This window comes from Triturus cristatus, chromosome 6, assembly GCF_964204655.1.
Source record: "Triturus cristatus chromosome 6, aTriCri1.1, whole genome shotgun sequence".
In the NCBI taxonomy this organism is placed as follows: Eukaryota; Metazoa; Chordata; class Amphibia; order Caudata; family Salamandridae; genus Triturus; species Triturus cristatus.
Window position 1 is genome coordinate 328,820,660 of NC_140589.1, and position 72,089 is coordinate 328,892,748.

General features: G+C 44.4%; 1 pseudogene; it reads right to left on the bottom strand.

Annotated features, from left to right (window-relative positions):
* Positions 1 to 28,894: 28,894 nt before the first annotated feature.
* LOC146816865 (U2 spliceosomal RNA) lies at positions 28,895 to 29,063 on the bottom strand (annotated as a pseudogene).
* Between the last annotated feature and the right edge of the window lie 43,026 nt (positions 29,064 to 72,089).

Here is a 72,089-nt window from a genome sequence, read left to right on the forward strand (position 1 = left end):
GTCTGCCATGGAGGTGTGATGTGGTTTGTTTTCCCTTAGGTCTTTGCCTCAAATTCCTTTAAAACATCTTCCTCTTGTAGGAGGGCAACATTCAATTTCCAATACCCTTTCCCTCTTTTCTTGTTTGCTTGTATCTGGTAGGTGGCGGTTATCAAGGAGTGGTCAGAGAAGGATGTGGAGGTGATGTGGTATTGTGTGGTGTTGATGTTTTTGTTTCAAAAGACGAAGTCAATATGTACATGGCACTCAGACAAAGGCACCATCAAAGTGTGAGCCTGGCTTGTGTTTGTCTCTGTATGTGTCTTTTAAGTTTATGTCTTTGAGGAGAGTGTGCAGTGTTTTTGCTGATATGTCTAAATTGTAATTAGTTCTGTCTTTTTCTATTAGAATGCAGTTAATATCCCCTACTAGGAAGATAGGGTGTGAACCTGTAAGGAACAATTTGATTATGTTAACCCCTTGTGTGCGCACGACTGCTCCCGGCCGTCGTGCATTACGGTGGGCGTGTGCGCACGACGGCCGGGAGCTGTCGTGATCGCGAATGCCATTTATTTCTCCTGCACAGTTGAAGTTCCAGCAGTTTTTGATTATACAGGTTTTGATGAAACCGATGAGGGTGTTATAAACATCCATCCAAATTTAAGGAGAGCCATCACTCTAAAACATATAAAACATGGTCTAACACCAAGAGGTGGTAGGGCAGTTTTTGTGATAGAGGCACATGAACCTCACCAGACAGAGGTATTCTATTCATTGATAGTATTCCCAGAATTGAATCCAGTAACTAAAACATTTCACTTCTACAAAGAAGATAAACTACCCGAGGAAAATATTCCTTTGGAGGATATTGAAATTCCACTCACATACCAGGAGCATGATCTCTGGTTTAAAGGTGCCCTAAAACATTACAATCACATTACCAGGCTCGGTCCACTAGGTAGACCAGGAGCAACATGGCCGATTTTAGCCGGCTACACACCTCATCCTGACATTGAAGAAATGTCAGACGTAGAATTACTTGCTCAACTCAAAGAGTTAATCAAAATTTATAGACAATTTTTTCAATATGTCATGAGGACTTTCACAGTTCAACCAATAATAGCAATTCCACGACAAACCTCTCACCAGGGGAATGCGCTAAAAATCACTCCACAAACTTTACACAAAGTCATGGGTAAAATGCCCACAAAACATGAACAAATTCCATTCTGGATAGCTCAAAAAATTACTCAAATCAAAGCAGTATTTCCCAATACTAGCCCTTATGAGAAACACAGAATTCTAACAATCTGTTTACCAATGGGGATCACACCACATCTGGAATACTGCACCACTTGGGACACAGTCTTTGATGCTATCTACACTAAAACACATGGTGTTCCCTCTATGGCGGTAATACCTGATGTCCTGAAACAGATTCAAAACGAATACGGGGCAGAGCCTGCTCTGAATTTAGATATGAAGTTACTTAAAAATTTCGACCAGGTCTCAACAATGATATTATCTAATATTAAAGGAGAAACATCATCAGTGGCAATCCACCCGAAATTAAGGGAATTTGATGTAACAGAACAACCACAAGAACTAGCCAGAATAATTGAAAAATCCTATGAAGAATTAGGCAGAGACAGTTTGGGAAGGAAACCAGTTAAACCACAATTGTCTGAAAGTCCTGATAAGGTCTTTCCTAAAAACACTCTTACCTCTTCTAAAAAGAAGTGGGAAAATAACAAACAACATTCAAAAGAAAAAGATTCTCAATCCCGAGGTAGGTCTCCTCAAAAGGAGCCCTCTGAAAGGAGGTATAACCTCAGGAATAGGGATAATTTGAGAAAACCTGACCGGTATCAAGATGCTGATACACGTTCCTCTCGTACCTCTCCGATATCGTCACAGACAACCGAAAGAAGAGGACGGTCAGAGAACAAAGAAGAACGCGTAAAGTCCAAAGACGATCAACACGTTCAGAAAAACAAACCAAAACCTCAATTCTCCAAAAAGAAGGTAGCCGGTCTGAAGATCAGACATGCAGAGGATTCTGAGAACACAACTCAAGAACAGAGAATGGGCTCAGACAATGTTGAGCAGCAGAAGTTACAGTAGCTCGCCATAACCTGAAGGGGCGTCTGGAGACAGTGGACTTGAATGAGGGCATTCAAGTTGAAACTGCAGATACCAGGGTTAGTTCTCTGCATAGGTTATATGAAATAACACTCCGGATAGAGGGAGACATACCAAGAAAAGTGAAAGCACTCTTTTGGGAGCGACTTCCAAAGGGTTATGATATACTTCTAGCAGAACAAGACTGTCCACCAGAATTTGTCAGAGTGCCAACATGGTGAAGTCATCATTATGCCAGCCTTCTCTAACCATGTTCCAGTACATATAAAATAAACTTATGCCAGGAAATGGGCAGTGGCCCAAGCACCAGCATTATACAAAAATCATGTAGGATGGGATGAGGACTCACCTCACCACAAAATCCAGTTAAAAAATCAACCAACTGCACAAAGGCAGTACCCGGTTGAGCAAGAAGCTAAAAAACAGGTCAGGGAGATCTTGGATCCACTTGAATACCAAGGGGTGATTGAAACATGCACCTCATTAATGAACAATCTTTTGTTTCCTGTCTCCAAACCAGACAATACATATCGTCTAGTTTTGGTTTACAGACACCTAAACTCTTGTTGTAAAACATTTGCAGTGCAAAATGCACATAGTATAGCATTAATGAATAACATTGTGCATAGAAAACCACATTAGATATTTCTAACGGTTTCTTTTGTCAAAATATTGCACCTGACAGTAGATATTTGACCGCTATCTCAATAATGGGCACCCAGTGTCAATTTTGTCGACTCCCACGGGGATTCAAAAACAGCGCGGGGTTATTCTCAGCAAGAGTAACGGAGTTACTACAGAAATGATGACGAGGCATTGTCATATGTCGATGATGTATATCTGACAGACGATGACCTGGACAGACACTTGAACGGGTTGAACACCATTATATTGCGCTTCGCCTCTGAGGGTTACAAATTCAACTTTTAAAAATCCAGAATTGCCCATCTCAATGTACTTTTCCTAGGATATTAACTTTCAAGTGAAGGCAAAAGCCTGGCAGCCAACTTTTTAGAAAAGTGTGCGCTGTTCCAACTTCCAAAAACGCTGAAAAACGTAGTCGATTCTAGGTTTCCTGAACTTTGGAAAAACATACATTCTAAACTACGCAGAGAGGGGTAAACCTCTCTACGAATTAATCAAATCTGATTTCAAGGCCACAACTTGGACACAAGAACACACAGAAATTCTGCGTTCACTTCAAACAGACATGTTAGCAACTAAACACTTGCAAACACACGTAAATGTACGCAACTTATTGATCCGAATCATTCAGGGTCAATGCGGATTCACCTACTTAACTTTTAACAAAGGTGAAAAAGTACCAATTGCATATAAATCACACTTGTATACACAAGCAGAAATAAAATTCACTTCTACAGAAAAGATTCTGACAGCAGTTCAAACCGCTGGAGCAAAAGAAAGAGCCCAAGCACAGGGGAAACGCATTATGGTCATGACTCCTGTATCAGCCTTAGAGGCAGTTACAAAAGCGAGTATTCCGAATGCAAAAGCTTTACTTCCAAGATGGATACAGTGGGCTAATTATCTTGCTGCAACTGATGTTGAATATGTTTTTGATCCTTATTTAAAAACACAAGCATTCCTGCAATATGAACACGAATGTCCTCTGCCTACTGAAATTCTCCCTATTGATCAGTACGAATTTATAATTTATACTAATGGATCTGCACAACCCTTTACGGGGAGTAAACAAGCTTACAGTGCAGCAGACGTGATCGTTAAAGGTTGTGTGCGCGATGGCAAATTCAGACCAATGGTTACAAAAACGCAATCTCTAGGAGATTGTACAGCTAAGCGAGCTGAACTACAAGCATACAAGATGGCACTTGAAAACACGGGTCGCGAATTCCCCACACTCATAGTGTGTGATACTTTTTACTATGTTCTATCTTACAATGAATATTTACAGAATTGGCTTCAAAATGGTTTCAAAGATGCAAAAGGTCGCACAATCAAGCATAAAATGCTTTGGGAACAAGTACTTCAGTCGCGAAACGGACTACAAAACACTCATGTGATACACACGCTGAGTCATCAACGTGATGGCGTTCACGTTGAAGGGAATTCATTGGCTGATGAAGCCGCGAAAGGGGCTGTGCAAACGGTTTCCGTAGCTGCAATCAGTCGTTCAAAAACGAAAATACCTAAAATATTTCCACTCAAATACTCATATATAATTGATGCGAGAAGCGTTCCGATTTCTTATCTGTTTTGGCTTTATTTTCGTATCCCTGCTTTTATGACAGCTGCGCCCCCTCCTTGGCCCTTTCACGCACTATAAAATCTTATCTGCACCGCATTTTGCGGGTCCGGGCTCACGGGGTCACGTGACGCGCCGCCGCCATCTTGGATAGGTCTATTGACCCTTCCTGGGGTCGGGGGTTAGCGCTCCAGCGCCACCGCACCGCCACACTGCCTATTTAAGGTGAGTTGGAACTTGGGTCAGCCTTGAAAGGTGACTACCACGCTGCGCTAGGGTCACACATACAGCGCTTTGTCGTGGCTTGCACATGCAATTTTTAAACTTCCCGATTTCTTATCTGTTTTGGCTTTATTTTCGTATCCCTGCTTTTATGACAGCTGCGCCCCCCCCTTGGCCCTTTCACGCACTATAAAATCTTATCTGCACCGCATTTTGCGGGTCCGGGCTCACGGGGTCACGTGACGCGCCGCCGCCATCTTGGATAGGTCTATTGACCCTTCCTGGGGTCGGGGGTTAGCGCTCCAGCGCCGCCGCACCGCCACACTGCCTATTTAAGGTGAGTTGGAACGTGGGTCAGCCTTGAAAGGTGACTACCACGCTGCGCTAGGGTCACACGTACAGCGCTTTGTCGTGGCTTGCACATGCAATTTTTAAACTTCCCGATTTCTTATCTGTTTTGGCTTTATTTTCGTATCCCTGCTTTTATGACAGCTGCGCCCCCCCCTTGGCCCTTTCACGCACTATAAAATCTTATCTGCACCGCATTTTGCGGGTCCGGGCTCACGGGGTCACGTGACACGCCGCCGCCATCTTGGATAGGTCTATTGACCCTTCCTGGGGTCGGGGGTTAGCGCTCCAGCGCCGCCGCACCGCCACACTGCCTATTTAAGGTGAGTTGGAACGTGGGTCAGCCTTGAAAGGTGACTACCACGCTGCGCTAGGGTCACACGTACAGCGCTTTGTCGTGGCTTGCACATGCAATTTTTAAACTTCCCGATTTCTTATCTGTTTTGGCTTTATTTTCGTATCCCTGCTTTTATGACAGCTGCGCCCCCCCCCCTTGGCCCTTTCACGCACTATAAAATCTTATCTGCACCGCATTTTGCGGGTCCGGGCTCACGGGGTCACGTGACGCGCCGCCGCCATCTTGGATAGGTCTATTGACCCTTCCTGGGGTCGGGGGTTAGCGCTCCAGCGCCGCCGCACCGCCACACTGCCTATTTAAGGTGAGTTGGAACGTGGGTCAGCCTTGAAAGGTGACTACCACGCTGCGCTAGGGTCACACGTACAGCGCTTTGTCGTGGCTTCCACATGCAATTTTTAAACTTCCCGATTTCTTATCTGTTTTGGCTTTATTTTCGTATCCCTGGTTTTATGACAGCTGCGCCCCCCCCTTGGCCCTTTCACGCACTATAAAATCTTATCTGCACCGCATTTTGCGGGTCCGGGCTCACGGGGTCACGTGACGCGCCGCCGCCATCTTGGATAGGTCTATTGACCCTTCCTGGGGTCGGGGGTTAGCGCTCCAGCGCCGCCGCGCCGCCACACTGCCTATTTAAGGTGAGTTGGAACGTGGGTCAGCCTTGAAAGGTGACTACCACGCTGCGCTAGGGTCACACGTACAGCGCTTTGTCGTGGCTTGCACATGCAATTTTTAAACTTCCCGATTTCTTATCTGTTTTGGCTTTATTTTCGTATCCCTGCTTTTATGACAGCTGCGCCCCCCCCTTGGCCCTTTCACGCACTATAAAATCTTATCTGCACCGCATTTTGCGGGTCCGGGCTCACGGGGTCACGTGACGCGCCGCCGCCATCTTGGATAGGTCTATTGACCCTTCCTGGGGTCGGGGGTTAGCGCTCCAGCGCCGCCGCACCGCCATACTGCCTATTTAAAGCTCGCATTGGCGCGTAGCGGTGACGCGCAGCGGTCGCGCCCTCGCTACGCCTGAGTCAAGCCAGAGTCCTGCCCGTCTGCGCCCGTCAGCGTCCCGGAGGCGCTCGGGGCGGCGGGACAGGCTCGGCCATCCAGCATGTGCCATACAGGTCCACTCGTGCTGCGTTATACTGCTGGGGAGCTTCGCGCTCTCCTCACTGCTTCCAGTGGCTGCTGTTCCGTCTTTCCTGGGCGTCACCGTGGTAAGTCCATCTGCCCCGGTTGCGGATGGCGTCCCTCCCGTGCTTTGTCTTGTTCCCCTGGCAATAACATCGCCAGTGTGGGATATCTCTGCATGCTACTAAACACCAGATCGGCGTGCAGACATGCACAAGACGTCTTTGAGCTTCTTAACACGGCTAAGCCACTGTGTCTTATGCTTACCGAGACATGGTGGGGAGAACTTTCGAATCCAGACGTCGCCATGGCAATTCCGCCTGACTATAACGTCTTCAGGAAGGACAGAGCGAAAGGAAGGGGCGGTGGAGTGGCACTGGTGGTGAAGAAAGGCACGGCTTGTACTATCTTGCCAGTGGAGGATATTCGTGGCTCGGAGTCCCTTGCTTTTTCTATCGCTCTGGCTCCGCATCAATCAGTCAAGGGATTATTGGTCTATAGACCGCCTGGCCCACCCGGAACATTCTTTGAAGATCTTGACTCCGTCTTATTGGGACTGGCCCTGAAAGCAGAACACTGCATCGTGGCCGGAGATTTCAACTTCCGGATGGATGATCCATCCGACGCGGCCGCTATTAAAATCTCAGAGGCTATGGCACCGCTGGGTTTGTTCCCCTATTTGCAGGGGCCGACGCATGACAAGGGGCACACTCTTGACCAGGTTTTCTCGACTTCCCCTTTTGAGGTCATAGAGATTATCCCGGTACTATGGTCAGACCATCTGCTGGCTAAATTTTCGATCAAAGGCACAGGTAAATTGGCTGTTGCCGCCCCACAGCAGTATGGTCGTACCCATAGGGCGTACCATCGAGTGACCCCTGAGATGCTGGCTCAGGCTGCCCTGGACCATCCCTGTCCCCTCTCTGGCGACCTGACGAAGGATCTGGAGTCCTTGCAGGCATGGCTTTCTGACAGGCTTAACGATCTTGCCCCGGAATTGGCCCCCCGTCTTATTCCCAAACGAGTTTCCGCCCGTTGGTTCACCGCAGCATTGTCGGCTAGGCGGCAGCAATGCAAGGTAGCTGAAAGAGCCTGGCGGGTAAAATATGACTCGGATGCTAAGTTGACCTATAAGAGCGCGGTTAAGGAGTATCACCGGGACATTCGCCTGGGTAAGAAAGCCTACTTGGCAGGGAGGATAGAGGCTGCCTCCAACTCCTGTAAGGAGATCTTCTCTATAGTTAGAGAATTTATTTCTCCACGGACTAACATCTTTGAGGAGAGACCCTCTGATTCTTGGGCCTCTGATCTTGCTAGTTTTTTTACTAGCAAGATCCAACTTATACAGGATTCTTTTCCACCGGCTGTATCCGTGGAGCAAATTAATTCTGAGGCCAACCGATCGCCCCCGGCCTTGCCAGGTTTGACGCTGGGCGTATTTCCACCTATATCTGCGCCCGCCTCTTTAGCACTTCTGGGCAATTTGAAATCGGGCTCGCCCTTGGACCCATGCCCTGCTAAAATTCTGGCGAAACTGGCCGAGGTGGTTAATCCATTGGCTAATCTGCTACTGAATCTCTCGCTGAGCCAGGGAGTGGTTCCGCAGGCTTGGAAGCAGGCAATGGTCATCCCGCTGCTCAAGAAGCCTGGTCTGGATCCAAAGGCCCCAGTCAACTATCGGCCTATCTCCCTGCTGCCGGCTCTCACGAAAGTTGTTGAAAAGCACGTGCAGACGGTGCTGTCCAATTTTCTAGAGTCGAATGAGATTCTGCATGCCACCCAGTCGGGTTTTCGCCCAAATCTCAGCACGGAGACTGCGCTCCTCGAGGTCTCAGAAACCATTAAAGGGGTTCTGGATACTGGGGGCAAAGCCATGCTGGTGATGCTGGACTTGTCAGCGGCTTTCGACACCGTCCCCCATGACGGTCTTCTCACAAGACTCTATGAGATTGGACTACGGGGGACGGTGTTCAGCTGGTTTTCCTCCTTTCTAGCGGGCTGCCGGCAAACGGTCTGGGCCTCGCCAGATTCCGCCGTGATGCCGCCTCTGGGAGTCGGGGTCCCTCAGGGCTCTATTTTGAGCCCGACCCTCTTTAATATCTTCATGACCCCTTTGGCGGCGTTGGCGATCGTATCCTATGCAGACGACACCCAGCTCCTCTTCTCGTGTAAGAGAGGAGGAGACTTTGATGGGGAGAGTATCCGGGATTGCCTTGGGGCTGTGTTTCAATGGTTTCAACTGAACAGCCTCAAGTGCAATTCCGATAAGTCCGAGGTACTTTTCTTTGGGTGCGACACGGAGCCAAACTGGCAGGCTTGGTGGCCTACCAATATGTTCCCCCCAATTTGTTCATCCCAAATGGCTAAGAACTTGGGGGTCAAGATGGACAAGGGGTTGACTATGAAGTCCCAGATCCTGGGGGTGTCGGGCACTTGCTTCAGCCTCCTTAGGATGCTACGGAGGTTACTTCCCCTCTTATCGGAGGAGCACAGGAAGCTGACTGTGCAGGCTCTGATAGGCTCTAGGCTAGATTATTCTAACGTTTTGTACCTGGGCCTGCCAGAGTACCTGCTACAGCCGCTCCAAATTGTGCAGAATGCTGCGGCGAGAGCAATTTTTGGCTTGAACAGACGCGTCAGGGCTGCGGGCTTGCTCCAGACCCTGCACTGGCTCCCAATCCGCAAGCGGATCGCCTTTAAGGCTTTGACCCTGACATATAAGGCCCTCCATGCGACGGGAGCAAAGTATCTCCAAAGGATACTTGCCTTCTACCGACCGGCTCGTTCTCTGAGATCAGAATCCCTGTTTTTGGCGACCGTCCCGCGAGTAAAGAGAGCGCGCTTGGGAGGTCGCTCTTTTGGACTACTGGCGCCACAGCTGTGGAACTCTCTGCCTCTTACACTTCGGGGAGCCACCAGCTTACTAGCTTTTAGAAAGGATCTCAAAACCTGGTTGTTTACTCAGTAGGTCTTGTTTCGTTCGTTGTTTTTCTTTCTGTCTGTGTCACTTCCTCCTTTTAAAGTGTTATGTTAGCATATTGTAGCCTACCTTAAATAAAAGCGCCGGGACACTCGTTTTGAGTAGCCGTGCGCTCTATAAAAGCCATTTTAACATAACATAACATAACATAACATGAAGGGATCGCCTCTGCCCATGCAGGTGTTTCCGCCACAGTATCGTTATTAAAACAGAGATACTGGTTGTGAGAAGTTGGCCTGATGTATGATGTCACTAGTTCTAGTGTACACCTTATATCAGTCCAAACAACCCTTATGGTGATTGGTTGTAAAGTCAACCTTATAGACCAGCTATCCTAGTGGTAGCATGGACAAGAGCAGTCTTAGGCTAAACTCTGAATGGCATGTGAAGCCAGCTGTGATACCATATATAATCCCTTGAATACCAAATGAAAGGACACCACAACAGATATATATATATATAAAATAAAGTGTATTTATTCTAGTCAAACCCTCAGCACTCTTTATGAGATTAGAGGTAAGTACAACACAGTCTTATTCAAGCATACATTAAGTCACACAGGTAAGTAATACAGTTAGGCCCTAGGGGCCACGCAAACCATATACTAAAGAAGTGGTATAAGGACCACTGTCACGGAAATAGAATAGGCCTAGGCCTAGGGAATCGCTGGGGCTACACTACACTACCAACAGTTAGGAAGTGGGAGGCCCACGGGATTCAGGTGCAGAGTGGAAACACTCATGCGTAATGCGTATAATCGATAGAAATAGTACAGTTCTGAAATAAGCAGTTTTAGGACACTTCTGGAGTAGCTAGAAAGTCGAGACTCGGAAACTAGACCCTAGGATAGTCACTACCCTTGTGAGCACCGGAGTACCCAAGTTACCTAGCCCACAGGCTGCGGTGCATAGGTGTGAACTTGCATCGGGTTTCGTCTATGGATGCCTGAAGGAAAGTTGCTGACAGGCAGTCAGTGCAGAGTGTCCGGTGGATCCCAAGGCCGGGATCAAGAAGGAAGGGTACCTGCAAGCAGAAGGGACAGAGTCAAGGTCACTAGCCAGTGACCACGTGGAACCAGGAAGGAACCAGGCGATGTCGTGAAGATTGCAGGTGAAGAGGTGAAGCTTGTCACAGCAGCCACGGGTACAAGAAGACGTCGAGTACGACCAGGACCAGGAGGCGAGCTGTCCCACGAAGGCTCTTGCTGTCGGCGGCGTCGAAGTCGAACTAGGACTCACCAAGCCTTGGCAAGCGGAACCCACGAAGAATGGAGGACTTGCTTCTGGTGCAGACCAGGAAGGTCTGGGGTGCTTCTCTTTTGCAGAGAAGCGGGAGCCAGTCTGGAGGAGCCAAACCAGCAGTGAAGATTCGAAGGTGTGTCGTCACAAAGGCCGCTAGCCAACGGGCAAGCAACCGGACAGACGCGGCAAGCAGGAAAATGCCGAAGGGCCCCACGCAGGACTCGTGGTGTGTGGGGGGCTGATCTTCGGTGCAGATGGTGCTTGGGGTTGGGGCTTCTCAATCCCCGGTGCACAACTTCGAGGGTACCTCAGAAGCTGTGCTGGAAGATACTCGCCACTTTTCCCAGGTAGCCGGTCCCACGTCTCTCGTCGCCTCCACGGATCTCAGCTCGGCTGTGGATGTGGATCAGGGTCGGAGAAGTCTGGAAGTCAAGGCTCTGGTCGGGCTCTGCAGTCGGTCCCTCGTAGAACTTCAGCAAAGCAAAGGGTAAGTCTCTTGATGGTGCCTGTTTGCACAGGGTAGCCACTCCTTGGCCACAAGGGAGATTCTTCAGTCTTCTTCTTTCGTCGAATGTCGAAGGTCCAGAGTTTCTGTTCAAGTTGCAGGTTCAGGATAATCTAATCTCCTGAGGCCCAGCTACCACTCTTATACTAATCTGGGGGGCTGGGTTGCCTGCTAGGTCACGCCTTATGGGTGGGACCTGGGAGGGGGGTGGTTACACCCCCTTCCCTTTGTCCAGTTTCGCGCCAGGACTGGGGCTGGTGTGCCCCAGCACCGGTTTGAACTGGACTATGCATGGGACACCTTGTGTGCCCCAGGCAGTGTCTCGTTTCATTCATCCCTCCCTGCCCCAATACACTAAGGCCTGTCTGGGGTGGTGCTCGCACCTCCCAAGGCAGGAAACCTATTGTCCAAGCCTCCCGTGCCGGGATCACTCCCAGCAGCAGGAGGTCAGACTTGTGTCGTGGCAGCAGCATCCATTTTGTGATGCTGGGGATCTGGTTAACTTTAACCGGGTAGGTAGGTTTCAACATGTCTTCTCCCTCTAGAAGGGAGGGATAATATCCTCATCCACAGAAATGAGATGGGGGTATTATTCCAAAGTGTTAGACACCTTACACGACATGTTTTGATAAAGCCAAACCATAGTTACCATAACCGTTAAGATTATAAGGCACTTTAAGAGTATATGGTAGGCTATATCATAGAACAGCTATAAGGACATGGTTCCGAAAGCTGCAGACAGGCTCAGCTCATGCTAGAGCACCATCTCACATGTTACCAAGCACTCCAGGATTGTTAAGGCCTGCCATAGGAGTGGCTGATAGGTACACATGTGTCTATATGTAAGATAGGTATAGGAATACTACACCTAAGCAAGGAGTGATTACACGACCTTGCCCCAGCTGAGTGATCAGCCAGTTGTGTCATAATGGAAGGCCAGGCCAGGGGTGGCATAATACATGCTGCAGCCCCTGGTAGGCCTAGGGTACACCTATACCCTGGGTACCTAAGGTACACTGTACAGGGGCCAATAAGGTGATCCTATCCAAATGGGTTATGCACCTAAAGTACATAGTATTAATTTAGAGAGAGAACAGCAGGGCTGTGGGTCTGATTAGCAGGCCCGCAGCCACATCTAAGTCGAAACCCAGTAAAGCAAAAGCAAAAAGTGGGGGTGAACATAGAAAGCAGACCCTACTCTCCTACACTGGTGGCCAGGCATTAGGAAACAGATCAGGAATTATGTTTTGGAATGTGAAATATGGCAGAAGATGAAAGTCTCTACTGTGAAACGTCATGCGCAGGCGCCCCTGTTAATTTCAGATAAACCATTACCATGTGTTTACCTGGACCACTGCGGTCCCTTACAAAGGGATGGTAACTATAAATATATCATGGTCGCAGTGGATTCGTGCTCTAGGTTCCTATGGATGTTGCCTCAGCGTTCGGCTGCGGCTCGAACTATTATAAAACATTTGCGAGTCTTTATCGGCACATACGCAATTGGCACACTACATTCTGACCAGGGTCCTGCGTTTAGCTCTCGAACTTACAAAGAAGCCATGGCCAGTTTGGGCGTAGCATTGCGGTATTATTCTCCATTCCATCCTGAGGGAAATTCTGTTGTGGAAAGAAAAGACCGGGCATAAAGCAGTCTATAACAGCTGGGGTATTAAGTTCGGGTGATGGGTGGGTCAAACACCTTTATGGGGTCCAGCGCGCACTTAACAACTTGCCAAGAAGTTCTCTAGGGGGTGTCACTCCATATAAAGTTCTATTTGGAACTAGAATGTTGGTACCAGACCTTGATATGCAAGGCACAGTGATGGAAAATAAAAAGTTTGATATCAAAGATAGTTTGGCTGTTTTACAGGACTTAAATGAACTAAGAACGAAACAAAGCAACATGCTCCTGAAGCCAACCATCACTGGGGAAAAAACGTCCGTCCCCGCAAGGCCTGTCTGGAACCCAAAGCTTGGTGATCTAGTCAGAGAAAAGATCGTGGACAAGAAGGAATTTGGGCCTTCTTACAGACAACCAGTACCTGTCCTAGCAATCCACGGATCAAGAACAGTACTTTTGCCGCCCCTTGCTGGTAAAAAGGAGAAAAGATTTGTGTCCATCGACCTGATCAAACCACACTATGTGGCCGATACTAAGCAGTAGGGCAAGTGGACTCCGGCAATGTAGCAGACGCACTCCTCTAGCTACAATCCAAGAGGTTCAAACTGAAAGACTCATCACGTTTGAAGATTCTGCAGTGAGAAATGAAGGACTAAGCAACAAAGCTTTGGAACTTGTCCCTCTTGAAACCCAAATAACAGTTCGTCCTGATACACCTGTCTACAACGAAGTAACAACTGATCAAATGGTTCCAGCGAATTCAACAAATCCTGATGCAATTCCAACCATTGATAGAACTGCCTCTGGCTATTTCATGAACTTTGTACGTTTTCTGAGGGTCCTGGTGAACCTGAAACGACCCCAGCACAAAGAACTTTCAAAGAACAAGCAACAGACTTTTTTCATCTCCTGAAAAAGACTTATCTGTTTTCACCATGGATTGAACTATGGATTGTTTTGGGAATATTTTTCTTTCTGCTATGGTTAGCTCTGGTAATAACTCGGGGTATGCTGATAAGTGGAAGAAATATTCAAATGGACACAGCAAGTAAAAGAGTGAACTTACTTCTCCAGCCGCACAAATCATCCCATCGTGAAGCAAGAGACTTGTCAGCAGTGAACATCACAGCCGTTCCTATACATGATGGTATAGTTTGGGACCAAACGGAAAATGAAATTTTTTCCCCGTCGGAGCTTTTGAAGATTCCACATTTATGTAAGATTTCATTAAGTGACTTTATTACCTCTAGTACCTTTTCTGATGATTGGGACTTCGAGACTGTTAATAACATGATGTCTGATCTAGAGATGTCTACAGTATTCACAAATCATGAATATTTAGAGGGTTCATCAGACTATGAACAAATGTATTGTTATAACCACTATGGTCATCATTTCTTTCTTTTTTTTTTTTTTTTCTTTATATCCTCATTTTGCGATTGAATTGATAAGGAGGTTTCTGGAGTCTGATGATCTTTTCTTTTGTTAATCTTTGCCTTTCCAATCCCTTCGTTTTCTGGAGAAACTCATAGGAGAGTATCACTTCCATTCTTCGATCCATCAGTTTTCCTCCAATTACCCTTTATCTTTTCCCATATTACCATTGGTTTGTGGGGAAGAGCTAGCCAAGTTGGCTACTCGGCAGAAATCATTTCTGCCTGGTATTATGGTTTACGCCTTAATCATTGGATTTCTCATTTATAACCCAGAAAAGCGGTCAAATGCTTTGGAAGTAATTTTCCCAGATTTCCCAAAAATCTGTTCTCTTTGTATGACCTCTGCTTCTATCGAGATTATTGATTTTTATAATGTAATTTAACCAATTCGTATAATTTGGGGCGATTGGTTTAATCCAATTAATACAGATATCTCTCCGAGCTAATAGCATTAATACGAAAAGTAAATTTTCTTGTTTTTTATTTAGCTTAATGCTATCCGTCTCTATACCACTATAAATCCCAAAGATGATAAGAGAGGTACTTACAGTTATGTTGGTTTTTAAGATCTTGTTCACGTTCTTACCAATCTCCTCCCAGTAGTTGTTTATTGCAGGACATTTTTGGAACATATGGATGTCATCGGCTCTTGCTTCTCCGCACTTGGGACAAAGCTTGATACTGGATCCTTTAAATTTTGACAGCTTTTTTGGGGACCAATATGCCCGGTGTACTGTAAACAGATGGTTTCTCCTTAGTGGTGCTGATTTTATGCAAGACCAACATTTCCCCATAGATTCCTGCCACATCCTTTGTAAATCTATATCTTGGTCTGGTATATCACTTCTCCAAACTTTCTCCGGAATTAGGAAATCTTCTTCCCCTGATTCAATTAATGTCCAGTACCACTTTGATATTTATTTTCTTATTAATGAGGATCGTATCATTTCATTTTCCATAATCTCATTTCCGATGTTATCATCTTTTAAAGACTTGGCCCAATTTGACAATTGATAATATTTAAATGTTGATATCTTGCCTTCCGTTTGGTCGTATAGTGAATTCCAGGTAATTATCTCATTGCCTTTTAGTAATTGTCCCCATAATAGTATTCCTGCTGTTTTAAGTGGTAATGCTAGAGAGTCTTTTAAGCAATCCGGCGTCCCTGGAGAATCCCATATTGGTGCTTTAGTGCTATAGTACGATATATTTACTAGACTTCTTAATTGGAACCAAAGTTTAGCAGCATTGAAAAGAATCTTTAATTTTATTTTTTTTAAAAATTTTGGGTGACCAAATTTATACAAAAAGTGATCTGTGTTCTCCGTCATACTTTGCAGGAAACTTGGGTAGTGTTGATGCTTCCTTAGTAGAGATCTAGAGTTCTTAAATTGGAAGGACCTATAATATTCAAATAAGTCAGGACTAGCTATCCCTCCTTGCTCTCTCTTCCTCCTTAGTTTGTTCCAGGCTATTCTCGTTCCTTTGGAGGCCCAGATGAAACTTGCAATTTCGCTTTGTATCTTCCTCATGGGTTCTTTTTTAAAATCCAATGGTATAGTGTTAAAAAGATATGTGAACTTTGGAATAATCGACATTTTTATTACATTTGATCTCCCCAAAAACGTTAATGGTAAGCTTGACCATGTTTTAAGTATTCTTCTCATTTCTTTAGCGATTATCATTAAGTTTAATTGTGGGACTTTATCCAGTTCTTTGACTAAAGTAACTCCTAGGTATTTTACTTTGTCCCTATTATAGGGCGAAGTTGGGTTACAATTCCAGCTCATTGTTTCCGTTTTTTCTTTGTTTGTTAAGTAACCTGAAACTTTACCAAAATCGCTCATCATCTTGTCCACTATTTTATGTGTATTTTCATATTCTGTTGTGAAGACCATTAGATCATCCGCATATAACGCTATTTTTTTGGACCAGTTTTGGTATTTGAAAGGGAAAATTTGTGGGTGACCTCTAATCAAAACAGCCAATGGTTCAATATATAGATTAAAAAGTAACGGTGACAGTGGACACCCTTGCCTTGTACCACGTTGTATTTGAATATTATTAGTAAGACTGCCATTAACTATAACTTTAGCTCTTGGGTTCTTATATATTGGTTTTATAGCATGAGCAACACTATCCCCAAGATCATATTTTCCTATTACTGCGTTTAGAAAGGCCCAATTTACCCTATCGAAAGCTTTGGCTGCATCGTAGGTGATTATAGTTAAGGGAAGTTTTTTGGAGGTGGCGATATCAATTGCCGCAAACAACTCATGGGTAATTTCATGGATTTGCCGCCCTTTTATAAAGCCCTTCTGATCTGGGTTGATCAATTTAGGCATAACCTTGGCAAGTCGTTTTGCAATAACCAATGTAAAGATTTTATAATCGCAGTTAAGCAGCGATATTGGTCTATATGACTCACAACTCTTTGGATTTTTCCCCGGTTTTAAAATAATGCTAATTATCGCATCATTCCATGAATATGGAACTTTTTCATGGTCTATATATATGCAGTTCATTAGATCTGTTAGATGGTTAACTAGATGCTCATTTAATGTTATATAAAATTCGTTTGGTAGAGCGTCTGGTCCAGCGGCTTTTCCTCTTTTTAAGTTGTTTATTACTTCTTTGACTTCCTCCGATTTAAATCTTTGAGTTAACTCTGCCTTTTCTTCCTTTGTTAGTTTAGGGATAGAAATAGCTTCTAGGTATTTCCCTATTTGTTCTTCTGATGGATTTGTATCTTCGTAATATATACCCGAATAATATTTTAAAAACTCCTGTCTTATTTTATCGTCGTCAAAGGTTTCTATTGATTGATCTGGTATCTGAATGCATGGTATATTACTCCTAGATTGTTCACTTTTGATTTTCCATGCCAATAACTTCCCGCAGCCTTCCCCGTATTCATAATCCGCTAATTTACTATTTTCCCATTTTTCTCTCACTATATTTTCTAGAAAACTTTCTAGATTTTCTTTTGATCTTTGGAATTTTATCCCCAGTTCTTCTTTTCTTTCCGGAACAGTTTCGTTCTCTAATTCTACTTCCAATTTTTTGATGTCCACTTCAATCTTATTGATTTCCAATTTCTTCGTTCTTAATTTATGTGCTCCTAGACTGAGCAATTTTCCCCTTATCACAGCTTTATATGCATCCCAAGTTATTTGTTTTGAAGTGTCCATTGTATTTTCTTCAAAGTACTGTGATGTGGCCATTTCTAGTTGATTAATATACTGTTGTTTAAGTAGTAAAGAACGATCTACTGTCCATCTACCAGGGGTTGTATGTTTGGGTGCAAGCAGAGTTAATTTTACCGCTGAGTGATCGGAAATATGATCCGGAATATGTTCAATACTAGTGACTCTATTCTGTAAAGATCTGTTTAGGAGAAAAAAATCGATCCTAGATTTGTGTCCCAATTTCTTGTTGTGATAAGTAAAAGGATATATCTTATCTCCCTTTTGTGGCCACATATCTTCCAGATCTAGATCTTTTTTATATATACTTAGCCATTCCCTCATCTTGGGTAGATTGAGTTGCTTAGTTGAAGGTGATCTATCCTTTTGTGGATTTATTATTATGTTATAGTCTCCTCCTATTATAATGGGGTCAGATGTTAATAGAAGTTCCGAATAAAGGTTTTGAAGAGGTACCGGGTCATCCAAGTTTGGGCCATAGTAGCCTACAATATTCAATGTAAACCCTCCTATTCCTATCTTTGCCATGGCCCATCTTCCCTTATTGTCTACTTTCTTACTTATCAGTTTTCCTTTCAAAGAATTTTTTACAATAATCGCTACTCCTTTCACATTGCATTCTTGAGTAGTACATATACATGATCCGACCCAGTTTAGTCTTTTTATTATCTGGTCCTATTCCGAGCTGACAAGGTGAGTTTCCTGTAATATGATAATCTCACTGTCCGTCTCCTTTATGTATTCTATAATTTTTCTCCTTCTGTTCGGGGTTCTTAGACCATTGACATTCCATGATAGTATATTTATTATTTTTTCTTTCTCCATTTCTTCATTTCTTTTTAATGAGTTCTCCAGTCGAATCTATGTTGAGACATTCTTGTACATATTTTATCTGACATCCTTTGACTCCATTTCGGTTTATGAGGATAATTTTTCTGGATTTTTTCCCTATTTTGCTCCCCACCCTCGTGCTTTCTATTTACATTGCAGTTTTCTGTGAGATTCGTTTTCCCCCCCCTGAGGAAGCCTCCCTTCTTCTTTTGGGTGAAATTATCCACCCAGTTTGAGCTCCGACCTACCAGGTTTTTTAACTTATATATATTGTGAGAGTTTTCTTTCCTTCTCCTTTCTTTAGCAGGGTTTTTTCTTGAGGGATTTCTCTTAGTTTTCCAATTAGTTTGAGTTCTCCCTTACAGGCTGATCTTTTATCTGTTTTATAAAATTCACTACATCATGAGGCTCTCTAAAATTATACATTTTATTTTGCCACATTATTCTTAGTGCTGCTGGGAATTTCATCTGAACCGTTGCTCCCAATGTTTTCAGCTCCTGCATATATTGTCCCTACTCCCACTGTCTATCTAGAGTGGTCATCATTTCTTGCATAAATCTGCAACACCTACAAATGTATTTATGTATAACCAATGGGAACATTGTCCTACACTTCCAAAGGGTAGTTCAAAAACATTTGCAATGAAATTTCCATATTTTTCAGGCTACAATTTGTCTAATCCAGAAACGTTTTACTTTAAAAATGTAAACAAGATAGGAACGAAAAATATGTTAACCAATACGAAACAGATTTATTCTGCAGACATTTGGAAAGACAACATTGAGACAAAATCTGTCTGGGGTACAAAAGATTGGCAAGTACAGAGAGTAGAAGCTTTGTTTAGAGCCTGTATCATCCCTGAGCAAATTATGTTTTTGAATGACACTGTCCAACAAACGTCTTGCCTTGGATTAGCCAAGATCAAAGACATGAACACACCGACCATACCTATACCTGCAAGTAATAGCACTACACGGGGGGAGGTCGACGTACATAATATTTTGCATCACAACAGATCAGATCCAGAATGGAAAAAATGGTTTGCTCTGGCCCACAGACACGAATAACTGTCAAGATCGATTCCTGAACAAAACACAGGGTTTCACTATCAATAGGCCAGACCCACGCTATGTTCAAAGACCGCATCCAGGGGTAGTAACAACATACAGTGTAGGGAAACTCTGCCTTGATTGGCTACAGAAAGCTACACTGAAGGATGTAAAAAAACACTTAACTTTACTTCAAAAAGGCGCAGACCTTAGGGAATTCATGTTAGGACCAAGAAAACCGCGTCAAAAACGTTTCATATATGCCGGTATCTACGCTGCTTATAATGAAGCATGGAATGTTACCCAAGCAGAGACTGTAGAACGAATACGAGAAATTGATCGTATTAATTTAGAGAAAACTCTCTGTAGTAGACAATGGGTTAACAACTCTGTCATCCAGAATATATTAATTGGACAGCATTGTGTCTTCTGTCATAGACATCATGGAACAGGACTTGGTCATGTTGCAACATGGTCAGTCTCAGCTATGTTCTATCATGCTATTGGGGTGGACGCTACAAATCGTGTGTGCAGGCTATGTGCCTTGGTGTTTAATCAACACTACGTCACTGTTTTCAGAATTCAATCTCACTGATAAACAGATCAAACTGGCACAAAGGGGAGCAGACTACACTGTGCTGAGCATTGAAAAACTGGAAAAATTACCATTCACAGGGGCACAAAAATCATCTACTGAATGGCTCATACATGGTAAAATTACTCTGCCTGTTACAACTTTCCATTTTCAGTATTGCCTAAAACATATACCAGTAGGCAAATATGAAAGGTTGGGTAAAGGATACATCAAGACATCCTGGGATTTACCTTACACACATAGATGTTGGAGTGGGGAACGTGAAGTGTTTCTTAGCGGCTAAAACTGTGAACACGCACCAAGCGGTTCTCTCCTTTGTCAGGGTATTAACTTACACGGGGACTGTGATGGTTCCACGACAAACTTATCCTGTCACCTGCAAGGGTAACCGGTTGCAGTGATTAATCCAATTTTCGGCCAACTTTCTTATGGGAGTTACATTATGTTGAATGATCACAGCTGCTGTGGCATATTGCCAGGTATTCCATATCTAGTTACGGTTACATCCATGGTCCCTTGCTGTATGCAAGTCTTATTTCCACAAATAGACACAGTCAGGGAGTTGCCTTTATGGCCTTCACTGAACATCTCTTCTATATGAATTAATACTCTAAGCAGAATGAAAGCCATTCTTTTACAGAAAACAGTGCCACTGACCACGGCCAGAGAAAGCTATGATCTACAAGTCGCAAGGACTTCTGCCGAGCTAAATACCCTTTTGTATACAAACTTGCCTGTACATTTCTCATAAATGTTAGGTCGTATCTTAAACATGTCTGATACGAGCTGTATTATTCATATATTTAAGAACGTATGTGCAGGACTGTTAGCACCTTTTCAAGCAGTCCTCTGCATATTTCCAAACTTTGTGCACTCTGTTTGGTGGACTGCCGCTCCTTTTAGCACTTGCTGCACAGATCCTATTTTTGCTCCTACTGCTACGATATGGCAAGCCAAATCACTAGCACCACTCCCAGCACCATAGAGAGAGCTCTATTGGAGATGAAGTGTCGTGAGCGCATCGTCCAAATTTTGGTTTACCTCGTCTACGAGAATTAAACACCACATGGTTTCTGTCATTCAGACCAATCTGGCAAGATTGCATCTTACCTGTTCTACGCTGCCTGCTTTGCGGTGAAGAATGCGTGCTAGATATCTGTCTAACACTCCCAGCAGTCATGCCTACGGATATCGATACCCTGCTGGACACGGTAACGGCCCATGCTCTGTGTTGTCCCCAGTGGCTACCAATGCTGATGGCGGCATTCATTGAGATCTCACAGACGCAAATTGCTACTGCTGAGGTGCGAGAGGAAACAACAGGCACGCAGGTAACATCCGTTTCGAACATTGCTGATGCAACCAATGCTGAAGGCGATAGTTCACATCTATGTGCAGTTAATCGTCTAAACAAGGCATTCCAACTTTCACCTACAACGGTAGATGACTTTTTGTCTACAGGATTAGAAAATGTCATGTTTTCTCCAGGCCCACACACGGACTTTTGATTCAGGCACACAGTGTTCCGATGAGACTCTGAATTTGGCCTTCATTCTTTACAGACAAAGGACTAACTTTGGATTTTTTTTCTTATGATAAATTTTTTTTCTCCAAATTTGTATTTTTTTCATTTTTTGGCACAGTAATCTGCTTATAGTAGAACTATTCATAGAGAACAGAATTCTTTGAAAATCTTCCAGGGACATTATGCCACATTTTCACATCAACAATTGATTTGTGTTAACCTGATATGAAATGTTTTTGGCCCTTTTTCTTCTGTATTAACGAGCCATTTCATCATGTGTATACATTTCTGGTTCTTTCTTTTTAGCATTTCCAATGCACACATATGCTTAGAATGAAATATTGCTTTTAATATGTACAGCACCTTATGCATAGCAATGGTTTTTTAATGCAGTTTTAGGACATATGTTTTTAGATCTGTTTTAGCATGTTTAAGCTAATCATGCGATACTCTCTTTTAGATATGTTTAGTATGTTTGGGGTTTAGTAATGTCGTTCATACGAAACTTTAGTAGGTGTTGTGTGTAGATTTGGATTCCGTATATAGGTTTCCCGATTTATGCCCTTATATTGGTACAATTCATATTGCCCTTATTTAGGCATAGAAAATCCATCCCTTATTTAGGCATTGTCCATGCTAACCAAATACAGGCATGGTCTCCTACATCCGTCAATCCACGTCACAACGAGTTCTTGGAAAACCACTCTTAAGCATTTAGGAATTTCCCTTGCTTGGATATTGATTTCTCCAAGAACTCATTTATTATGCATGAACATATATTCCTTAGGGGTTCATTCATGACGTTCTGATGCCAATACAGGTGTTCCTAAACACCTTCAAGGTATAAATATACCTGCACTTGCCCTGGCAAACCACGGTTCCGATACGGCCCAGTTTGACTGCCTACTTGCGGTTCGCCACGACAAGTTCGGAACGAGATCGAGTTCCCGCCTGATGCACTGACCAGAAGCTGTCATCCTCCTCGCAGAGAATCCAGCTCCAGTGTTTCAGACTCCCCTTGCTGGATGTTAGATATCGAGTCCCGTAAAGAGAATCCAACCTTACACATTCTAAGGTATTGAGCAGACTAGAACCTAAAGAAACTTTTGGCAACTCTTCGCAAAACAAAGACTATAGGTAGCTATAATTTAGAAAACAGCACCTACTTCTTACCTCGTACTACATATAGGGTAGGTACACTGGGGTAGAACTATTTAGAAGCATCAGATGAGTATTCACATTTTAGCCTGTGTTATTTATGTATGTATTTTATGAATATATGTCATAGCTACAAACCATGCTATTGCAGTATTATTTTATCTTACTGCTAACCCTGTACGTATTGTACTTCGCATCCTGTCTTACGATTGTAGCAGTTCATATCTCTTGCATGAGAAATAAGACTATTCAATAAACCCTTTTTTATTGAAACGCCTGTCTCTCTATTTCTGTACAACTCTGTAGAAACGAAGCATGCACGATTGACTGATTGAAACTGTTATCTATTGTTTCCACGGTTCTGAGATTGTTCCGACTCTAAGGGAAACAAAGTTGTCATGTTTATGTGGTTGTCAGAAACTAATCCCTTCTTGTATATTCAAGAAGTTTCTAGTGACCTTTGAGTTAGCTGACACACACAAGTAATTAAGTTTAATGTATTCGATAGAGACATACTGACCTCAGTCCTATGTCAAAACTATAGTGTATATTATTCCAATGTGCAGAGCCTATCAGGGAAATAAGAACTACACTACACTCTGTTTTCTCCTTTTTCTTGTGCTATTTTTTCTATGACTGACTCCATCTGTTGAACTGCTAGCACAATTTGGGAGGCTGAAGGTATGTTGTTTCCCTGTGGTTCTTGGGTTGTGTTGTTCGTTTTGGTCTCTTGTCTTTGGGAGTAATTTCCTTGTAGCTGTTCTGTGTTATTGCTTTCACTGTTCGTGGGGTCTGCCTGTTGGTTTTGTTCTGTCTCTTTCATGATTTGTTCTCTGAGTTTCACAAATGCTTTTAGATGGTCAGAGTCTGTCTATTTCCTGGTCTTGTTTGGCCCCATCTGTTTGATCTATTAGATTGAAAGGGTAGTTGTTTTTGCTTGTTGATGCGCTCTCTCCTTTGTCTTTGGTTACCTGGGCGTAGGAGTTTTTCCTCGTGTTACATGAATTGAACAAGTGTTTTTCGCTCCCGCACATATTGCATCTCTTTAGTTTACGGTATTCAAAGGTTTTGTACCCTGTTTCATTGCCGTTCTTACATACTTCTTTGTTGCAATTTTCTTTGGTGTGTCAAAATGTTTGGCAGGATCTACAGAAGGTAGGTTGGTTGAGATAGTTAAGAAAACCTTTATTTGCCCCTATGGAAAAGGTAGCTGGTGGGTGTCAGAGGTTCCCCATGCCTAATTCATCTTGTTTAAGTGTGCATAGGTACCCCCTTTTCCCATTCCACACTCCCAAGTAATTTTTCAGGTGCCACCCCCCTCGGATTTTTTTGCAGTACTTACGCTAAAAAAGCTCAACATCTTGATCAGGGACATATGGGTTATACATGTGGATTGTTATTGGGATTTCCTTCATCACGGTTGCATTGGTCATGGTTATTCCCTTCATAGCAGCTTCATTTTTTTAAAAATTGTGCCATACATTATGTTGCTTACTTCGTTATTAAAATTTATTTCATATACTCCCCTACTGGGATAATCCTGTATACAACTTAGCTGATCGATTCCTACTTTAAATAATTTCTCAAGTATTTCAAAGACAATGTATTGTATTCCTTTAACATTTCTTTCCTCCTCATTCACTTCAAATGTAATTGTGTTGTGCCCTTGCTTTGGCACGGTTTTATTATATTGCGGGCCTGTGCCCATTGTGCTCCATGCTGGCGCCATCTCCCAGGGAGAAATAATTTCCTGTGTGTGCTTGCTTGATCAGTCACTGCACATAGTCATAATTGTTGTAAAGGAGGGAGGAAGAGAGTGGGTGACCAGCTAAGGATGGTGAAAAGCCCCCGCGACACCGTTTGTGCTGGTGTGCTTAAGAAAAGGCTGGGAAGAGTTATTGCTAACAAGCGCCGTGCCTGCCTGAAATCCGGTGCTGCCCCAGCTCCCCGAGTGCTCAGGGCATGAGGGAGGCCCAGGGGGATTGTGTGGGAATGAGAGGACGTCCGCGCTGTGAAGAAGGGGGGGGGCACATACGCACCTTGTTCTTTTACCTCTGCTTCATGGGTGTGAAATCCTTTCTTTTTTTGTCTGCTGCAGTACTCTTGGTGGCCGCCGGGTGGTGGAGATGCGAGCGTGCCTTCCGAGACGAGTTGCAGGATGTGGGTGTGTGCCCGTTCCACGTTGCTGCTCTGCCCACGAGAATCTCGGGTGCGGGCGCGAGCAGGGCCTTGTGGTTGGTAATGCCTTTTGCTCGTTGGATTAAGCGGAGGTTGTGGGCTTTGCTTTGTCACCCCTGCTCTCGTTTATGGAAGCCTCCTTCCCTTTAAAAGGAGATGGATGGGTGTCTCGCAGGAGGCACCCTTTGTGTGCGCCAGACAGAAAAAAGAAGAAATCAAATGGCGTTGGTGAGGTCTGATATCCCGACTCTCACTGTGGAGCTCCTGGTCGTCTGGAGCTTGAACGGGGGTGATGGGCGTGCGTTCTATTTTTGAGATGGGGGACAAAAAACAGCAATCGAAGGCTGGAGTGGTGCTCTTACCTGTCTGGTCACGCGGGTCAAGGGCAGACGGGGCCTTGAGGTGGTGTCGTCGCATAGGTGGTGATAGTGGTGTGGCAGGCATGGGGGCGGGCGGGTAGACGTGCATGCCCCTGGTTCGGTGCTCAGGTGCGATACTCTCTCAGAGGTGGGGGAGCCCAGCCAGCTGGCGGGCTCCTGGTTGTGGTGAAAGTGGGTTGGCTCGCGATCCTCTCGTCCCTACAGCTATGTGCAGTGACCAGCCGTCCAAATGATGCAGGTGTCCCTTAGGTTTGGCTTCTCAAGGTAGCGCAGCTTCACTCTGGACAAGCCAGATACGAGACCCAGCCCCCTAGATGGCCTCACCCGAGTTCTCCCTGGACCCCTCCTCCCTTCACTCATCGGCACGCAGCCTGGCCTCGGACAAGCCAAGGAACGTAGGCCCAGCACCTTCAAGTGTTCAAGCCCCTGACTTTATCACAGTATCTGTGTAAAAAAAGTTAAATTTTGTGTGCTGGGGCGAAAGGGTTGTATATATGTACAGTCAAGGGTATCTCCCTGGGGACTGCAATAGGGGTGACCTTATATCCTATCATTTTAGGGTGGTTAATATTAGCATTGTAATCGTACAAAAAACTTTGGTAGTCCGATTCGGAGGACAGGGTAATGTAAAAAATCCCTTTCTTCCTAAAATCCTGTATACATTTTGTGTGTGCCGGTTTTCTTCTAAAAACCTGTTTCATGACTACCTCCATTAAGTATTTGATATTACATTTGTCCTTAGCGTCCTCTAGTATTTCTATGCACACAGTGAATCTGATGTTGGAGATTGGTATATTACCTTTGTTCTCTGTGCTCTTGTCTTTGTTGGTATGCCCTTTTCCGTATCCGTTTCCTGCTGGGGCCGCGTACGATCTTGGGGCAGCCATCCTCTGTCCTCGTTGGCGCGTGTGCCCCCTGACCGTGCACTAGCCGGTGCGTCTGGGGGCTCACCGAAAATGCCGTAGATGACTTCTGTGCTTTTGGATGCAAGCCCCCTGGCCGAGCACTGTTAGATGTGCCTGGGGGGTCGCTTTGCTTAAAAGCTCCTTTATCTGTTGTAGTTGGGCGTGCTCCAGGCCGTGCACCTGTTGAAGATTGCATTAATCTCTTAGCATGAGCTGAAAGCCATTTTGTACTTGGCAGCCATTTTAGTTAGCTATGTGCTGGCCATTTGCTGTTTCCCTCTCCCAGAGTCTTGCACATGCTCAGATGTGCTTAGCTAGTAGAGTGCACCTGTTCCTAGTATAGAACTGTCAGGCTGTTCTAACTAATGTCAGCAACTTATTACTCCTCCTACTTGTTGACTGTGCAGTTTCTGTATGACCATCTATGTGCATAACTCTTCTCATGTGTACTTGTACCGCCTTTTTTCAGCCCCTGTGTGGGTATATAATGCCGCTGTTCTCTGTACTCCTTAGAAAATGTCTCATACAGTGATTTGAGAATACTGTGTGACGCATTTTTTCCCTCTTCAGAGATTAAATAAAAAGATGTCTTCTATATTACAGCTTCTGTGCCAATCTCTTCTTTGTTGGTTTAAAAGGACAAGGTGTATCAGTGAAGCCCCTGAGAAGGTTTTGATTTCTACACACCGTGAGGTGCGCCCGGGGGCTCGCTTTTTCTGACTAGTGTGCTTTCCTTTGGCGTCTGCATGCCCCCTGGCCGAGCACCGTCCGGTGCGCCTGGGGGCTCGCAAAAATGCGGATGTCTCCTCTGTGGCTTGAGGGACGTATATTCTGGTGGGCTTACCGTCATGTCCTTCTGGTCAGATTTGCTGGCAATGGGTTTTGTAGATGTTGGGTGTCCCCTGGCCGAGCACCGTCCGGTGCGCCTAGGGGCTTGCGGAAAAATGTGCCGATCTGATCCTGGCTTGCAGGGACGTGTACCTCTGTGGGTGTCCCGTCCCGGCCGTCTGGTCAGGTGCTAAAAAAAGGGGTGTCCTTTTGCAGATGCTGCGTGCCGCCTGGCTGAGCACCATCCGGTGCACCTGGGGGCTCGTGTTTCTTGCTGATTACCCGTCTGTGATGAGGGTGCGTGTTTTTCTGTGGGCGTCATGTCCCCTATCGTCCTTTTGGTCAGTTTGATCGGAATTTCGGAGTGTCCCCGGGCCTAGCACTGCCTCGGTGCGCCCAGGGACTCTCCCACAAAAAGACATCTTTTGTGAAGTATTCCCCCCACCCCCTTCGTGGTGTGCCTGCCCTGCTCACCTGTGTCCTGACGGGAACAGGTGTTCCTAAGTTGGGTTTCTCGTGAGTGAGTGTCCCCGAGCCGAGCACTTTGTCAGTCCGCCCGGGGACTCTCCAAAAAATGCCCGAGCTTTTGGGCATCAGCTGGGTCCCGGGCAAGCAAGGGGTCCGCAGCCAGTCCCTCCACTCAAGTTGCAAGGGGTATCTCTCCAGGTGCCGGTGTTCTCTTGTCGTGCCAACCTGGGATCCACGCAGCCTTGCCAAAGACAAGCCATGGAACGAAGGCCCAGTTACCCCCAGGTAACACAGAAGAGTTTCCACCTGATCCTTAACCCTTTCACTGTCGATCACACAGCCTTGCCACGGATAAGCCGAGGAGCAAAGGCCCAGAAACCAACAGGTCCTGAGGTTTCAGGCGCCCTCTGGTTAATCTCAAGTGTACTCCTACACTTGATCTTAGCCAAAAGGCCGAGAAACGATAACCAGAATGGTGCCAGAATTCACGCCTCCTGAAGCAATCTACCTGGCTGACCCGTACCGGGGTCTTCCCTTGCACCGTCGCTTGCGGCCCTTTCGCCTCTTTTCCTGACTCCTAGCAAGAGCTCAGCATGTGCCCATGGAAAGGAGTCCCTGGCCTCTGGCCTTCTCCCTGCTCCCAGAGTCCTCCTCGGCTGTCGCCTCATTAGCCGTCACTTAGCATACCCACGTTGTCCTCTTTCTAGTATTTGCATGCCCCGCCCCTTCCTGTCCAATACTTCCAGCCGGCTGGCTGGAGAGCCTGGCAGCTGAGGGTTGCTGGGAATCAGGCCAGGATGCCCTGGAAAGCTCCCTGACAAGAAGTGGCCGGCACCTTGCCCTCGCCTGCCCAGGACACTGCTTCCCTGCCGCCAAATGCCTATATATAAGGCTTGGCCGTTCGGGGACGGGCGGGGCGGGCAAAGAAGGAAAAGGACTCTGTATTTTTCTTCTTGCTCAGAAAAGCCAAGGGCAGTGTCTCTCTCTCTCTCTCTTCTCTCTCTCTCTCGCCTCTCTCTCGCCTCTCTCTCTCTCTCTCTCTCTCGCCTCCCTCTCTCTCTCTCTCTCTCTCTCGCCTCTCTCTCTCTCGCCTCTCTCTCTCTCGCCTCTCTCTCTTCTCTCTTCTCTCTTCTCTCTTCTCTCTTCTCTCCTCTCTCCTCTCTCCTCTCCTCTCTCCTCTCTCTCTCTCTTCCTTCTTTCCCCCGTCTCTACCTCGATCCTACTGACTTCCTGGAAAACCTCCTCTATTTGTTTGCCAGTGAAATGGATCCAAAAACGAATGAAACTCTGTTGCTGGAAAAGCAGTCTTCTTCTGACATTTTTCTCTTTCAAAGTGCAGCGTCTGGATGGAGAAGGAAATAAAAATTAAAAAAGTTCCAGAAAACGTGAAAAATATATAAATAAATAAATAAAGCGCGTTTGCGGCAGATCAATGACATAAATAAATAAAGAAATAAAGCAAGACGCGGTGACCAGGGTGGTTTTATTCTCACGCAAACACAGTAGCGCCATTTTACAGGGTTTGGTAGTGAAGAGCTACTTTCGATTTCTCATCTATCTTTCAACAGCATTGTTTTCCCCGGGTGGGGAAGTGCACCATTGCTGGAGGTACTGCAATACAGGTTGATGCTTGGAACGGACAGAGCAAGCTCCTATTCTATCTCCCTGGTCCAAAAATCAATTTAATATATGGTCCCCAGATAGAGGATGTATCAGATATTAAACTGATAACAGATTTTTGTTTTGAAAACCTGTATTGTTTTTATAAAGGCACACATACAGGAAAAATTGAATATGCTACTTACCAGTATGCATCTGTTCTTGGCATGTAGGGCTGCTGATATTCATATCTGTGCATAGATCGCCGCCTAGTGTTGGGTCCGGATGTTTGCACGTTGTTGTCCTGGAAGAGTCTTCGAAGTATCACGAGATAGGTGACTCCTCCCCTGGACCACAGTGCGCATGGGCATCCTCTCCATCCTTAGATTGTTTTTCGCCATTGTGGCAGTGATGGAGTAGATATAGTAAGTGATGACCATGCTATACAGTAATTCTGAGAGCTGCAGCTGCTACAGGCGCCGGGGAGGAGGGTGGGCGATATGAATGTCAGCAGCCCTACATGCCAAGAACAGATGCATACTGGTAAGTAGCATATTCAGTTCGAGGCATGTGGGCTGCTGAATTCATATCTGTGCATAGAATACATAGCAGTACCTCCTATTAGCGGCGGCTACAAGTGCCAGCTGCAGCAGTCTGAAAAAGAGTTTTGAGAACAGCCTGTCCTACAGCTGCTTGCTGTTTTGAGTGTACATCTACACAGTAGTGTTTGGTAAATGTATGTATAGTGGACCATGTGGCTGCTCTACATATTCCCTGTAAAGGAATGTTTCCCAGGAAAGCCATGGACGCCCCTAACTTTCGTGTTGAGTGGGCTCGTGGGGGAATCGTTAATGTGCGTTTAGCTTTTTGATAGCAGATTTGAATACATTTAACGATCCATCTGGCTATACCTGCTTTGGAAATGGTGTTGCCCTTGTGTTGTGGAGAAAAGGCAACGAAAAGTTGTTTTGTCTTCCTAAAGTCCTTAGTTCTGTCTATATAGTACATGAGGGCCCTCTTTACATCTAGTGTATGGAGCATTCTCTCAGCGACATTTTGTGGATTTTGAAAGAAAACAGGCAGTTCAATAGTTTGATTCATGTGGAACTGCGATATTACTTTAGGCATGAATTTGGGATTGGTACGTAGTACGACCCTGTTTGCGTGAACCTGTATGAATGGCTCTTGAATGGTTAGTGCCTGGAGTTCACTAACTCTTCTTAACGAAGTGATTGCTACTAGGAAAGCTACTTTCCAGGTTAGGAATTGAATCTCACATGAGTGGAGAGGTTCGAAGGGTGGACCCATCAGTCTGGTGAGGACCAAGTTGAGGTTCCACACCGGTGCTGGTGGGTGTCTTGGGGGAATTACTCGTTTAAGTCCCTCCAAGAAGGCATTGATGGCAGGCACTCTGAATAAAGAGAGGTGCTGCCTGTTTTGGAGATAGGCTGCTATTGCGGTTAAATGGATACGTATTGAGGTGTATGCCAGATTGCATCGGTATAGGTGTAAGAGGTAACAGATTATGTTTTGAATGGATGCGTCTAGCGGGTTAATGTCATTGTTGTTGCAGTAAATGACAAACCTCTTCCATTTAGCCGCATAGCAAGCTCTGGTAGTGGGTCTCCTGGCCTCTTTGATGATCTCCATACAGTCAGGTGGCAGGTTTAGGTAGCCAAACTCTTTAAGACTTCAGGAGCCAGATTGCCAGGTTCAGCTGTTGCGGATCTGGGTGCTGAATTTCGCCATGGTTCTTCGTTAAGAGTGCAGGTTTGATCCGCAGCCTTTGATGCGGCACCACGGAAAGTTCGAGAAAGGTGGTGTACCATGGCTGGCGCGCCCATGTGGGAGCAACTAGGATGAGTGTCAGTGAGTGCTGTCGCAGTTTGCGTGCCACCAGCGGTAGTAATGGCGCTGGGGGAAAAGCGTACGCAAATCTGCCGGACCAGTTCATCCATATCGCATTGCCCTGCGACTGTGGATGTGGGAACCTGGCGGCAAAGCTTCAGCATTTTGCGTTTTCGTTTGTGGCGAATAGGTCTATCTCTGGATGACCCCACTGTTGGAAGTACGGTTGGAGAACGGACGGATGTAGCTCCCACTCGTGCATCTGGTGGCTGTGTCTGCTGAGCAGATCCGCCATCTGGTTGTCCTTGCCGGGGAGGTGTTCCGCCAGGAGGAATATGTTCCTCTGAATGGCCCACTTCCACATGCTCTGAGCCAGATGAGACAACTGTGGAGAGTGTGTTCCTCCCTGCTTCTGTATGTAGTACATGGCAGTCATGTTGTCCGTCTGGATCAACACGACTTTGTTGCACAAGTGTACTTTGAATGCCTTCATGGCTAGGAAGATTGCCATCAGTTCCAGAAGGTTGATGTGCATCTTCTTCTGTTGTGTCGTCCATAGTCCCTGCACTGTGTAATTGAGTACATGAGCTCCCCATCCCTGGAGAGAGGCGTCCGCCGTCAGTATTATTTGTGGAACAGGCTCTTGGAACGGTCGGCCCTTGCAAAGGTTTTGTGGATTCCACCAATGCAGAGAGTTCTATGCCCGACCGCTCACCAACGCTAGGTCTTTTAATTGCCCGTGAGCCTGATTCCATTGACGTGCCCAGCACTCCTGAAGCGGGCGCATATGTAGTCTCGCGTGCGGGACTATGAAAATGCAGGAGGCCATCATGCCTATCAACTGCATGAACACTTGCGCAGGAAGGGAGTGTTGAGGTTTGAACTTTGACATCAGCTGTTGATCCTCACCAAATTTGGCTGAGCTGTGGCTGCCAGAGTGTTTATGGTCGCGCCCAGGTACTGTCATAAGTGTGCGGGTTGGAGATGTGATTTTGGGTAATTTAGCGAGAATCCCAGACTGTGAAGAAGGTGAATGGTGAGGGACATGTGGCTGGCGCATTGCTGGGCTGACTTTGCTTGAACAAGCCAGTCGTCCAGGTAAGGGTAGACGTGAATGTGTTGTCTCCGCAGATGTGCAGCCACTGTAGCTAGGCACTTGGTGAAAACCCTGGGTGCTGTTGTTACTCCGAAGGGGAGAACTTTGAATGGATAGTGCTGTTCCTGAATAGTGAACCTGAGATATTTCCTGTGTGATGGGTGTATGGGTATGTGGAAGTACGCATCTTTGAGGTCTAGTGTGGCTAGGAAGTCTCCCTGGCTGAGCAGCGGGAGAACCTGCTGTAGGGTGAGCATATGGAAATGCTCTGAGAGAATGTAGTGGTTGAGGGGTCTCAGGTCTAGTATAGGTCTGAGTGACCCGTCCTTTTTTGGGATTAAGAAGTACAGAGAGTACACCCCTGTCCCCTGCTGGTTGACGGGCACGACCTCTATTGCACCTTTTTGCAGCATACTTAGCACTTCCTGCTGCAATAATGCTAAGTGCTCTACGGACATAGGACGGTGCTTTGGCGGTATGTTGGGTGGAGTGGAGGTTAATTCGAGACAGTAACCGTGCTGGACAATGTCCCTGACCCACCTGTCTGTGGTGATGGTTTTCCACATGGACAGCAACCGCTGGAGTCTCCCCCCGACAGGTGTTATGTGGTCGGGGGGAAGGGAGAGGGCGTCACTGTTTGTTTTTGGGGGAGGACCTGGTGTTGCCGTAACCACGTCCCCTGCCCTTGGTGCTGGAGCCAGCGATATCCACCCCTGTTGGTTTTATCGTAGGTACTCTGTGTGCCCCCTTTAGTGTATTGCTGCTGTGACCCCTGGCCTCTAGCTACTCCTCTATTTCCGGGGCGACGAAAGGAGCCACTACGAAATTGCTGCGTCTGCAGAGCCCCCATTGATTTCGCAGTGTCAGTGTCTTTTTTAATTTTTTCGAGGGTAGTGTCAACTTCGGGGCCGAATAAGTAGTCGGGATTGACTGGCTGATTTAGGATGTTGTTTTGAATCTCTGGTTTGAATCCTGAGATTCTCAACCATGCGTGTCGTCGTAACATGACGCTGGTGTTGATTGCCCTTGCTGCTGTGTCTGCAGCATCCAGGGCGCACTTAATGGATGCATTGGTAAGGAGTTGTCCTTCTCTGATGAGGACCTCCGCTGCCTCTTTGTATTCATCTGGCAAATGCTGGAGTAGTGATTCTAGCGTGTCGTAGTGTGAACGATCATAACAGGCCAGGAGTGCCTGTGTATTGGCAATGCGCCAGATGTTTGCTGCCTGCGCTGCAATTCTTTTGCCTGATGTCTCCAGCACTTTGGACTCCTTGTCCGGGGGAGGAGCATCACCTGTTTGCGAATGGGCTCGTTTGCGAGCGTTAGCAACGACCATGGAGTCCAGAGGTAACTGACCCCTAATGTACATAGGGTCTCCGGGCGCAGGCTTGTATTTTTTTTCAATCCTGGGGTTTAGCACCCGTGCCCTGGTTGTTTCTTTAAAAATGTCCTTTGCAGGTTTGAGAACTCCTTTTAACATGGGCAGAGTTTTGACAGTTCTTTCGGAGGAGGCGAAAGTGTCCACTAAGAAGTCTTCTTCAACGGTGTCAGAATGGAGTTGTACTCCATGATTGCCGGCAGCACGTCCTATGAGGGCATTGAAGGCAGCAGTGTCCTCTGTGGGAGATGTTTTGGTGCTGTAAAGCTGTGTGTCCTGGGTATCTGGCGCGGTACCCTGGTCTGTAGGGTCATCCCATGCCTGATCTGGGTCCTGCTGCTCATCAGGATCGACATCCCCAGGGTAGGTGGTATCCTCTCCCATGTAGTCCTCCACTGCGTCCGTTTCTGAAGGCGTAGGAGAAAAGGACTGGGGATCTTGATAGGAGGGTTGTAAGCGTTCATACAGAACTGGTTCCGACCCCGCTGGCAATTTGTGCTTGAGAGGTATTCTGTAGGAGTCCAATCCCCTCTCTGGCGTGATCTTCCGTTTGCGGAGCATCAGTCTACCAGTGTCGGCGTCGATGAATTGTGGCTGTGAAGGCTCAGAATCTGTGTGTCCAGTAGACAGGGACTGTGTCTTGCGGACATGTGTTCGGATCTCGAACATCTTCGGCGCTGTGGACGGCGGCAAACCAAAAGTGATGTTGGTTGGCGCCGATGGTGCTTTTGGAGCCTTGTGCGGGTCGGGGCCCGACGTGGATCGGAGGGCTGCCCGTTCCCTGATGCGTTGCAACGAAGCCGCGACTTGTCGCACCGAGAACGCCGAAGGTTCTTTGGAGCCGGTCGGCACCGTGGAGGTAGGCGTTGACTGCTTTGGAGCCACGGGGTCGTCTATCCGAAGACAGGTATCAACGGTCGTTGGAGTCGACGACTTGGCGTGTGCCGCTGTCTTCGACGTGGACTCAGATGGAGCGGTCATTTTGACTTTGGTGGTCGGGGCCGGCGGCTTCAGTGCCAGAGGCCGAGGCGCTTTGGGGGGACCGAGGGCCTTTTTCTTCGGGTCGGTACCGATATCCGCTGCAGTGAGTTCGTTGCCGAAATCCCTTTTACTGCGTTCGGAGCCGACGGCCTTTGCTGGCGTCGAAGGAGTGGAGGGCTTCGAGGCCTTTGAGCCGATTGCAGCCAGTTTCACTTTTGGTTTCGGTGGAACTGGTGCGACGATTGGTTTCGGTTTCGTTGAAGGGAATCCAGTCGTCTTTGTTAATAATGGCTCGTGCGGGATGTTCGAGGCCAGGCCCGAAGGTGGGGCCGAAGAACTTTGAGATTGATCTCGGGTAAGGCCCGGAGGCGATCCCTCGACCTGAGCCGTAGAATGACGCACGTTGACGGCCTCCGTATCGACGGGTGGGCCTGGCTCCTTGCTAGAGCTATCTTCTTCGGCCCCAAAGGCCTCATCGTAGTCTCCTACCTCGTTGATGACTTCTTCCCTTTGAAAAAGCACCTCATCGTCGTCTTCCGATCGGGAATCGTGTTCGGAAGCGGGGCTGGAGTTTACTTCTTCCACGCTCTCTGCGTCCTCGTCCTCAGTGCTGAAGATGTTGGCCGGGGCAGGCACCGATTGCTGCGCTTCTAATCTCGCCGCCCGTCGATTCCGGAGAGTCTTCTTCGATCGGAATCGGGCACAGGCCATACATTTCGACTCATCGTGATCCGGTGAGAGACATTTGTTGCATACCGGGTGGACGTCGATGTGGGAGTATTTTGCGTGGCATAAAGGACACCGTTTGAATGGAGTCCTCGATTCCATCGTCGATGTAAGTTCGATGTTCGGACCAAACGGATCCGAAAGGCTGGAAGAAGGTTCTAAACTAGTAAAGAAAGCAGTCGATACCGAACGGGAACAGTACCGACGAAAACTAAAGGCCTTTTGGCCTTAAACTGAATTTTCCTAAGTTGAGCTAAGATAAGCACATCCGAACCCAATGGCGGAAAAAAACAATCTAAGGATGGAGAGGATGCCCATGCGCACTGTGGTCCAGGGGAGGAGTCACCTATCTCGTGATACTTCGAAGACTTTTCCAGGACAACAACGTGCAAACATCCGGACCCAACACTAGGCAGCGATCTATGCACAGATATGAATTCAGCAGCCCACATGCCTCGAACACATTGTTTTTACAATATGATCATGAGTTTACAGATCAAAGTCCATAATTACATTTCTCCTAGATATAGATTATGTTGTCATAAAAAACCTATATAAGTGCCAATCCTTATTCCCTGCTGGCATGGGTCATGTACAACAGAAAAAAAATCAAGAATTTTTAAGTAACCCATTCTTTCCATTTAGGCACTTGCCATGTGGCCAAAGCCTTTTCATCCCCCAAAAGTTCTCGATCTGCAGCCACATAAGTGTTTATTTTGCTAGGCAAAGGTTTCTGCACGTTTCTGGATCAAAAGTGTTATGTAGACAAAACATAAGGATTTTGGCTTCCCAAAGGGATTCTTTCCCACAGTTAATAAGTCTCCAGGCTGCCGGATAGCGGGAAGTAGTCATGGTGCAGCCATACAGGATTGTCTCAAAAGTCAAAGTGGTAATGTTCGCAATATGAATGAAGAAAGGCTGAAGCAATGTCCGGAAATCTTGTGCATACTGGCAACCCCAAAGCAAATGATACACCGTCTCTTCGTTGGCACAAGTCGTTCTTGGTCACTGTACGGAGGGAGCGAGGCCTCTATGATGCTGAAAAGTCTTACCGGGAGGCATCCATGGGCGCTTATCCAGGCGATGTCCTTTTGGCTGTGACCAAGATCTCTGTGTCCCACCATACGCCAATCCGCACGTGACTGCTTTTCTGAAAGAGACCCTATAATGACTGGTTTTTCCCAACTAAAGAAAGCATTTTTCAAGCGTTTAGAGTCTTTACAAATGTCTCTTGTAAGATAAGTTAAGTCTATAGTGTGCAAAAATGTCTATAAGGCCACATAGAAAGGAGAAACAGTTTGAGCCAATGGCCGCAATTTGGAAGGGGTAAAAAGTCCAAACGTCCTCAACATAGAACCTGTAAAATAGCGATTTGACTCCTCCATGGTCTGCTTCCCAGGTAAAACTTGTCCCTGGTGGAGAAAATGTCCTGTGGGTTTCATAACGACCTAAGTAATAGATTAGTGCTTTTAAAAGTTTTGATGTTACATCCATAGTGTACTCAGTGTGCACCCCTTGCCTGTCTTTACCATGTGTGATACAATTAATGTCTCCAACTAACAGTAATGGTGTTGAACCTGTTAGAAAAGGTTTGATGAGTGAAAACAAATTCTCACATTGTTTTTTTGGGCTGGAGCATAAAATACACATATATTTAAAGGGATTCTGTCCATATGTACAGACAGAAGAACTGCTCTCCCTGGAGATAGTATTTTCTCCTTTAGTATCTGCCAATTTTTATTCTGAAAAAGAATAACAACCCCGTCATTCTTATTGCCCCCTCCCGACCATGCAGAGGATCCTTTTTGCCACAAGGTTTGGTAAGAAAAATAATTTGGTTTAAAACCTCAGTGACATTCTTGTAAGCAGATGACATCAGCCTGTACATTTTTACAATAATTAAGGATCATATGTTGTCGTAATTCTCCACTCATACCTTTAACCTTACAAGTGGCAATTGTTACTGCCATGAGTAGAATAGGTAAAACAACAGCCATGTTACAATTCTTGTGATTCAGGTACCACAACAGGATGAGCACATGAAAACTGTGAAGTCTGCACCTTCAAACGAAGCCTGTGAAAGCAAAGCCTCGAGGTTAGGTGAAGCCTCCAAATCAATAATCTGATTGTCTTGCACTTCTATAACTTGAGCAACATTCTCAATAGCCTCCTCGGAGTCCAAAAGGTTAAGGAGGGGGTCAAACCTCCCCCTTCTTGTTGGGTGAACCACGGAGGATGTGCGCCGTCTTGTATTTATTTTTTGAACTGGACCCACTGCTTGTTTTAAACCTTTACGCTTTTTTGAATTATGAGTGGTCCACCCACTATGCTCTATGTCCGCCTCTGCACTAGAGACCACTACAGCTGAGGCTAAAGAGGCGGCTGTGTCTTTCGCTACTTTGCGCAGATCCCTGACTGCGCCAGCCACATTGGATTCATGACCTGTAGGAGGAATAATGGAGTTAGATAGATTAATAGAATCACTGTAGGAGGGCTCAGCAGATAGGCTCAGGTTTGGAACTACAGCACAAGGAGGAGATGAGTCACGTTGCTTTGCCCCCTCACGGCACGCACGTTTTTCCAGGATAGCGTGCTTCATTTGCTCTGCCTCAAGTCTATCTTTTTCTGCTTGTTCTAATTCCTGCTGGATTTGCTCAGGGTCAGGCTCTTCAGGTTGGGAAGAAGGGGCAGCCGCAATCTCAGAGTTTCCCTCTTCCTCCTCCTCCTCCCCCTCAGCCACACTACACTTATGGATCTCCATACCTTCAAATGCACCCAAAATGTCTGAATCAGTGACTTCAGCCTGTGCTGATGTAGATGGCTCAGCAGATGATGGAGCAGGGGCAGAGGTAGCGGGAGGGGTAGTATGGGAAGGTTGTCCATGCGACCCCGCAGCTGACGCATATGAGAGCTTACTTTTGGGACATGCTTTAAAGAGATGATCTTCGCTGCCACACAGATTACACTCCTGCGCCTTGTGGTCCATACCCCCACAGTTCCTACAAATCAAGCCGTGCCCAAATTGCTGACACAATCTCCAAAATAATAGTTGACCAGAATAAACCAGGAAGCCCTTGTTAGCGCCTACTGCAAAAGTGTGTGGAGGGTGAGCCAAGCCTCACACTCCGCTAGAGTCTTCTTTAAAAGACACTACATATTTTCTCTTGCCATACCAAATGCCTCAAATATTCTTAATTTTCTGACACCCTCTGATAGTAGCACAATATCTCTGCAAAAACACTTCAGTGAGGCGAGGATCAGTGTAAGGACATGTGCACTACTAACGTAACATCCTTGAGTGAAAACATAGGCGTAAATGTGAGCCCCAGCAAAGTCCCACAATCACGACGTGCCTGTCCATTATGCAATAAACTTTGGCAAATGGAATCACTAGCAAATATAATGTCAAAGATATCTCTATTTGAAAAGTCAACACATTCTATGGCGCTTTCTGCAATATCACATTCTTTCTTGATAACAATGTTCAACAAAGAGCACATTTTTTTCCTTCCTGTGCGCTACTGCAACCTCAACTCGAACTGAGTTAGGTATAAAATCAAACGCCCTCGAATCCTCCGACATCCTCAAAGGTTGTCATAGCTCCTAGTTAAAGGTACATCTGCGGGAGTAAAAAAGAAAATAGAGCCAAGTCTCTTCGTAATGTTCTAAGGAAGAGGCTGCTGCCACTTCAAGTCTCTAATGTAAGATGCAGTAACAAGAAAAATGAAAAAAAGGTCTCTGCCTTACCTCCGTGGGTAGGGAAAAGTGTTCACACACTAAGGCAGCCGCCAGGTGTCACAATGCAAGCCAGACACGCTCGCAAAGGCAGCCGCCTGTGTGCCCCTCTTCTTGTAGCCCCCACCTGCTCTGGAGCAGGCACTGACAGGGGGACTGCCCCCCCCTCCTCCCCCGCCCCACCCCACCCCCCGCCTCTGATGCGATGTATTCTCTGCCAGCAGCACAGAAAGCAGCCTCACAGAGCAGGAGTGAACAGAAAGCCCGGCCTGGGCTGGCAAGTTAGCGCTCCAGCAGGAAGGCTTCTCCACTGCAACAGTGTAACCTCGAAGTCTGCTCTCCGGGCGGAAGACCTCTCAGCTGCAACGATGTATCCACAGGTCTGCTCTCCAGCAGGATGGATCCACAGCTGCAACAATGTATGCACGAAACCAGCGCCCAGAAAGAAAGGAATGCCAGGCAGGCTCCTCTCAGCCCAAGCAGCAGGGAAAGCCGTGCTGGGCCCCCACCAGCTTCAGAGCATCAGCCAGGTCCCAGGAGTAGCAGGCCCAGCCCCTCCGCCTTAGGGAAACCGAGGGGTCCCCAGGTAGAAAGCTCGGACCTGTCTACCACACCCAGAGATGTCAGCCTTGCCCCGGGCAAGCTAGGGAACAAAGGCCCAAATCCTTAGGACAGGCAAAACAGGAGAAGTTCTGTCTCCAAGCACCCTTCACCCTTAGTGACGCAGCCTGGCTCCAGTCAAGCCAGAGTGACGCAGGCCCAGCCCTTCAGGGATCAGGAGTCACCTCTAGCCCTTCATCACCAACCAAGCACTACATTTGATCTTAGCCAAAAGGCCGAGAAGCGATAACCAGAATGGTGCCAGAATTCACGCCTCCCGAAGCAATCTACCTGGCTGACCCGGACCGGGGTCGTCCCTTGCACCGTTGCTTGCGGCCCTTTTGCCTCTTTTTCTGATTCCTAGCAAGAGCTCAGCATGTGCCCATGGAAAGGAGGCCCTGGCCTCCTGCTTTCTCCCTGCTCCCAGAGTCCTCCTCGGCTCTCGCCTCGTTAGGCGTCACTTAGCAAACCCACGTTGCCCTCTTTCTAGTATTTGCATGCCCGGCCCCTTCCTGTCCACTGCTTCCAGCCGGCTGGCCGGAAAGCCTGGCAGCCGGTGGATGCTGGGAATCAGGCCAGGATGCCCTGGACAGCTCCCCGGCAGGAAGTGGCCGGCTCCTCGCCCTCGCCTGCCCGATACACTGCTCCCCTGTAGCCAAAGGCCTATAGATAAGGCTTGGCCGTTCGGGGCCGTTCGGGGACGGGCGGGGCGGGCAAAGAAGAAAAAGGACTCTGTATTTTTCTTCTTTGCTGAGAGAAGCCAAGGGCAGTGTCCACTTCCCTCCCCCTCCCTCCCTCCTCCCTCCCTCCCTCTCTCTCTCTCTCTCTCTCTCCTCATCTCTTTCTGTCTATACCTCGATCCTACTGACTTGCTGGAAAACCTCCTCCATTCGCTCCCCAGTGAAATGGTTCCAAAAACGAATGAAACTCTGTTGCTGGAAAAGCAGTCTTCTTCTGACATTTTTCTCTTTCAAAGTGCAGCGTCTGGATGGTGAAGGAAATAAAAAAATTAAAAACAAGAAAACGGGATAAATAAATAAAACCAGGTTGATGCGTGGAGTGGACAGAGCAAGCTCCTATTCCATCTCCGTGTTCCAAAAATCAGTTTAATATATGGTCCCCAGATAGAGGAAGAATCAGATATAAAGAACAGATTTAATTTAAAAATATATTTTATGGAAGATCAAGTATAATACAAGGGAATAAATATTTACATATCATACAGAAAAACAAAGAGGGGAATGTGGCGACCCCTAAATAATACATGAGTGTACAATGGCAATTCCACGACATTGTGGAAGACAATTAGAGTAATACATCTGAAGAAAAGCACATGTTGTGAAATCAAGAACAGGTCATCAAAAATTACAAATATATCCAAAAACTTCCCAAAGCAGAATACTGGAAAAACATCAAGAATACTATCAAAAGCAAAATAAAAACACATCCAGGCCTAGTGCCATTTTCGAGTAGCAATCAAGAAGCCCCAATTTCCAACAATCATAGCAGAGCACCGCGCTAGCGACTGCATACCACCCAGGAAAGGTCTACGAAATAAGAAAAACAGACTGCGCATAGTAATCTTGTTCCTGCCAATGAGTGAGAGAACTCAGGAGGGAAGGCCCTTTTACCCCTTACTGACAGCATATCAAAGTGAAGTCTTTGTTCTCTGGATATAAAAACTGAAGTCAACATCTTCTTGCACTTTTCTGGTCAGAGACAGGCAGCCAAAGTCCAACAGAGTTCAGCAGGATAGCTTCCAACAAAAGCACGCAAGCAGACAGCAGTAGTAAGAGGGTATTGCTTCCATCAAACTATCCTGGCCGCAAAAGTGACAGGTCTGGTCGCAAACGCTGGCCTTAAATTTGACAGGTCTAGTCTTAAATTTGACAGGTCTAGTCTTAAACTTCTGGCCTTAAATTTGACAGGCCTGACAGCAAAAATGGACATGGCTGGCAGCAAACTCCTGGCCTTAAATTTGACAGGGCTGGCCGCAAACTGTTGTCCTTAATAACTCTGGTTTTAAAAGGGGGTGACATGTAGGGGTAGTCCTAAAAGTGGCAGGTCTGGCTGCAAAACATGGATAGTTGTGTATATGTTTAAAATTGCGCAGAAAAGTGAGTGCATGTAGGAAATGTCTGGGCATGTTTTAAAACTGGGGGGGTTGCAGACAGATGGTGGGTGAACAGCTGCGGCGCAGTCCTGAGGCCACGTGACCGTGTTGTGTTGTAGAGGTGTACGCCTCTTTTAGGGGTTGTGACTTCTTAGAATACATATAAGCATGTGGCAAGAGCCGTGTACAGCAAGCAGACGTTTGAATACGAAAAGGGACCCACAGCCAAAATGAAGAGATACAACCCGTTCGTGAAAAGCGCCAGGGTGGATAACCCTTATCAATAGATATTACCGCAGCTTAACACCTCTGGTAATGGACGAGAATGCTCAACAAGAAACACCTAGGGATATGGGCTGCGGCGTTACTGGTTTTGGCACCGGCCTGTGTAGGCCTATGGAAGAACTTAGGCTCAAGGATTACGGATGCCGATGGTCCCGGTTAAGTGCGACAGCAGCGAAAGTGAGGGCTCGTGTAGTGACAGTGTGCTTGCTGGCCTCAGTTCAGTGGACATGGAGGACGTTGAAGAAGTTGTAGCACCTCCTAACACACCCGCCTGTGAAGACATGGACCTTCAGGAGAATACGGCTGCTGAGAAGGACGGTCTGCAACAGCCTGGGACAAGCGTCGAAGATGTTGGGGCCTCGCAGGACATTAACGACTCGCAAGATTTCAGAGCCGCAGCAGAGGGCTGTGATAATGCAGAGGTTAGTAGGAAAATGTTATGAACAGGTAGTTACAAAAATGATGTATTTTATTTCTTCAACTAACGTATTGTCATTCTCTCGGCTTTTGAACCTAGAGAGAAACCCCAAAAAGGTCTGCTACAGAGTGGAGGCATATGTCAGGGTGGCGACCTGCAAAAGCGAACAATGTAATTTTCAATTGTCTGTGGTGTTCAAAACAAGCTGCAAGTTCCACATGTCAAAACCGTGAGGGCTGCGATAAGTGTGTATGCGGCTCTGACGCGTGTGAAAAGGAAGAGCCAGGATTGACCGACGACGACCGACAGGCAGTTAAGGCTTTCGCCGCGTCGGTGGTACTAAATTGTGTCAAGCGGGACTATTACAGCCTTTGTCGAGGTCATCAAATCAAAGATCCTCAGCAGGCGGCGCACGAATGCTTGTGTGAATCATACAGAACAAGAACAATACGTTATATTTGTACTTTGCTAGACCCTTACAAGGTATATAAACTGCTAAGGGTTGTGTATGGTTTGTACAATGAAAAGAAATATGTCCACCCCGATATGTTGATGATCTTGATAGGGGCACTCAATGAGATCCGATACGCCTTAGAACCGAGCTCAAAACTAACCGTTATGCAGGGAATGGACACTGCTTTCAATAGAAGGATGATAGAAAGACTCATAGCAAGGCGTATGTGAAATGTCTATAAAACAAATAGACAAGCAGGGTCTTTGGCCCCCCGAAGACTGTTTTAAACAGGTTCTTATGTAACGTTACATGATAGCGTGTATTTAGAACAAACTAGTAGAATGTTAAACCCAAAAGGGTGACGCTGTGTTAAGTCGTACTATGCAGAATGTGAAAAGATATGAAACCAATGTCTATGATTTTGCTAATAGTCTTTATTTTTTAATAAAATGTTCTTACACAAAACAAGCGTCATTCATTGCATTGTGTAACGGCTGATAACATGCAGGGGGGCGTGTTAAGAAAACTTTATTACGATACTAGGGAAGTTGGTAGCTTGGGCAGCGCCGAAGCTCTATATAGAAGGGCTGTGGATGAAAAGGAGTCGGTAAGCAGAGAAGCTGTGAAGACTTGGTTATCAGACGAGGAGGCGTATTCACTCCATAAACCGGCCAGAAGACATTTTAAGAGACGCCCAACAATTGTTAATGCGCAAATAGATTATCAATGGCAAGCGGACATAATAAGTCTACAAGATATAGCAAAACATAACAACGGATCTTGTTATATATTAACCGTCATAGATGTGTTGTCCAAGTACGCCTACGCAGAGGCGCTGCGTGATAAAAGTGGGGCTAGCGTCACAGCCGCTTTTAAAGCCATCTTCGATAAGGGGCGTATTCCTCAAAAACTACAAACAGACGCCGGAAAAGAATTCTTAAACAAGGCATTTCAGAAATTATTAAAGCAACACAATGTTCAACATTTTGTAACACACACGGAGGTAAAAGCAGCTGTTGTAGAACGGTTTAACAGAACCTTAAGTCTAAGATGTGGAGGTATTTTACGGCCCACAACACCTACAGATACGTGGATGTCCTGCAGGCTCCCTTAGCTGTATATAATGCCAGTTATCATAGGACCATCAAAAGGGCCCCCGTTAACTGTTTGGAGAAATGTGTATGGTCGTAATTTCGATACAAAGGTGAAGAAGCCTGTTTTTAAAAAAGGTGATCACGTAAGGATTTCAAAATTGAAAGGAGTCTTCACGAAGGGTTACCAGCAGACTTTTAGCGATGAAATATTTATAGTGGAAAGTGTGGAGCTTAAGGAAGGGCTGTATATTTACAGGTTAAAGGACTACGATGGGGAAACGGTGTCTGGGGTTTTTTACAAGGAAGAGTTACAAAAAGTGTCAGATGATCCGAACAGGGTGTACTGGGTTGAAAAGGTTCTGAAAAGGAAAGGTAGCGGGGCTAAGAGCCAGGCATATGTCAAATGGCGGGGATGGCCTGAGAAATTTAACAGTTGGGTGTTGGCCAGTTCCCTGAAGGGTGTGTGAGCTCAAAACAGCTGATACGATGGAGACAAAACCCTTTTATATAACCTTACCATCCAACGCCTCTAAGGGCATGTTCCCCAACAATCAGATTTCTAATTACACCGTCAAATTGGCTAAGCCTGTGGACCTGAAAGGGGACTGGGAGGTTGCCCTAACAGAAATCCAGTACCCTAGAACATGGAATACCTTTACAGCGGCCGAAACCAAGTTCCAATTCAAGCGTGAACAGGACCCCAAGGTCATAAACGTATCCTTCCCTCACGGCTACTACCCAAGCGTTTCAAGCGTTGTCGAAGCCATCAACAAATCCATAGCGGGCATAGAACCGCTGCCGAATATTCATCTGGTGCTAGATAACGTTAGAAGGAAGGTGTTTCTCAAATCCATAAATCGCAATACCCTGTTTAACTGCTCCGATAAATTAAAAAGGGTTTTAGGGACAGTACAACATGTGAAAAGTCTGGTGGAACAAGATCACACGTGCCCCGATATTAACGGGGGGCTCTACACGCTCTATGTGTATGGTGATATTGTAGAGGCTCAGAGGATCGGGGATAGTTACTCGCCGCTGTTAAGATGTGTTCGGGTACAGGGTGATAATAATACCATGGTCAACATCCAATTTAACAAACCTGACTACGTCGCAGTTTCTAAAAACCATTTTGACACTATTTCAATTATGATCTACGATGATCAGTCTGAGCCGGTGGCCTTTAAATACAGGAAAGTTATTGTCAAACTTCATTTAAGGCCTAGACACGACAGGGGATATTAAGCAGCAGGAATGGTGGTTATGAAAACATACGGGGACCCGTCCATGTACAGGGACTATTACAGAAGTCAAGCCGGTTATGGGGGACCCCCGTACTTTCAAGGTTCACCAGTTGTGTACGGGGCTGGCTTAGGGGGATTCTTTAGGAGTCTGTTTAGAAGAGCTATGCCTTTCCTGAGAAGAGGCTATGAAATTGCAAAACCTCATGTTAAGACGGCCGCCACGAGCATTGCCCAGGATATGGTGGGGTCTGTTACATCGGCGGTTGCAGAGCGCATGAACAAACAGCCGCAAGAAGGAGCGGGGCTGCTGTATAAGCCACGCGCGAGTGTCAAAAGGAAACGTGGCGTTTCCAGACGCAGGGGCCCGCCGGCCCCCTATAAAAAAAGGAGGAGCTCTTCAAAACACACTCAGAAAAGAAGAGCCCCAAGAAGGAAGAGAGCTGCCAAGAAGCGAAACGGCTCTAAAGTAAATATTTTTTAAAGCCTTGTTAACAGCACTATGGCCTTCGTACATTGTGGATCAGGAGAGTGCCCCAAATCAGAGTTAGACTTGTTTACTCTAAATCCCACGCAGACAAGCATCGAAAACAGCTTCTTCATGGAGGTATCACCTTTAGCAGCATTGATGCCGCTGGCCCCCATAGAGTTTTTTGTGTCAGGGTCCACGGATATGTATTTGGATCTCAACAACACGTTGCTACATCTTATGTGTAAAATCGTCAAAGCCGATGGGACCGACATTGAAGACGATGCTAAAGTGGCAACGATCGCTTACCCTCTAGCTACCCTGTTTAACCAAGTGGACATCACCTTGGATGATCGACTCATCACCCAGAACGATAACATGTACGCCTACAGAGCCTACATCGAGAGCATTCTAAATTACAGTAGCGATGCCCTTGACACACAACTTTCAGCGGGTCTGTTTCACAGGGATACATACGGACAGTTTGAAATCACAGCTCTGGATGGAGCCAATAAGGGTTTTATAAAAAGAGCAGGGCAGGCGACAAGTAGTCGTACCTTTGACCTCCTAGGTCGCATACATTCAGACCTCTTCTTCCAAGATAAACTGCTCATCAATGGAATTGATCTTAAGCTCAAGCTCAATCGCAACAAGGACTCATTCTGCCTCATCAGCGGGGATGCGGAACACTACAAGCTGAGCATCCAGGCCGCGAGCCTGTTTGGAAAGCGAGTGAAAGTGTCACCGAGCGTCAGGTTAGCGCACGCCGAAGCTTTACAAATATCCAACGCCAAGTACGCTGTGGAAAGAGTATCTCTGAAGGTATTCAGTATACCTACAGGAACCCGCTTAACAGAGCAGCAGAATTTATTTATGGGACAGCTACCCAAACTCATCATCATAGATTTTGTGGACAATACAGCTTTTAGCGGCACCTATGCCTCAAACCCCTTCAATTTTAAACACTACAACATCAACTACGCGGCGCTGGTCCACGAGGGCAACGTGATTCCTGCAAAACCCTACACACCCAGTTTTACAACCGCCAACTACGTCAGGGAATATCAAGGGTTGATTTCGATAACCGGGAAGCATCAAAGGGACTGTGGTGTGGCCGTGTCACGAGAAGGTTATGGGAGCGGATACACGCTGTTCGCATTCGACCTGACACCCGACATGGAAGATGGTGATCACTACAACCTGGTAAAAAACGGGAATCTAAAAGCTGAAACACGTTTCGCCGAACCGCTGAGGGCGAGTGTGAACATGGTCGTATTCTCGGTATTCGACAGCATCATACAGATCAACCACGCCAGACAGATTTTGTTCGACTATCTTTAAAACATTTGTGAAATGGACACTGTGCAGATACGGGACTTCTTAAACAGGCATAAATACGCTAGGAAATACTTTTTAGGGGTTTTCCCTAGCGATGGGTTACCAACCGAAATAGGGCCAGAAAGACCGAGCACCCTAGTCTTTAACACCGACCCTCATGACAAGGGTGGGACACACTGGGCCGCCTTGTTTATAGCTAGGGACAAGGTTACAGTGTTTGACAGTACAGCAGAGTTCCCTGAACACAGTATCTATACACGGCCCATATTCAAGTTTGTGAAAAAAGCTGCAGCGGTGGTGGAGTATAACTAGCTGAGGGTGCAGGATTCCATGGCAATCACATGCGGGGAACACTATTTATTTTATCAGTAAAATGTCAGAGGGTGTTTCGTTTAGAAATTTCTTAAATCTATATTCAAGGGATCTTGTTAACAATGACAGTATAGTTGTGAAATATGTAAAAGAAAACACAAGGTCGTCGGTCAGACCTGTGAAAACCGAATATGCAGCTTGTCAAAACTGTAAGGGTTTATAACAGTCGTATGCTTAATGTTGAACATGTAAAATAAAGACATTATATTTAAAAAAAACATGTATTCAGACTCCGTATTTCAATATACATACACCTTAACGTATGGGTATGAGCTTCCGGCCAGTGGCAGAGATTTAGCCATGGCCAAAATCTCCACCTCAAGCTCCGCCTCCGGCCCGGAAGCCCCGCCTCTGGGCCGAAAGCTCCGCCTCTGGGCCGGAAGCTCCGCCTCTGGGCCGGAAGCTCCGCCTCCAGGCCGGAATTTCCGGCCCGAGTGCGGACGTAAAGTTAGGAGTCGTAAATCCATTCTGTGAATAGCAAAAGTAGTAAGTTTATTCTGTGAATCGCAAAAGTAGTAAGTTAATTCTGTGAATACCAGAAGTAGTAAGTGCATTCTGTGAATACCAAAATGGTACTAAGTTTAGGATTTTGTCTTAAGTTTGTTCTGTGAATCGGTCCTTGTATGTGGGCAACTATGGTACAATCACAACTTCCTGCTGCAGTCTGAACTTTGCTTTCGCATCCAATTTCCAAAGACCATGATGTAACATGTTGTGACCGTTGTACTACGTGTAGACATGTGTGGACAGATCAGAAGCCACAACACTGTCAGACAGTCCTTGCCACTATCCACAAGGCAAAATGGAGTGGTCATTGCCACTAGGACTGGAGTAGCCGAAGCCAAGTTGAGACAACAGCATCTGAACCCTGCCATAAGGAGAGGAGTGCATGCTGGGCACAGTGCTCACTACATGTCGGGGATGTAGTAGTCACCAATCGTTGTACAGGGCGTGATTCCAGGGTTGCAGTGGGGGTGCAAGGTCAGAGTCAGCTGGTCTATGGATGTACATGGCTTGATATGCCTTTCAATATTGATTCAATGTGGTGACACAGAGAACAACCAGCCAATAACTGGCCATGCTCAGTGTCCATGCTTGTCATATGGCTCTTCACGTCAGTGTACTGATTGCCCTAGAGCATGAAAGGTGACTAGGACTTAAACCTGCACAGAAAATGAACGCTCTTACATGTAAATCATATTTTTTTATTCAATAATTACCGAGGACACATAGACAACATATACTTTTCAATATTCATGCAATTTCGTGCTGTACTATTGTTCCCATCCAAATTACATATTTCATGTTAAAAAAGAGATTACTGTGACACCCAATGCAAATTTGTGAGGCTGGGTCCCTTCGTCAGGGGTATACTGTGTTGAGAAAAGAATAACTATTTAAAAGGAAGCACACCTGTGATCAGATATGGTGTTGAACACTAGTATGGTATGTGAATACACCACGGTGAATGTAACAAATGAAATTGAAAACAAACCCATGACTTTCACGAGGATTACAATCTACATTCCAATAGTTCCAAGCACTATGGAAATGGACATAACGCTATGGAAGCAAGCTGTAGCACACCAGAACTACTGATTGATCAAAATGAGTCGCACAATAACAATAACAAGAGTGTGATAATTATAATGGATGTCTTATGAAGCCTGAAGACAGTCAATGATGAATTTAGTGATAGTTTAATTTTGTGCACCATTGATGTGTGGGCAATTTGGACATACATACCACATGCCAATGGACTTGAAGAAGGGAATGGTCTTAGAATTTTAATAGGACATTTGAATGCATCTAAATGTTTAATTCCACAACACTTTAAATTCTGTGTACACAATAGCAATTGTAACTGGAATGAGAATCTTTACATACAGTTAAACGCAACTTCCATGGGTTTCCTGGGAGAACCATCTTATGCTAACACATACATGGACAAATGTACAAAGATCATATTCTTTCACACACTACGTGGCAAGAAGTTTTGCTATGTTTTACGTTGATTCTTTGATAACATCTTCTTCATTTCCAAAATTTCCAAGCCAGCCATGATTCTGAAAATACGCACACGTAACCGAATAGGTCCAAGGATACAATTCACACATCCTATCAGCAGGTTGCACTCCTAGTCAACTTTCACGGTCTAGGCCACTCCATACTTACAACATATATGCCCTGCTGGAACATTAGCAACAGTGCACGCGTACCGCAAAGCATTGATTTATGTGTCATATAAGTGTGCGCTCATCCCAAAAATTGACATTTGATCCTTCACGTCAGTGAACAATTTGGACAAGTTCAAGTATATTGCAGTGACAGATTAATGTCATCCTTGCATAAATTAGACAATGTATCAGTGCAATTACCATCAACATTCCTAGCCCCAAATCATTTGTATATAGATGAGCCATAGGAATGGCAGTCGGACTTATTAATCAATCAATCAATCATTACTTTTGTAAAGTGCTCTACTCACACGTGAGGGTCTCAATGCGCGGGGGGAGGTGTGCTGCAATTGCTCGAACAGCCTGATCTTGAGTACCCTCATGAAGGTAAGGAGGTCCAGGCTCAGCTGTAGGAGGGTGTTCCAGGTCTTTGCGGCATGTTGGGAGTACTATCTCCCGCCGCTGGTAGGTCTTTGGATGTGGGGGACAGTGGCAAGGGCAAGGTCACTGAAAGAGCCCTGGCAATTCTGGTTGTAGACGGTGAGTATCCTGTTGAGGTATGTTTGACCGTGTGGGGGAGTGCTTTGTGTGCATGGGTGAGGAAGCTTGCAGGCGATCCTCTTGTTGACGGTGAGCCAATGCAGGGATCCCAGATGGGGTGTGATGTGGCTGTGGCAAGAGATGTCGAGCACAAGGTGTGCAGAAGCGTTCGGTATGTGTTGCGGACGTTTACGGAGTTTTGCAGTGGCTCCCGCATTGTCGGCGTGTCAATGGTGCAGCCTGCCAGGGTGAAGCTTCTTCTTGTTTCAGTGGGGATCCACTTGTAGATCTTGCTGAGCATGCAGAAGGTGTTGTAGTAGGAGGATGAGACGACGTTGACCTGCTTGGTCATGGTGAGTGTTGAGTCGAGGTTGACCCCCAGGTTGCTTGCATGGTTGGTGGCTGCCGGTGCTGCTCTCAGTGTAGTAGTCCACCAGGAGTGGTCCCTGGCTGAGGGGGTGGATCCAAAGAAGAGGACCTCCGTCTTGGCTGAGTTCAGCTTCAGTCAGCTGTTCGTCATCCACTCGTCAACGGCATTCATTCCTTTGTGGATGTTGGTTTTGGTGTTGAGGTTGTCCTTGGTGAGGGATAGGATTAGCTGTGTGTTGTCAGCGTAGGAGATGATGTGGAGGTTGTGCAGTTGTGCAACGTGTGCAAGCGGGGCCATGGAGATGTTGAACAATGTTGTGCAGAGGGATGATCTTTGTGTTCTGCCGCTGATGATCTTTGAGGCTTGGGTGCAGAATGAGTGTAGGCGGAGGCTCTGGCTTCTGCCAGAGAGGAAGGAGGTGGTCCATTCCAGAGCCTTGCCTTGGATTCCTGCGTTGTTGAGGCATGCGCATAGGGTGCGTTGACAGACATTGTTGAAGGCGGCTGAGAGGTCCTGGAGGATGTGTGCCGCCATTTCACCATTGAACATCAGGGGCCAGATGCCATTGGTGTCGGCAATGAGGCCATTAGCAATACTGGGATTCCTGCAGATGTCAGAGTGGGACAGGTCCAGGATGTTGTACTCCTCGAGGTAGCCGGTCAGTTGTTTGTTTGCAATCTTTTGCATGCCCTTTGCCAGGAATGGGAGCTGGGAAATGGTCTGGAAGTTCTTGAGGCCTCTTGCATCCACCTTGGATTTCTGGAGTGAGGCGTTGATCTCGGCGTGCTTCAAAATCGCTGGGAAGCTCGCACTCTCGAAGGAGATGTTGATGGGCTTGAGGAGATGGGTTGCGATGGTGGGGCTAGCTTTGCTGCACATGTGGTGCACCAATGGGTCAGACAGAGAGACGGAGTGGATGGTGTACCTGATTTTGATGTTGTCGTCGTCCTTCACATTGGTCCAGGTGAGCAGGGGGGTCAGTGTGGATGGTGACCGGGGGGTCTGAGGTGTCGGTGCCTGTCAAGGTGTTCGGGTTGTTGTAGCTGTTGTGGATGTCTGCAATCTTGCAATGGAAGTGTGGCAAGGGAGTATCACAGGTCTTGCAATGGTGGGATGTCATTGGTGTTGGAGCCGGGGTTGGAGAGTACCTTCATGATGTTGAAGAGCTCTTTGTTTTTGGGGGTGCTCTTGTCTATGCGGTCCTTGGTGGTGGCCCTTGTAGCAGTTCAGATGAGGTGATGGTGTCTGAGGATGGCGTTCTTGTGGCCCACATACTGTCTGGTGTCTGTTTGGGGTACAATGTTTTATTTACTTTCTGGCATGTTTGTATGGAGGGCCGTATGTCCACAGTGAACCAGCCAGCCTTCTTGTCAATGTGTCTGTTGGAGGGTCTTGAGATCGGGGTGAGAGTGTTGGCGCAGTCATTGATCCATAGCCTGCGGTTGCATGTGGCGGAGTCAGTGTAGTTTGGGTTACCGTGTGGGCTCTGAGCAAGGGTGTTGTTAAGCTGTTCATTGTTGACTTTGATCCGGCTGCAGCATGTGATGTGTTGAATGTGGTGGGGTGTCGTGATTTTTCTTGAAGGTGAAGTAGATGCACCAATGGCCAGTCCAGTTTGGTGGTGTGGCTGAAAGTGACATGGGAGGTAGCCGAGGATCTGGGGTCAAGCGTGCGTCTGGCGGAGTGGGTGGGCGTTTTGACGAGCTGACTGAGTCCGAGGTTGACTACCAGGGTGGCGGAGTTGTTGTCTTTGTTGTTCTTGAGGTGGAGGTTCAGGTCTACCAGGAGGATGTAGTCGTTGGAGGCCATGGCATGCGTGCTGAACAAATTGGCGATGGTGTCACAGAATTGAGGCCAGGGTCCAGGGGTTCTGTAGACGAGGGTTCCTCTGAGAATGGGGTTGTGGTATGTGTGGATCTTCAAGTGCATGAGTTTGGCAGTGCTGAGGGTGTGGTCATTGATGTGTGAGCCCCGGAGGGTGTTGTGGTTGACCATGACGATGGCAAGTCCACCTCCTACTCCGTTGTTGCGGTCCCTGCCAGTGATCTTGTAGCCGTCCAGAATGGCTAGGGCAACGTCGGCATGGAGGAGGCCGTCAAACATGTCTCCCCCAGGAAGGCAACATCCGTGGAAGATATATGGATTATGTCCACGAGTTGAATGGGGTGTTTGCGTACTGTGTATAGCATATTATGTATTTGATTGCTGTTATCCTTGTGCTGGGTCAATGAAAAGGTCAATTTGTAATGTATGGAAACGTCCTGTGGATATGCCTTGCGATCTGCACATCAATATGTCTGTGAGTCATGTAGTTGGCATTCAATCTGTCACTCATCACATTTCTCATGTGGTTCCATTGTGCTAGAAGACCCACCCACCTTGGATAGGTATACAATATTCCTACAACGGAGTATAGATGACACTATGTACCATATGCACAGAATAAGAGCAAAGCTATGTGTCAAGTATGCATGTCTTCCATAATGTAGTGAAAAGGCTTATACAATCCAATCAGTTTCCAGGATGATGTCAATATATGTGTACCACAGCTGGTGTAGTGTCCATGCATAGACTTTTCCTACATGTAACATAACAGATGGCAGCCCATGCGCGGTTCGTCCTCATGGAATTCCACATGGATTATTTCAAGACTATGGTGGCTTTTAGAATTTCGATGTCCAGAGCCATTTGTTTGTGGGACAGGAATCACCCTCCTATTTAATTATTTGGCTGACAGCCTCATCTCATGTCTAGACGTATCACAGACCCACTTTCACAATTAAAGTTGGTACAGGACTAACAATGGGTGTCCCACAGATGATTGGATGTGTATGGAACAATCAATGAGATGGCCGATAGCCATGATGACCCTGGGCAGCATTGTTGCGTTTGCAATTAATGCATGGACTGCAGGTAAGCATTTCTGCAGTCCAGACACTTCAACAGCTAGGCATGGGTCCTTCTGATGTGATCCTTGGAACTGCACTACTTGATTGTCCCTTTTTCCCCATGGGACAGATAAGGGATGATGTTGACATTGCTGTGACGTGCTTTAGTGCACACGGTAGGTGACATTACGAAAGTATGTCAACACACAAGTGTGGCACATCCTGTCTTCAAATTTTAGATTCACATTCATGACAACATAAGACTTATGTCATGATGCTGTGACGCATCCTTGATCCTATGTCATGATGACTGAATAGCTGCAAGCTATGGTAGATCTGTTTCTGTGTGTTGGAGATTAGACAATACAAACTAAAACTATTGTCTACATTTAAGTGCTCGTTGCATGTATGTTGAGAAAACCAAGCTGACGTTAATTTCACCCTGCTAGCACTACGTGGCATGCTGCATGCCATCCAATTTTAGTATTGTAATCAATTATGAGTCTCCTTGGTGTGTAGACAGCAAGCACATCTCTGTGTTCCAAATGGAAATTGCCACTACAGTGCATTCCTCTGTTGGAGTGTGAAATGAACGGGCTAGTGGTAAATATGCAAGGGAAGAAGTTCTTCTTCCATGACAAACTGTGACACTGTCAGAACTTAGCATCCATTGCAGGTTAATGTCCACATGACTCCATGACTGGTACAAGGCTAGCCAGATGTCATTTTTGTGAGGAAATGATCAAATGTCATGATGCCTGTTGATTGGTTCTTACATTCATATGGCTCATCATTAATTAGTTACTATGTCAAGTGTGGCAATGATTAACATGCAACCATGACATTCTGTTGACTGCACAGTATGTGCCGAGCTAAATCAGTACTTCTGTATTGGTGTGTGTGGGCAACAAATGTAAAAGATAATTTGCCCAAATGTTGTTTACATTACACATGACAGCATGCATTTCCTATGAATTCATGTCCGGCATGTTCTGGTGAACTGACACATGTCCACCTTTTCATACAGATAACATGAATGCAGAAGAAGAGCGGGCTTTCCGCATAAGGAAGGCCCAATACCACCACATTCTGTCTGTGGCCAAGGGCTTCCGCTGGACCTCCCGCCAGTATGACAAGCAGCGGGCTGCAAACACATGGATCACAAACCCCACCGCAAGGGATGGCATGCAGCCACAGCAGCATCCTCCGACTCCCGTGGCCCCAGCAACATCTTCAGCCTCAGTTGGCCCCACACCAGCAGCCTCTGGACCATCAGCCGGACAGGCCATACATGACAAGGCAATGGAGACACTGATGTCCAGACTCGAATCAATGGACAAGAAAATTGAAAATTTGGAAAATAAATTGGACACGGTCCAGCAGAGACTGGAATATTTAATTAGCCTCATCTAGGGGCTAATGGAAATAATTGTTGACACATATTGTGTTTGTACATATTTTAAGTTTTAAGATTCATTTTGTTACTCATTGTAGATTTGTTTGTATATGTAGGCATAGTTAGATTAGATAGGTTTTTTAGATGTAGATTTAGTTTTAAGATTTTTCTTCATAGGGGGTTTTTATAACTTTTAGGGGTGGGGGGTAATGTTATGTGTGTTAATAGTTAGTTAAAAAAAAAATATATATATATATATATATAAGGGGACCCAAGGGAACTTGATGATACCATTCTTACCTGAATCACCTACTCCAGAACAACGCGCCTTTTCCCTGCAGCCTTCCCCTCGCAACCCGTTACCAGGAACACTGCTTTCTGGGATCTGTAGTTGGCAATGCAACACAACAACGGCGTGGTCATGTGACGAGGGGGCGGCATGTTCCATCCTATGGTGGTATAGCTGGACACATAAAGGCGGGACTAAATGGTCAATCAAGGTGACAGCGGCGTCTGATGAAGGCTACAAACGCCGAAATGCATTATGCCTATGCTGTTTGCGAATAAAGGTTCCCGTGATTTCCCCTAAGAGGCCTCTTACCTTTTCTTTACGAAGGGGATTTGCATATATATATATATATATATATATTACCTACTGGCGGTCGCCAGTAGGTAGTTATAGTTAGGACCACGTTTCCATAGGAAAACCTCAACATTCTATTTTGAATAACTTTGGCGCCGGTCGACGAATCCTCGCGAATTTCTCAAAATAGGTGGGGCGCTACGCTCCGCTCCTACCCTGAAAGTCTCGGGGGGATCCGTCAAGCGGGGGCTGAGATAAAAGGGGGGTCCCAAAACGCGTTTTTCCCATGCATTTTTCCATAGGACCTTTAGAACGAGCTACAGCCCGAATGGCTGAACAGAATTACTCAAAATTTTGCAGAGAGGTAGTCCCTAGGTCAAGGAAGTGCCTTTTGTAGGTTTGGTGTAAATCTGTTCAGTAGATTCTGAGAAAATAGCCTTTAAATCAATATATATATCTGAGCCCGCTTACGGTACGCTTACCGTACGCTTACGGTAAGCGTACGGTGGCGTGCGCGAGCGCGATTCTGATTGGCTCTTAGATCTTAGTAAACATTCGAATCGGCCGAAACCAGGAAGCGGCGGCCGCCATTTTGTGTATTTCACTCTGAAAAAAAAGAGTGAAAACAAGGAAAGGGGGCAATGAGGAGAGTTACAGACCCCCTAACAATTGTAAGGGGGTCAAAGAAGGACAGAAAAGTACAAAAAAAACATTTATTGATTTTAAAAAAAATCACGGGGTACGCGTACGGTAAGCTTACGGTAAGCGTACGGTAAAAAAAATAAAAATAAACAAATGAAAAGCAGATTTAAGAGTTTAGAAATTAGGGAGCTCTAAAAAGAGCTGTTGTGTTTATGAAGTCATTTTTTTAGTGGTACCTACAAGTAAGTACCGATGCAGAGTCTAAGGTTCAAGAGGAAGACTCTGTTCCCTTCATCATTGAAGTGCACACCATCTCCTCTATAAATGTCTTGCATGTCATAACGCAAGTTGTTGTGGTAAATGGCACCCATACCATAGTCACGGAGGAAAGCAGAAACAGATTTGTTGACGTGCTTTCTTGCTTTGTCAATCTGTGGACAGAAATGATTGGACCAGTTCCATTTTTGCCTTTGGCATATGTTGGAAAACACAAAGGCAGTTTTAGGGAAAAGTGTAAACAGTTGTGCAAAGGTGTCCTTCATAAGCATTTCCAGACCTACCCCAGTCAAAGTGCCTAGGTCATTGCCACCACAGTGCACTATTATGAGGTCAGGGTGTTGGATTTGAATGAAGGATTTCACCAATGGCATCAATTGGTGCCACTTTAACCCTCTCTGACCAATCCATTTAATGTCTACATTTGGCAAAGCAAGGTCTCTCACCATATCTGTTTTCTCTGCAAACTTTTCACTCCAGAAGACATAGCTGTGCCCTACAATCCACACTGTGAACATCTTCAAAGGAGAACTGGATGCACTCAGGAGGTGTCTTTCAGTAGAATGGCAATATGAAAAGAAAGACAGTTTGGAAATGGAGGCATACATATTTTTTTCCAAAAAAAAAAGAACTGATTGGCTGTTTCATACCATTCTAGAATAAAAACTAGGCTGTATGTGTAAATTAATAGAAGCATGTTTTGTATTGGTACAGAAAAATGTGTTACCAAAGAACAGTACTATGGATTTGCTGTTAGGTTTGAAAAGTCAAGCACTCTTGCTCTGTGGAATTGAAACATTGTTTGGCGAACTTCTGACCTGACTCCACACAGCAGTGTTCCATGAGCTGTTGCTATGGTAGCAGGCAGAAGTCAAGTTGGGGGAAGGGTACTAGGCAGAAGTCAAGTTGGGGGAAGGGTACTTTTGGAAAAGGGTTCGTTTTCAACCAATAGAAATGTGTGAATACATGTGAAAAAAAGGGGGAAGCACTGAGATTTGAAACTTACATGTATATGTGTGGAAAAATAGAGGGAAAGTTTGCCATTATCTGGTTCTGCTGAGAGGAGAGAGGTGAACACAACAGAGATCCTGGCTCTGATAATCTGCTGTTTGAGTGTCACATTTCTTTCACAACTAACTAATTTTAAAGGTGAGTTTACAGTTTGAGAGGGGATGTATGTGGTAACTTAAGAAATGAATAATAGAAATGGGAATTGTTTTTGTTGTAGTTACACATGGTGGTTTCATAATGTGTCAGTGTGTAAAAGTGATTTACACTTGCCCCGAAAAAAAAAAAGAGCAGTAAGTGTGCTTTCAAATTGGCAAAGAAATTTCGTTTTGGGACTAATGTGAAAACATGACTCTGTGTGCATAGAAGAATTATAGGCAGAGATTTATTGCGTCTTGCTCTGGTGATTTTACAGTTGGATTAGATGGAAAGGGGGAGCGAATTATTGGGGGAAGAAGCAGAGGCTTAGCACACACCCATGTCCTTGCCGTGTATAGTCATGCACAGTATTTACAAGCCAGTGGGGTTTTCAGGTTTAAGTCTGTAATGCAAATACATTCAGCATCACTAAGGCTGGTTGCCCTTGGTGGAGTGTAGCACTGTGGACATGGGCTTTTTATAAAATCTGAAAAGTGGTTTCATAATGTGACAGTTTGTAAAATACTATTTGGCCTAAAGGAAATGAAATCAGATGTTTTTTGGAGTTATTTGAGATATAATATTGTGATTATACTTCTGAAACAAACATATCAGACGGTATTTTAAAGAAATAAGTATTGTTTTTAGATGATATTTTTTTAGAATAATATGCATTTCTGTAATGATAAGTTTAAGTGAGAAGAGATTCTGGGCTTTTTTAATACAATCTTTGAGATTGTTATTTTTTTTTGCCCGCTGTAAAATGATGAATGCAATTGCTTTCACAATTTATAGTGAAATGCAATATATTCTGAAAACAGCAAAAATAAGGCAAAAATATTTTTTTGAAAAAAATGTAAATATGTATACTGTATTATAAATTGTTAAAAAAATATTAATACTTTTTTCTTTTTTTTCAGATCGATATAGAAAATTTTCGAAAACTACAACCATTTTTAAAACTATTTTTTAAAAAAACAAATGAATAAATATTTTTTTGAGTGAGTATGGTAAGTCAATAATAATAATTGTAGTCTCTCAAGGACCTTGTAATGTGATAATTGATTTTTAGTGTTTTTTTTAAAAAATAAAAAAAAGGTACGCACACCGTACGCGTACGGTAAAAAAAAAAAAAAAAAGGTTTTAAAAAACATATGTAAAAAAAAGATGAAAGATAAGGTTGGCTCTTAAAAGAACCGTTGTGTTCATGCAGGGACAGAGGAAAGGAAGCATGGGAAAATCATTCAAAGCTACAAATGTGCTGATCTATTTTGTTGTTCACTAGGGAAACACTGGTCTCCCTATGACAAATTAGACCTTTACAAAATGTGCAATGAATATCAACCTTCCGAAATCGAAGGTTCATTTCCAGAGGGCCAGCAAAAGGAGATTCTCCCCCCACAGATGAAGGGCTCACCTGACCTGCAGAAGAAGGAGTCAGCCCTGCAGATGATGGTCCAGGCTGAGCTGCTGTGGATGTACTGGCTCGTCTTTCTGAAGAGTTACCTCCAAAAAGATGACCATGTGTCCTTCCGTGTACATCCTGGAGGTGCCTCTTCATGGTGTGATTCCCAAAGGAATACTTCCTGTTAGGATTACCTCTAGAAAGTACACGCTTACACAGACAGCAAGTAACTAAGGGTGCATTCACCTTTTGCTGGCCTTCTGGAAAAGTAAAATAATCCCAAACATAAGAAGGCTTTTGTTTCCTCGATCTCTGCCTCAAGACAGTGCTGCTGGTGCTAGGCTCACTCTCAGAAGAGCTCTGCTGTTCTGCCATCGTATCCCAAAGACAAACCAGCTCCTTCTCCCAAGGGATCACAAGCAGAAATGAGGGGAATGGGTGTGGTGTAGGAGAGTTCTAGAACTGAAAGTAGTTTCAACCAATCAAAAGTTGTGTTTCAAGATCACATGACCTACCGTACGCTTACGGTACGCTTACGGTACGCTTACGGCAAAAAGTACGCGTGCGCGTAAAAAAGACACGCGCTTCCGCGCATGCGCATAACAGTCACTCCCCGGCACTTCCGCGTAACGTGCGCGTGTGGCGTAAGCGCGCACGCGTCCCACGCGCAGTACGCGCGGCTACGCAAATTGCGTAACTATACGCAAGCAGCGTAGATAGATTACGGACGTTGCGTAAACCGTACGCTTACCGTGAGCTTACGGTACGCGTACTAAAAAAAAAAAAAAAAAAAAAAAAAAAATCTGGTAATAAATTTTACATGTTTATTTTAAAAAATATATTAAAAAAAAATATTTAAGGATTTTAAAAATTTAAGCATAGTCTTTATAAAATGAAAGAAAATTAAATTAAAAATATGTTTGAAAAAAATGAAGAATAAAAAAAAAAATTTGCATTTAAAAAACCTTGCAAATTCACTGAAAAAACCATGGGTTACACACACGTTATAGTTAGGAATTAGCATTTAAAAAACCTTGCAAATTCACTGAAAAAACCATGGGTTTCACACACGTTATAGTTAGGAATTAGCATTTAAAAAACCTTAGAAATTCACTGAAAAAACCATAGGTTTCACACACGTTATAGTTAGGAATTAGCATTTAAAAAACCTTAGAAATTCAGTGAAAAAACCATAGGTTTCACACATGTTATAGTTAGCTGGACATTTTACTCGTAAAAAACCAATGAAATTGCCCCGTTATAGTTAGTTCAGCTAACTATAACTCACGCGCCCGCAATGCACTGCTGATGACGTCACATATTACATCACTCATGACATGGTCAGTGACATCACTCATGACATCACTGATGACATCTCAAATGACATCACTGATGACCTCACTGATGACATCATCCAGTGAATGTGTGTTTTTCTGAAAATTAAATATGTTTTATATATGTATATCTCAAGGTCGATGGAAGAATAAATGGGTATATAAGTGTCTAAATGGATGATTTGTTTTTAAAAAATTGATTGTGTAACTGACTGATTAAGTGTATCTCTCACTTTGTGTATAAGTGGCTGCATGGGTTGGTGAGTAGCTACATGGGTGTCTATATAGGTTAGTAGTTGTTTTTTTGAGTATCAGTCTGAGTGTCTGTATGGTTCGGTGGGGGGTATTACGTAGTGCATAGGTGCATGAATGAGTGACTCACTGTTTGTATGTGTTGAAGACAGCATGTGTGCAGGACTGTATGGGTGGATGAGTGTGTGTATGGGTGTGTTAGTGAGTGAATGACTGTCCCAATAGTGTCTTCAGGAGTAACTACATATGTTTTAAACTAGTATATGTGACTATTGGTGTATATATGTGAGTATATGTGAGAGGGACAGATTGAAAGAGTTCCTGTATGAATAAGTATGTGTTTCTATAAGTGATTGTTTAAAAGACTAAGTATGTGTAAGTTTCCGTAGAAGTAAGTGTGGTGGTGTGTGTATAACTGTATATGCAGGTGAATGTATGTTTGATTCTTTATTAGCATGAGTGACTATGTGTGTGAGTAACTCTATGGATGAGTGGCATTATGTAACAGGATGTATAGGTGTATGAGTACATATGATGAGTGAGTACATGTATGAGTGACTGTATAGGACTGTTGGTGAATGAGTGGATGTGTATGTGGATCTTAGAATTACTGAAGAGGTTGTTGTAACTGGTATTGGTATGTCCATTGTTTTGAAAATTTTAGTCTCTATTTTTGAATGTGTGTATCAAAGCTTATATTAAGGTGAGAGGAGGTCTGCCACTCTATCACAAGGATGATGTCATCAGTGAGGTCATCAGTGATGTCATTTGAGATGTCATCAGTGATGTCATGAGTGATGTCACTGACCATGTCATGAGTGATGTAATATGTGACGTCATCAGCAGTGCATTGCGGGCGCGTGAGTTATAGTTAGCTGAACTAACTATAACGGGGCAATTTCATTGGTTTTTTACGAGTAAAATGTCCAGCTAACTATAACATGTGTGAAACCTATGGTTTTTTCACTGAATTTCTAAGGTTTTTTAAATGCTAATTCCTAACTATAACGTGTGTGAAACCTATGGTTTTTTCAGTGAATTTCTAAGGTTTTTTAAATGCTAATTCCTAACTATAACGTGTGTAAAACCCATGGTTTTTTCAGTGAATATATATATATATATATATATATATATATATATATTACCTACTGGCGGTCGCCAGTAGGTAGTTATAGTTAGGACCACGTTTCCATAGGAAATCCGCAACATTCTATTTTGAATAACTTTGGCGCCGGTCGACGAATCCTCGAGAATTTTTCAAAATAGGTGGGGCGCTACGCTCCGCTCCTACCCTGAAAGTCTCGGGGGGATTCGTCAAGCGGGGGCTGAGATAAAAGGGGGGTCCCAAAACGCGTTTTCCCCATGCATTTTTCCATAGGACCTTTAGAACGAGCTACAGCCCGAACGGCTGAACAGAATTACTCGAAATTTGGCAGAGAGGTAGTCCCTAGGTCAAGGAAGTGCCTTTTGTAGGTTTGGTGTAAATCTGTTCAGTAGATTCTGAGAAAATAGCCTTTAAATCAATATATATATCTGAGCCCGCTTACGGTACGCTTACCGTACGCTTACGGTAAGCGTACGGTAGCGTGCGCGAGCGCGATTCTGATTGGCTCTTAGATCTTAGTAAACATTCGAATCGGTCGAAACCAGGAAGCGGCGGCCGCCATTTTGTGTATTTCACTCTGGAAAAAAAAGAGTGAAAACAAGGAAAGGGGGCAATGAGGAGAGTTACAGACCCCCTAACATTTGTAAGGGGGTCAAAGAAGGACAGAAAAGTACAAAAAAAACATTTATTGATTTTAAAAAAAATCACGGGGTACGCGTACGGTAAGCTTACGGTAAGCGTACGGTAAAAAAAAATAAAAAAAATAAATGAAAAGCAGATTTAAGAGTTTAGATATTAGGGAGCTCTAAAAAGAGCTGTTGTGTTTATGAAGTCATTTTTTAAGTGGTACCTACAAGTAAGTACCGATGCAGAGTCTAAGGTTCAAGAGGAAGACTCTGTTCCCTTCATCATTGAAGTGCACACCATCTCCTCTATAAATGTCTTGCATGTCATAACGCAAGTTGTTGTGGTAAATGGCACCCATACCATAGTCACGGAGGAAAGCAGAAACAGAATGATTGGACCAGTTCCATTTTTGCCTTTGGCATATGTTGGAAAACACAAAGGCAGTTTTAGGGAAAAGTGTAAACAGTTGTGCAAAGGTGTCCTTCATAAGCATTTCCAGACCTACCCCAGTCAAAGTGCCTAGGTCATTGCCACCACAGTGCACTATTATGAGGTCAGGGTGTTGGATTTGAATGAAGGATTTCACCAATGGCATCAATTGGTGCCACTTTAACCCTCTCTGACCAATCCATTTAATGTCTACATTTGGCAAAGCAAGGTCTCTCACCATACCTGTTTTCTCTGCAAACTTTTCACTCCAGAAGACATAGCTGTGCCCTACAATCCACACTGTGAACATCTTGAAAGGAGAACTGGATGCACTCAGGAGGTGTCTTTCAGTAGAATGGCAATATGAAAAGAAAGACAGTTTGGAAATGGAGGCATACATATTTTTTACAAAACAAAAAGAACTGATTGGCTGTTTCATACCATTCTAGAATAAAAACTAGGCTGTATGTGTAAATTAATAGAAGCATGTTTTGTATTGGTAAAAAAAAATGTGTAACCAAAGAACAGTACTATGGATTTGCTGTTAAGTTTGAAAAGTCAAGCACTCTTGCTCTGTGGAATTGAAACATTGTTTGGCGAACTTCTGACCTAACTCAACACAGCAGTGTTCCATGAGCTGTTGCTATGGTAGCAGGCAGAAGTCAAGTTGGGGGAAGGGTACTAGGCAGAAGTCAAGTTGGGGGAAGGGTACTTTTGGAAAAGGGTTGGTTTTCAACCAATAGAAATGTGTGATTACATTTGAAAAAAAGGGGGAAGCACTGAGATTTGAAACTTACAAGTATATGTGTGGAAAAATAGAGGGAAAGTTTGCCATTATCTGGTTCTGCTGAGAGGAGAGAGGTGAACACAACAGAGATCCTGGCTCTGATAATCTGCTGTTTGAGTGTCACATTTCTTTCACAACTAACTTATTTTAAAGGTGAGTTTACAGTTTGAGAGGGGATGTATGTGGTAACTTAAGAAATGAATAATAGAAATGGAAATTGTTTTTGTTGTAGTTACACATGGTGGTTTCATAATGTGTCAGTCTGTAAAAGTGATTTTCACTTGCCCCGAAAAAAAAAAGAGCAGTAAGTGTGCTTTCAAATTGGCAAAGAAATTTCGTTTTGGGACTAATGTGAAAACATGACTCTGTGTGCAGAGAGGAATTATAGGCAGAGATTTATTGCGTCTTGCTCTGGTGATTTCACAGTTGCATTAGATGGAAAGGGGGAGCAAATTTTTGGGGGAAGAAGCAGAGTCTTAGCACACACCCATGTGCTTGCCATGTATAGTCATGCACAGTATTTACAAGCGAGTGGGGTTTTCAGGTTTCAGTCTGTAATGCAAATACATTCAGCATCACTAAGGCTGGTTGCCCTTGCTGGAGTGTAGGCAGTCACCGAGAATACACATGGTGGTGGTCTGAAAAAACAGTTTGGACATGTGCATTTAAATAAATCAAAAAAAGTGGTTTCATAATGTGTCAGTCTGTAAAAGTGATTTTCACTTGCCCCGAAAAAAAAAAGAGCAGTAAGTGTGCTTTCAAATTGGCAAAGAAATTTCGTTTTGGGACTAATGTGAAAACATGACTCTGTGTGCAGAGAGGAATTATAGGCAGAGATTTATTGCGTCTTGCTCTGGTGATTTCACAGTTGCATTAGATGGAAAGGGGGAGCGAATTTTTGGGGGAAGAAGCAGAGTCTTAGCACACACCCATGTGCTTGCCATGTATAGTCATGCACAGTATTTACAAGCGAGTGGGGTTTTCAGGTTTCAGTCTGTAATGCAAATACATTCAGCATCACTAAGGCTGGTTGCCCTTGCTGTAGTGTAGCAGTCTGGACATGGGCTTTTTAAAAAATCTGAAAAGTGGTTTCATAATGTGACAGTTTGTAAAAGTGATTTTCACTTGCCCAAAAAAAAGAGCAGTTAGTGTGCATTCAAATTGGCATAGAAATTTCGTTTTGTGACTATTGTGAAAAGAAATGTAGTAATATATTTAAATACAATAAAGGAATTGTTACAGAGAATCGGTGAGATCTGTACAAATAAAACTTTAGAATTTTATTGGATTACCATTGGAAATTTAATCAAAAAAGAATTTTAAAATTACTATTTGGTCTAAAGGAAATGAAATCAGATGTATTTTGGAGTTATTTGAGATATAATATTGTGATTATACTTCTGAAACAAACATATCAGACGGTATTTTAAAGAAATAAGTATTGGTGTTAGATGATATTTTTTTAGAATATTATGCATTTCTATAATGTTAAGTTTAAGTAAAAAAAGAATCAGGGCTTTTTTAATACAATCTTTGTGATTGTTATTTTTATTTGCCCGCTGTAAAATGATGAATGCAATTGCTTTCACAATTTATAGTGAAATGCAATATATTCTGAAAACAGCAAAAATAAGGCAAAAATATTTTATGGAAAAAAATGTAAATATGTGTACTGTATTATAAAATGTTTTAAAAATATTAATACTTTTTTCTTTTTTTCCAGATAGATATAGAAAATTTTCGAAAACTACAAACATTTTTAAAACTATTTTTAAAAAAAACAAATGAATAAATATTTTTTCAGTGAGTATGGTAAGTCAATAATAATAATTGTAGTCTCTCAAGGACCTTGTAATGTGTTTATTGATTTTTAGTGTTTTTAAAAAAAAAAAAAAAAAAAGTACGCGCACCGTACGCGTACGGTAAAAAAAAAATAAAAAAAAGTTTTTAAAAACATATGTAAAAAAAAGATGAAAGATAAGGTTGGCTCTTAAAAGAACCGTTGTGTTCATGCAGGGACAGAGGAAAGGAAGCATGGGAAAATTATTCAAAGCGACAAATGTGTTGATCTATTTTGTTGTTCACTAGGGAAACACTGGTCTCCCTATAGCAAATTAGATCTTGACAAAATGTGCATCGAATATCAACCTTCCGAAATCGAGGGTTGATTTCCAGAGGGCCAGCAAAAGGAGATTCTCCCCCCACAGATGAAGGGCTCACCTGACCTGCAGAAGAAGGAGTCAGCCCTGCAGATGATGGTTCAGGCTGAGCTGCTGTGGATGTACTGGCTTGTCTTTCTGAAGAGTTACCTCCAAAAAGATGACCATGTGTCCTTCTGTGTACATCCTGGAGGTGTCTCTTCATGGTGTGATTCCCAAAGGAATACTTCCTGTTAGGATTACCTCTAGAAAGTACACGCTTACACAGCTTACAAGTCACTAAGGGTGCATTTACCTTTTGCTGGCCTTCAGGAAAAGTAAAATAATCCCATACATAAGAGGGCTTTTGTTTCCTCGATCTCTGCCTCAAGACAGTGCTGCTAGTGCTAGCCTCACTCTCAGAAGAGCTCTGCTGTTCTGCCATCGTATCCCAAAGACAAACCAGCTCCTTCTCCCAAGGGATCACAAGCAGAAATGAGGGGAATGGGTGTGGTGTAGGAGAGTTCTAGAACTGAAAGTAGTTTCAACCAATCAAAAGTTGTGTTTCATGATCACATGACCTACCGTACGCTTACGGTACGCTTACGGTACGCTTACGGCAAAAGTGCGCATGCGCGTAAAAAAGACACGCGCTTGCGCGCATGCGCATAACAGTGACTCCCGGCACTTCCGCGTAACGTGCGCGTGTAGCGTACACGCGTACGCGTCCCACGCGGAGTAAGCGCGGCTACGCAAATTGCGTAACTATACGCAAGCAGCGTAGGAAAATTACGGACGTTGCGTGAACCGTACGCTTACCGTGAGCTTACGGTACGCGTACTAAAAAAATTTAAAAAAAATTAGAAAAAAAGTACTGCAAATAAATTTTACATGTTTATTTTAAAAAATATATTAAAAAAAACATATTTAAGAATTTTAAAAATTTAATCATAGTCTTTATAAAAGGTAAGAAAATTAAAATAAAAATATGTTAGAAAAAATAGAAGAAAAAAAAAATTAGCATTTAAAAAACCTTGCAAATTCACTGAAAAAACCATGGGTTTCACACACGTTATAGTTAGGAATTAGCATTTAAAAAACCTTGCAAATTCACTGAAAAAACCATGGGTTTCACACACGTTATAGTTAGGAATTAGCATTTAAAAAACCTTAGAAATTCAGTGAAAAAACCATAGGTTTCACACACGTTATAGTTAGGAATTAGCATATAAAAAACCTTAGAAATTCAGTGAAAAAACCATAGGTTTCACACATGTTATAGTTAGCTGGACATTTTACTCGTAAAAAACCAATGAAATTCCCCCGTTATAGTTAGTTCAGCTAACTATAACTCGCCCGCCCGCAATGAACTGCTGATGACGTCACATATTACATCACTCATGACATGGTCAGTGACATCACTCATGACATCACTGATGACATCTCAAATGACATCACTGATGACCTCACTGATGACATCATCCTTGTGATAGAGTGGCAGACCTCCTCTTCCCCTAATAAAACCTTTGATACACACATTCAAAAATAGAGACTAAAATTTACAAAACAATGGACATACCAATAACAGTTACAACAACCTCTTCAGTAATTCTAAGATCCACATACACATCCACTCATTCACCAACAGTCCAATACAGTCACTCATACATGTACTCACTTTTCATATGTACTCATACACCTATACATCCTGTAACACAATGCCACTCATCCATAGAGCTACTCACACACATAGTCACTCATGCTAATAAAGAATCAAACATACATTTACTTGCATATACAGTTATACACACACCACCACACTTACTTCTACGGAAACTTACACATACTTAGTCTTTTAAACAATCACTTATGGAAATACATACTTATTCATACAGGAACTCTTTCAATCTCTCACTCTCACATATACTCACATATATAAACCAATAGTCACATATACTAGTTTTAAACATATGTAGTTACTCATAAAGACACTATTGAGACAGTCATTCACTCACTAACACACCCATACATACACTCATCCACCCATGCAGTCCTGCACACATGCTCTGTTCAACACATACAAACAGTGAGTCACTCATTCATGCACCTATGCACTACGTCATACCCCCCACCGAACCATGCAGACACTCAGACTGATACTCAAAAAACCAACTAATAACCTATATAGACACCCATGTAGCTACTCACCAACCCATGCAGCCACTTATACACAAAGTGAAAAAATGATACAGATATTTATATATTTAAACATTACTCACTAAGCCATGTATTCACTATGATACACTTAATCAGTCAGTTACATAATCAATTTTTCAAAAAGAAATCATCCATTTAGACAGTAATATACCCATTTATTCTTCCATCAACCTTGAGATATACATATATAAAACATATTTAATTTTCAGAAAAACACACATTCACTGGATGATGTCATCAGTGAGGTCATCAGTGATGTCATTTGAGATGTCATCAGTGATGTCATGAGTGATGTCACTGACCATGTCATGAGTGATGTAATATGTGACGTCATCAGCAGTTCATTGCGGGCGCGCGAGTTATAGTTAGCTGAACTAACTATAACGGGGGAATTTCATTGGTTTTTTACGAGTAAAATGTCCAGCTAACTATAACATGTGTGAAACCTATGGTTTTTTCACTGAATTTCTAAGGTTTTTTATATGCTAATTCCTAACTATAACGTGTGTGAAACCTATGGTTTTTTCACTGAATATATATATATATATTATCTACTGGCGGTCGCCAGTAGATAGTTATAGTTAGGACCCTGTTTCCATAGGAAATCCGCAACATTCTATTTGGAATAACTTTGGCGCCGGTCGATGAATCCTCGCGAAATTTTCAAAATAGGTGGGGCGCTACGCTCCGCTCCTACCCTGAAAGTCTCGGGGGGATTCGTCAAGCGGGGGCTGAGAAAAAAGGGGGGTCCCAAAACGCGTTTTTCCCATGCATTTTTCCATAGGACCTTTAGACACAGCTACAGCCCGAACGGCTGAACAGAGTTACTTGAAATTTGGCAGAGAGGTAGTCCTCAGGTCAAGGAAGTGCCTTTTGTAGGTCTGGTGTAAATCTGTTCAGTAGTTCCTGAGAAAATAGCATTTAAATCAATATATATATGTGGGCGGAGCCTAACCACACATCTCATCCTGAGATCTGATTGGCTGTCAGCACTTCATCCAAGAAGTGTTGGCAGCCATCTTGGGACCAATATACATGATAGCACCTCATTAAAAAGCATTGCAGTTAATAGAAGATTTTAAGACTTTAGTTACATTATAAATCATTTGTTGAGGGTACCATACTCATTTTAGGAATTGTGGTATGTTCTAAGGTGATTTCACCATGTGAAAAAGCCTTCTGCTGGGATATCATGATTGAGAGAAAAATATTTTCTCATGCTTTTACCACAGAGGTTTGGAAGGTGATCTATAAGCTAAACTGAGAGCTTATTTTCTGTAAATTCACATTATCTTTCTCAGTCATGTGAGAATGAAGTCTGACATTCTCAGTAAAACATGTACGTCCAACAAGGGCAGAGACTGTCAGTTGATTCCTTTGTGTTCTACTGCAGCTTTCCAGAGTGTTCCAAAGAACTACTAGAGCGCTAACCGTCCTACTTATGATAAATGTATGGCACACCTGAAGCCATCTTGCTTGGATTAAAGTGGTAACTCTTAAAACATTTAATTTAAAAAGGAACAAAATGAGGTGGTTCATTTTTCCATAAAAAGTATGATTAGTGCTGCATAAAGAAAAATTAGGGCACATTTTGAGTGACTTCTCAAATCCTGGCATGCAGACTGAAACATGCACTTTCAATACCAGCAGCAGTTTTCCCTGGTGAGCAGTAGCTTTACTACAGTGATCTAATGAGCAAAAAGAGTGCTAACATTCTGATTTTATGGCAAATGTGTGACACATTTGAATGCCTTCTTGATGGAATCAAAGTAAAAAACTGAAAGTATTTCCTACTGAGGAGACTGCAGTAAATGAGGAAATTAGGAAACTTCATAACAAATAAGTCTCCCAAGATGGCCACCAGAGACAAAAGAGCCCAAATGTAGCCCAAATATCACCCAGATGTAGCCCAAGTATAGCCCAATGACAGAATGTCCAAGAATGTTCTTAAAAACAACTAGAGCACTTACTGTCTTCATTATGACAAAAGTATGGCACACCTGAAGCCATCTTGATTGGAATAAACTGGTAACACTTAAAACATTTAATTTAAAAAGGAACACAATGAGGGGGTTCATTTTGCCATAGAAATTATGATTAATGCTGAAGAAAGAAAATGAGGGCACATTTTGAGTGACTTCTCAAATCCTCTTCTATTTCATTAAAAAATTCTGACATGCAGACTGAAACATGCACTTTTAATACCAGGAGCAGACTTCCATGGTGAGCAGTAGTTTTACTACAGTGATCTAATGAGCAACTAGAGTGCTAACATTCAGAATTCATGGCAAATGTGTGACATATCTGAATACCTTCATGATGGAATCAAAGTAAAAAACTGAAAGCATTTCCGACTGAGGAGACTGCAGTACATGAGGAAATTAGGAAACTTCATAACAAATAAATCTCCCAAGATGGCCACCGGAGACAAAAGAGCCCAAATGTAGCCCAAAATCACCCAGATATAGCCCAAATATAGCCCAATGACAGAAGTGTGCAAAACACTTATTATTTTGTGTTTTGCAGTGTTATATAGTGCAGACTTGTCAGGTATTGGAGTGCTTTACATGAGCATTGGTTACATCACACAAGAACAAATTCATTTTGGTTGTAGACATGGGGAGACTAAGTGATTTGACCAGAATCACAGAATGTCGAGCTGAAGCAGAAACTTCAACCTGGTTCCCCAGTTGCAAAGTCTGCAGTTCTGGAAGTAACACCACATCCTCTCCCCTAAGTGCAACATTTAATCAAGTTGTCAACTAGATAAAAAAACATAAAGATAACAAATAATTTAAAAGTGCTTTGTCGCTATTTGAAAACTCAGAAAATATGTCCTTATTTTAGTCTTTTAGAGCACTAACCATAATTTTGATGCCGATAAGACCCTCTCATATATGTAATTTCTAAAGGAATGCTCTAGGTATTACAGTTTTGATTACATCAAGATGATGTCAGGCGCTCCACACTTTTGTAATAAATATAGAATGTTAGCAATCTAGTTGTTCATTAGGATACTGTTGAGAGGCAGAGGCCAGGGGCACGGACTCTGAAAATTGAAGGCAGGTAGGAGGGTGCAAAGGCAACAATTTAACCACACTGAGCAGGCAGGAAGGGCCGTGGACGCACAACAGACTATGGAGGGCAGTGGAAAGGGGGGCAGGGGCAACAAACCAACAAAACAGGACTTGCAAGAGAGGCTGTTGGAGGGAAGATCTATTACGGGTCAAGGAAGCTAGGGGCGGTCCCCAGAGCCCCGGGAGCCACCACAGAACTGAGCAGGAGAGTGAGTCAGGGACAAAAGGGGCACCTTAATTTGAGCCGGGGTGCCTAGGAACGCTTGCTCCAAAAATGAAGAAAACAGACATATGAGACATGGAATTGGAGGCAGAATACAATGGCAGTTTAATGAGAAGATGCAACTTCAAAGAAACCGCAGAATAGAGACCTAAAGTACAAAATACAGAATCCAGATAATCATACAGCTGTCATGATATTCTCTGTATCTCAATTAATGGACTGACAGAGAGAGAGAGAAAACACATCTATAAATGCATCATGAGAAACAAGTTACACCAAGGAAAATGTTACCTAGGGACACTCACATTTACTCTTAGAGCAAGCATTCCTGCAATTACAATACAACATCTTTTAAATGCAAAAGTAAAGAGAACAATGGTTAAACATAACATGACATTTCATATAGGTAAAATAGAATAAGATACTTCAAGCAAAGCCGAGCAAGACATTTTAAGCAAAGGAAGACAAGAGCTCCCAGTTCTTGGGGAAAACCTGCACAGCCTGTTAACCTACATACAGACGGCGAGGTTGTCCGTCGATATCTGTGGGTGCTCCCTTTTTATATCATTTTGTGGGCTCCTTTGCACGCTACATCTACCTACGTATGCTACCCAAAAGCTTCGTCTGCAGATTTTACCAGACATTTCGTCATTTACCCACTTAATGCTGACAATGGACTGGGTGAAAAGGTCAGTCTCTCAGGCCAATCGCTTATCGTAAGTTCCATAGAGCAAGCAGAAAATAATGGGTATTGTACAGGAATTCAATATATTCATGTATAAAATCTCCTCAGTTCTCCTAACTTGACGCTCTGCGGTTGCCACTTCCTTAAAAGCGGGAAACCTGCCCAGGAAGCAAGTACCAGTCCAGGATGCAGCCTACTGTATGTCGACAGCTTCAGGGGGATGTTGAACTTTGATACCGAGCACGGAGCACTCGGGTAGGGTGGGGGCTACTAGTTTGGAGCAGAAGGCCTCGCAGACCTGCCTTCAGACTGCTATACACTAAAATTGCAGAGCTATGGTCAATTTAACAAAGAGGCCTACATATTGAACAGAAGGGCCTACACAGGGGTTTTATGCTGGCTGAGTGGTAAGGATGTCTCAGGATAATTATATAGCAACACAGGACCCGCTGGTCAATTTAATACGGCCTACAAATGCGGCTGGCAGGGCAAGGACAAGGACAAGGGTCTCATACTTCAGGTGTGGACAGAACGGGCCAGGGGCCCCCTGTGATACAAAATCTACCCTCCTTCAAGGCTGTGGCAATGTAATAGACCATTGTGGGCAGAAGGAAGAGGCAATGGTAGTACAACCATACATGCCAACAGACCCGATTCAGCCAGGAAACGTCCAATGTTTTTAAGCTCAAATGGGCTTTATTTGATCTGTCTCCTGTCTACAATATCCTCTTTTTCAATGT